We start from the raw sequence: 63649 nt of genomic DNA, 5'->3' as shown, positions 1-63649 counted from the left end.
CCTTGTCTCTGTCTTGTGGTTAGGCTTGATTTTCAGTCCCCTAGGAGCAGTCAGTTTGTGATCGGTAAGGAAGGGCTTCAGAGGTCTGAGCTTTCACTGCCTCTATGCCACCATCTTGACTTCGCCTCCAGTTATCACCATATTAAAAGAAAGTTCTTTAAGTCACTCCCTATGCCTTTGCTCCACTTTTATCCGCATAAATGGAGGTTTTTTACTTAGGTGCAGACTGCCCAGGGGGCAGTAAGTTGTTTTTGATTTGTCACTCATTAGCACAGACCTCCCCCTACACACTTAAAGATCCAGTGGGGTGTGTACACTCCTTGTGGCTAAAGTGTAAAGAATAAATAGGGGAGAGTTAATCCCATCTTCACAGTTAAATGTCAAAAAATTAATCTAAAAAAAGGGATTCAGTTACTGTATAGCACTGTGTGCAGTTTCTATTTTAACTCTATATTAAGCAAATTAACCATAGGGAAACTTGTTGTGAACTGCTGTATTTGAAAAAAATCAAATAGATTTAAATATCTAATATAATCTCTCAAACAATATAAACTCAACTCTAACTAGTTAAGTTGGAAAATTAAATTAGTGTGTGGACAAATCAACAGAAAAGAGAGGGAGGCAGTTTTTGCTTTGTTTGGTGGCTGCGAGGGTCAAGCCGTTTTGAGAACTGCTTAGGCCAAAAAGCCTAGCTAGGCCTGGAAGCACTAGCAGTTGGCAGAGAGAGTGAATAACCAAATTGATTTTAAGCTGAAAGAGTTCTAAGGAGACAGTAAACTTGCTTATAAAAGAAAGAGGCAGCCCCCCCCCCTTTTGTGACTGCAGAGTGGTCAGGGCCTTTGAGGCCTACTGAAGACCCAGAAGCCTACTTGATTGAGAAAGCATTGGGAGTTGGAAGAGTGATCTGAAGGGATAATAAAGAGGAAGTGAATTATATGTATTTTGGGGATTTAGTTCAGTGATAAGGAGTTGTAAATTAGACTCTGGGAAGCCTGAGCAAGAAACAAGTTCTCATGAACTAGAGGGGAGTGGGTAAAAGCTTAGCCCCTTGTTAAATTTAGTGTTCCTATCCTTACCTTTTGTTATCTAATCTCAACCTTCATTATCTTTCCTTTCATTTCCTCAAACCTTTTCCAATATTCATTAAAGAGGGCATTTTTTTTAATATCTCTCTGTAGCAGTTATTCATTGTGCAGGCCCAAACAGTTACATGGAGTTCCCCCCACTTAATATTCCTATATTAACATTCCTGGTTGTTCCTATTTGCAACATTCTTGGCAGTAGATTACGTTCAACAGTAGGATTCTGATTTTTAATCCACTCTGCTATGCTCTTCCATTTTATGGGTAAGTTCATCCCATTCAGATTTTTTAGTCAGTCTCTCCCTTTTCCCCATCTCTCTATAGTACATCTTGGTCTTCCCCCAACCCTCCATCCTGTGTACTACTCCCCTCCCCATCTCCCCATTTCTTATTCCCCTTTTACTTCTCTATAGAGTAAAATACATTTTTATATTCCAATGAGTTTGGCTGTTCTTCTCTCTCTGAACCAATTCCAATGAGAGTATGATTTAAATATTATCTGTCACTGACCTCTTCCACCATTCCATTGTGTTGGTCTTCTTCTCCTCGCCCCCTTGTGCTTCTTTATGTGATATATTTTACCCCATTTTACTTCTCTTTTTCTATTTCTCTTAGTATTATCATTTTTCACTCCCTGTTTTATTTCTTAGTGTATCATCCTGAATAGCTTACTACCATCCCATCTATATATACTTCTTTTAATTATTTTTAACTAACAATGTTTAAGAGTTAAAAATATCTTCTTTCTGTATAGGAATATAAGTAATTTGACCTTAATGAAGCACTTAATTTTTTTCTCTTTCTTATTTGCCTTTTTATTCTTCTCTATTCTTCTCTTGAATTTTGTATTTGGGCCTCAAATTTTCTGTATAATTATTTTTTCTTCAGGAATGCTTGGAAATCTTCTATTTTAATTAAAAAAAAACATACATTCATCTGAACATATATAGTCAGTTTTGACAGACAGGTGATTCATGGTTGTAATCCATGTTACTTTCACTTCCAGAATATCATATTCCATGCTATCCAGGCCTTCATTGTGAAAGCTGGCAGATCCTGGGTGTTCCTGACTGGGGCTCCATGATATCTAAATTGTTTCTTTCCAGCAGTTTGTAGTATCTTCTCCTTGGTCTGGGAGCTCTTGAACTCAGCTATAATATTCATGGGAGTTGTCATTTGGGGATTTAATGTGGAACGTGATCTGTGGATTCTTTCAATCTCTATTTTATCCTCTTGTTCAAGGATATCAGGGCAGTTTTCTTGGATAATTTCCTGTGGTATGATATGTATGATTTTTATTTACTTATTTTTGGTCAGGATTTTTGGGTTGTTCTGTAATTCTTAAATTTTCTCTCCTGGATCTATTTTCCATGTCAGTTATTATTTTTTTTTGATGAGGGGTTTCATATTTTCTTCTATTTTTTCATTTTCTTGATTTTGTTTTATAATTTCTTGACATCTCATGAAGTCATTAGCTTATAATTTTCCAATTCTAATTGTTAAAGAATGAATGAATTCCTTCCATAACTTTTTTGATCCTCCTTTTCCTTTTGATCTATGTTTCTTTCCAAGTTATTCTTTTCATTCTTTAAATCTTTTGCCACATTTTCCAACTCATTAATTCTGGTTTTAATTACACTGTTTTCTTGTTTTAATTCATATACTTTTATTTCTGGTTGTCCTGTTTTGCTTTTTAATGTTGTTTTCTTTTTTCCCAATTTCTTTCAAAATTCTTCAATTTTCAACATCCAAGTTAGGATGGCTGCCATGTAGAAACAGGACTCTTCCTCTCCTCACCACCAACTGATGTAGACTACCTCAAAAGGCCAAAAAAACCAAATTCAGATGAACAAAGGGACTGCATAATAGGGCATGCATTGAAGGTACATGGGATATGGGCATTTCCATGTTATAAAGGGGTAAAATAGCTCCCACAAAAACATGAGCTGATCAACCCTCCCCCATCCCACCTACGGAGCCAACATTCCAGAATCAGACAGAGCTACTAAGGGGCAATTTTAGGTCCCTGGGATCTGAATAAAATCACCAGGGATTTATGCCTGAGAGCAGCTAGACTTAAAACCCCAGGAGGCTGAAGAGTGGGGATCAAGGGCATGGAGATATAGCAGAGAGGGGCAACACACAGTAGAAGCTGCTGAAACTGGAGAGGTGTCTTCCGGGAAAAACTGCACTGATTAGCTCCATACACATAGAGTCAACCCTCCTCATTCAGACTTCTGAGTGGAAAAGGAAGGAAAAACCAGCACAGAGATTGCCAGCAATGCCCAGGAAAGACAACTTCAAACCACCAAGAAGAACAAGAGGAAGATATTGACCCTGGTTAATTTTTATGGAAAAAAAAATCCAGACTACAGAGGAAACAGCAGAAGATGACAAACAAATAACTGCATCCAAACCTTACCCCAAAAAAAGGAAATTGGCTACAAGATCTTGAAGAATTTAAATCTGAGATTATGAGAAAGACAGAAGAAATGTTTTGGCAAGAATAGTGGGAAATAGTTCAAAATGAAAATAACTGTTTAAAAGAAAAAACTCCCAGTTGATAAAAGAAGCCCAGAAATAAAATGAAATGATAAATAAATTGGAGACCAAAATTAAACAGGTGGAAAACATGAAAAGCAGGAGAGAAAAAGCCAAAAATAAAAATCAAAAGATTATAGTGTAAAAGCAGTCTTTAAAGACCAAAATTGGGCAATTGGAAGCCAATGATCTCACAAAATAGCAAGAATTAATAAAGCAAAATCAAAAGACTGACAAAATAGAAGGAACCATAAACTATCTAATTGGGGAAATGAATAATTTGGAAAACAGATTGAAAAGAGACAACTTGAGAATTGTTGTTCTACCTGAAAACCCCGAAATAAACAGAAATCTTGGTATCATACTACAAGAAATTATCCAAGAAAACTGCCCTGATGCTCTTGAACAAGAGGGCAAAGTAGACATTGATCCATAGATCACCTTCTACACTAAATCCTCATAAGACAACCCCCAGGGATGTAATTGCCAAATTCAAGACCTTCCAAGCTACAAAAATTAATTTTAAAGAAGCCAAAAAGAGACAAGTCAGGTATCAAGGAGGACCAATCAGGATTATGCAAGATTTGTCAGCTTCCACACTGAGGGACCACAATGATCAGAATATGGTATTCAGAAAGGCAAGAGAATTGGGTCTTCAACCAAGGATCACCTACCTATGAAAACTGAATATATACTTCCAGGGGAAAGTATGGGCATTCAACAAAATAAAAGATGTTCAAAGATTTTTAAAGAAAATACCAGAACTAAGGGGCCATTTGGCCTAGGCCTGAGACTTAAGAGAGGCTCTTAAGTCAGGCTTTTATCACTCACCACAAGATTTGTCCCGAGCAAAACTCCAGTCCTTCACTGAAATCCTCAACTCCTGAACTGAGTTCAGAGACCCGGATCCTCCAACTAACCCCAAACTCCAACTAAGTTCAGAGAGCCAGCTCCTTTTAAAGAGAAATGTCTCTTATGTCACCTCCCCTAAATTTTCACATCTACAAATCACAGTGGACCTTTTCCCCAGGAATGACCATTCTTAGTTCACATCTTCTTTTGTTACCACCTTCTCTGAGTAGACTAAAAGTTCACACCTCTTGCCTTTTGTAAGTTGCTTGACCTGTTTAGTGATTAATAACTTTTATAGGTACTTAGCACCCTTTTGTATTAGATCTAAAAATAGACCTAGCTTAGGGTTTTTGCTTCACTATAAGTATGAGTTGGGGACTTTTCATTGTTCAGTAAGGAATTTTACAAATTTATCTTCCCCTAAGGCACTGTCTGAGCAGAGTGGAGTAATTTTAAAAGTTCCCAATACATTTCTGATCAAGTACCTCCATTGTTTAAAATGCGGAATAGCTTAACCAAATCTTCTGAATTAGAGTCTGAGCAGTTTTGAGATTCACAGTGAAAGAAGAAATAGCAGAAGTTGGAGATAATATCAAAATGGTGGGGAATACATAAGTGGTAATTATAAATATGAATGTGAATAGGATGAACTCACTCGTAAAATGAAAGCAAATGGCAGAACGGATAAGAAACCAAAATCCTAACATATATTGTCTACAGGGAGCACAAATGAAGTAGGTAGGCACACACAGGTTAAGGGATAAAGCCTGGAGGAAAATCTATTGGGCTTCAACTGAGAAAAAGAAGGCAGGAGTTGCAATCAAGATATCTGACAAAGCCATAGTAACAATAAATCTGATTAAAAGAGATAGGGAAGGTAATTATATCCTGATAAAAGCCAATATAGACAATGAGGAAATATCAATACTCAACATGTATGCACCAAATGGTATAGCATCCAAATTTCTAAAAGAGAAACTAGTGGAATCGAAGGAAGACATAGATAAGAAAAAGTGGGAGACCTGAACCTTCCTCTATCAGATCTAGAAAAATCAAACCAAAAAAACAAATGAGAAAGAGGTAAGAGATATGAATGAAATCTTGGAAAATTTAGAATTAATAGATATGTGGAGAAAAATAAAGAGGGACAAAAAGGAATGCACCTTCTTTTCAGCAGCATATGGTACATTCACAGAGACTGACCACTTACTAGCAAGTAGAAACATGGCAAACAAGTGCAAAAGAGCAGAAATAACAAATTCAACCTTTTCAGATCATAATGCAATAAAAATAATAATTAGTAAGTGTACATGGAGAGACAAATAAAAATTAATTGGAAATTAAATCATATGATTCTCCAAAATCAGTTAAAGAACAACTCATAGAAATAATTAATAGTTTCATTGAAAAAAATGACAATAATGAGACATCCTTTCAAAATCTATGGGATGCAGACAAAGAAGTACTTGGGGGAAAATTTATATTCTTGAGTAAAAATATTACCAAATTAGGGAGGACAGAGGTGAATGGATTGGGCATACAAATTTTAAAAACTAGAAAGGGAACAAATTAAAAATCCTCAGATGAAAACTAAATTAGAGATCCTAAAAATGAAAGGAGAAATTAATCAAATTGATAATAAAATGACTATTGAATTAATAAATAAGATTAAAAGCTGATACTTTGAAAAAAACAAATGAAAACAAAAATACAAATAAAATAGACAAAGTAATGGTCAATATAATAAAAAAAAAGGAAAGAAGAAACCAAATTAACAGTATCAAAGATGAAAAGGGAGACCTCACTACTAATGAAGGAAAATTAAGGTAATTATTAAGAACTATTTTGTCTAATTATATGGCAATAAATATGACGATCTAAGTGATATGGATGAATATTTAGAAAAACATAAATTGCCTATATTCACAGAAGAAGAAATACAATTCTTAAATAATCCCATAGGGGGCAGCTGGGTAGCTCAGTGGATTAAGAGCCAGTCCTAGAGACGGGAGGTCCTAGGTTCAAATCTGGCCTCAGCCACTTCCCAGCTGTGTGACCCTGGGCAAGTCACTTGACCCCCATTGCCTAGCCCTTACCACTCTTCTGCCTTGGAGCCAATACACAGTATTGACTCCAAGACGGAAGGTAAGGGTTTAAAAAAAAAAAAGAAACAGAAGTTGAAGGAGTTACCAAAGAATGCTCTGAGAAAAAAATCACCAAGACCAGATGGATTCACAAGTAAATTCTATCAAACATTCAAAGAACAACTAATCCCAATATTATATAAGCTATTTAACATAATAAGCAAAGGAGTTCTACCAAATTCCCATTACAACATAAATATGGTACTGATTTCAAAGCCAGGTAGATCAAAAACAGAGAAAGAAAATTACAGACCAATATCCTTAATGAACATAGATGCAAAAATCTTAAATTGAATAGAAGCAAAAAGACTCCAAAAGGTCAGCACAGGGGTCATTCATTATGATCAGGTGGGATTTTTATGAGGAATGCAAGGTGCTTAAATATTAGGAAAATCATTAACATAATTGACTATATAAATAAGCAAACCAACAAAAATCGCATGATTATCTCAATAGATGCAGAAAAAGCCTTTGACAAAATATAACACTCATTCCTATTGAAAACACTAGAAAGTATAGGAATAGAAAGGCCATTCCTAAAAATAACAAACAGTATATATCTAAAACCATCAACAAATATCATCTGCAATGGGGATAATCTAGAACCCTTCCCAATAAGATCAGGAGTGGAACAAGGATGCCCATTATCACCTCTATTATTTAACATTGTACTATAAACAGTAGCAGTAGCAATTAGAGAAGGAGAATAAATTGAAGGTATAAAAATTGGCAATGAGGAGACCAAACTATCACTCTTTGCAGATGATATGATGGTCTACTTAAAGAATCCTAGCAAATCAACCAAAAAGCTAGTGGAAATAATGAACAATTTTAGCAAAGTTGCAGAATACAAAGTAAACCCACATAAGTCATCAGCATTTCTATATATCTCCAACCCATTTCAGCAGCAAGAATTAGAAAGTGTAATTCCATTTAAAATCACCCTACATAATATAAAATACTTAGGAATATATCTGCTGAGACAAACACAGGAAGTATATGAACACAACTACAAAACACTCTCCAAACAATTAAAACTAGATCTAAACAATGGGAAATACATTGATTGCTCGTGGGTGGGATGAGCTAACATAATAAAAATGACAATCCTACCTAAATTAATTTACCTATTTAGTGCCATACACATTGAACTGCCCAAAAATGTTTTTACTGAATTAGAAAAAGAAAAACATAACAAAGTTCATTTGGAAGAAAAAAAGATCAAGGATATCCAAAGAAATCATGGAAAAAAAATGCAAAGGGAGGAGGACTTGCAGTCCCAAATCTCAAACTATACTATAAAGCAGTGGTTATCAAAACAATATGGTGCTGACTAAAAGACAGAAAGGAGGATCAGTGGAATAGACTTGGGGTAAATGACCTCCACAAGACAGTCTATGATAAGCCCAAAGATACCAGTTTTGGGGACCAAAACCCACTTTTTGATAAAAATTGCTGGGGAAACTGGAAGACAGTATGGGAGAGATTAGGTTTGGATCCATATCTCACACCCTACACCAAGATAAACTCAGAATGGATGAATGACCTGAATATAAAGAAGGAAACTATAAGCAAATTATGTGAACACAGAATAGTATACATGTCAGATATTTGGGAAAGGAAAGACTTTAAAACCAAGCAAGAGCTGGAAAAAAATAATAAAATGTAAAATCAATAATTTTGATTACATGAAATTAAAATGTTTTTTTTTTACACACAAAATCAATGCATCCAAAATTAGAAAGGAAGCAAAAATTGGGAAACAATCTTCATTACAAAAACCTCTGACAAAGGCCTAATTACTCAAATTTACAAAGAGCTAAATTAATTGTACAAAAAATCAAGCCTTTCTCCAATTGATAAATGTGCAGGTGACATGAATAGGCAATTTTCATTTAAAGAAATCAAAACTCTTAATAAGCACATGAAAAAGTGTTCTAAATCTCTTATAATCAGAGAGATGCAAATCAAAACAACTCTGAGGTATCACCTCACACCTAGCAGATTGGCTAACATGACAGCAAAGGAAAGTAATGAATGCTGGAGGGGATGTGGGAAAGTGGGGACATTAATGCATTGCTGGTAGAGTTTGAATTGATCCAGCATTCTGGAGGGCAATTTGGAATATGCCCAAAGGGTGAAAAAAGACTGTCTGCCCTTTGATCCAGCCATAGCACTACTGGGTTTGTACCCCAAAGAGATAATAAGGAAAAAGACATGTACAAGAATATTCATAGCTGTGCTCTTTATGGTGGCCAAAAATTGGAAAATGAGGGGATGCCCATCAATTGGGGAATGGCTGAACACATTGTGGTATCTGTTGGTGATGGAATACTATTGTGCTCAAAGGAATAATAAAGTGGAGGAATTCCATGTGAACTGGGACGACCTCCAGGAAGTGATGCAGAGAGAGAGGAGCAGAACCAAGATATTATTATACACAGAGATTGATACACTGTGGTACAATTGAATGTAATGGACTTCTCCATTAGTGGCAATGCTGTGATCGTGAACAACTAGGAGGAATCTATGAGAAAAACCACTAACCACATTCAGAGGAAACACTATAGGAGTAGAAACACCGAAGAAAAATAACTGTTTGTTTGAATACATGGATTGAAAGGATATGTTTGGGAATGTAGACTAAATGAACATCCTAGTGCAACCATCAACAACATGGAAATAGATTCTGATCAAGGATACAAGTAATACCCAATGAAATTTTGTGGGGGCTGTGGGAAGGGTGGGTGGAGGGAGGGAGGGAAAGAATATGATTCTTGTAACCAAGGAAAATTGTTCCAAATTGAATAAATAAACTAAAAAAAAAATCAATAGAAAGTATTGTTTCCAAGGCAGAAGAATGGTAAAGCCTAAGCAAATGGGGTTATGTGCAACTTGACCAAAATCACACAGCTAGGAAGTAACTGAGACCATATTTGAACCCAGGACCTCTTATGCCTAGGTCCTGGCTTGCTATCTCCTATGTCCCCTACCTGCCTTTTTAATTGAATTTTAATTGAGATATTCCTTTTAGTTTTATTTGTATTTATTTATATTATATTCATATTTATTTTATATAATATATTTATATTTTATATATAATATATATTAAATATAATATACTTATATTTATTTATATTATTTTAGTAGGAGAGTTTGGGGGATAAAACTCAGAAGCACAACTTTGTTATCTGTGCTCCAAATTCAACTTTGTCACACTGATTGGTTTACTTTTAAATTAACAAAGTAGATCAGGCTCTGAGAAAAACAAATTGTGCATTCTCCCCTCCACTGCAACCTAAACATTTTTTATAGATTAAATTAGGATAAACTTAATATTGAGAGAAACCCAGAAGTACAGATATCACTTCCACATCACAGGGGTGGGGGTTCTTTTGCCTCTGTAATTTGGAAAGTCCCCATAAGGTTTTTTGACCCTCATTTCATACTACAGAAGTATGCATTTTTCTTTTTCTTTCATGGGGTGTTTACATGATCTTATGTATATTAAGAGTTACTAAACTTTAATGATATCTCCATATTTCTCTTCTTTGTGTGTTATCTGCTGTTTTTATAAACTCATTTTTTAATTATTTTAACTTTTTAAAAAATTGTATCTGCACATGGTACTAAAATTAAAATGTGTTATTATATAATATTATACACATATTTTATTTATTTCTACATTTTTAAACCTTTTCTACTGGCCTCGCATGTTGTCTGTAGATTCCGCAAAAATCCCAAGAAATCCCCCTTCACTCCTTACGCCAAGTGCAATGTAAAGTATGATAGAGAAAGTTGCAAAGTCGAGGGGAGAGCTACAGTGCCATATTTGAGCCAAGGCGCACACCAGAAGCACCTTTAGAAAGCTTTGCATTGGCGACACGCGTTGTTTCACGCATCTACCCATGAAAGTCAGGACGCTCTTAGACAGGAGACCAATTCTCTTTCCTCGGGTACTCGTGTCCTCTGAATCGCTTTCATGGCACAGCATAAAACTTCCAAAAGCAAAGGCCGCGGGTCAAGAGTCTTGATTTATTCCACCCAGAGTGGCTCTGACGCATTATTTGAACCCCGGAAAGCTTTCACGTTCTCATCCTATGGAGCATTCGTATGCATATAAGTATGTCAATGCCATATAGTTAAACTTAACTGGATCAGAAACTTCATTCTGATATTTGGTCACAGCATGATGGCAGCTCGTAACAGGTCATCACAATGACTCGAATATAATTGGGTCGTGGTAATATTAGTTCTGAGAAGCAGTTAGGCAGCTTAATGGATGGAACCATAGTTTGGAGTCAGGAAGACCTGGATTTAGTCTAGCCACAGACATTTACTGGCTGTGGGCAAGTCACTCCACCTCAGTTTGCCTCAGTTCACCGGAGAAGGAAGTGGCAAACTATGCCAGTGTTTTTGTCAATAAAACTCAGTGTAGAGTGATATGATGGATTCATGGAGTTCTGAAGAGTTGGAGAGGCCCCAACAACTGAAGAACAATAATATTACTCAAGGCTAATCGTTGTGCCAAAATATCCCACTTTAGGCCTGTCTCTTGTCTATGTCTCCAGTATAGCTTAAAGCCATTTAAACGGCCCAAGGGCGGCCCTGCTTATTTTGAAATAAACAAATAAACTGATTTTGTAAAGTAAAGTACAATTTGGGTCACGGGGAACAAAGTTAGAACTCTGAGCATGATTTCTCCCAGTTCGAACACTAGTAGGGAAATCTAAGCCAAAACACAGGTAGAACGCACGTAGTTTCCATCAGATCTCCGACATAAGACAACCATCTTGTATAAGGAGACTTAGAGGGGTTGAAGACTCGGGGTCTGTAGCCATGCTGAAGATGAAGATGTCTTTGGGGAGATTTCCACGTCCATTTTTCTCACACGTCTACACCTGTGTTTCTCGTGCCGTGGTTACTCTTCTCTTTCTTGGTTTAATTCTCCCTCTCAAGCCTGAGTTGGGCAGCTCCCACATGCTGCTGCAGCCTTTCCTACTTGTCGACTCTGAATCGGCATCTTCACAGGACTAATTCCATTAACGTCCCATGAACAAGCCATGGATTGCCTCCCACAGACGGCCTCTTCCCAACACGCACGTGGTCTCCAGAGAGATGAGGAGATTTTCTCTTGACATACCCGCTGCTTATCTTTTCACATGGCTGACGTAAAGGCTGCGCGTGGGCTTAGCTCCTTTACCTCCCCACCTTCAGTGAACCGCCTCCTATTTTGACTGGCAAGAGCTCTTTTCTGGAGGCATTTAACTCTCTTGAAAGCAAAAAGCAAGGAAGTTCCAGAAAAAAATCATTTAATACTTCAATAGATCTGTGATTACTTTCCGTGTGGGTGCTTTACAGTCATCCATATGGCGTCCCAGCCACATTTGTAACGACTTTCAGAGTGGGAAAACACTTCAAGGGCCATCTGGGCCGGCCTCTACTCAAAATATGGCCTGTTCAATTAGACCTCAGAAAAAAAGGTCACCGGGCTTCGGACCCGAGATCACTGGGCTTCGGACCCGAGATCACTGGGCTTCGGACCCGAGATCACTGGGCTTCGGACCGCGGGCTCTCCGGGCAGTTCTCTTCCCTTTAGGCTAACGCTAATGTGGGGGAAGATAATCTTGTCATTTAGCCTCCATTTTACTCTGTATCCGTTCCAATAGTTGTTTCTAATTCTGCCCACAAGGACTAAGCAGGGCAAATTCAAATCTGCTGGCTTTAACTGCCGCAACCTTGAAATGCTTCAATAGAGTAATTGAACAGCAGTCCGTTTCTCGAGAACAAAGTGTGTGGGTGCGCTAAGTGGGGGTGTAAAGGGAAGGAGGGGCCAGCAGGAGCTCTGGACGTCGTGATCTGGAGTCCCAGAAGCATCCTCCCTGGCTAGATGGAGCAGCGACGCAGCAGGGAGGGAGCAAGGAAGCACTTCCAATCCATTCCAGGGAAGTTTTCAGAAGAAGAAAAACAAGCCGTCAACCACCATGAGGGAAATGCTCCACATCACGGACAGGAAGACAAGTATAAATGAAGGCCACTCGGAGGGCTGCTTCCTACAGATTGGCAAAGATGCGGAAACACCGAAAGCTACGACTAATGAGAAGCCATAGGGGCCCAAGGACACCAGCGTGCCGTCAGCCCAACTGTAGGCCTGTTAAAGTACCCTACACAATGATTTGGAACTCTATCAACAAAGCGATGCGATTCTGCATACCATTTGACTCAGAGATACCGTCATGAAGAACACGCCATTGAGAACGTTGTGAAACAGAAGCAAAGGGCCTGCATGACGGAAATTTTTGTAGCAGGACTTTTTGTTAGAGCAAAGAGTTTTAATAAATGGGGTAACAACTGGGAAATGGCAGAAGAACTTTGCTGAACAAATGTAATGTTATTGAATCATAGGAGAGGACACAATTGATGGATTCAGAGGAAACTGAGAAGATTTATGTGAATTGACTGAAACTAAAGTTAACAGAATGTGCAGAGGAAAATAATTTTGTATTATTTCAGCATTTTCAGGCCGATGCTGACTCCCAAAGAACCCTTCGGAAGCGCTTCCCAGTGGATGGAAGAGTGAGAAGAGACTCTCCAAGCAGAATGAAAGATGCATCTCACAAAAGGACAAATGAGTCAAGGTATTTTCTTAATTATGCTCACTGTTCAAGGGAAGGCTTTTATTGAAGAAGGAAGGGAGTGGGGAGAAAGTAGAATGCTAAATAAAATGGTAATGATAAAAGATTATTTAGAAGCACAGACTAGAGGAAGAAGAGAAAACTTTAAAATCCGGGTACAGTTGGTATTACTATACAGAAATAGCCTGTTTGTTGTTGTTCATGACTTCACGAGCAAACAAGAGATAAACATTTAAAAGATATATCTTGAAAGGAAGAGTTCAATTGTCTTGTTTCGGATCCACAGGAGCTGTGACCTCACTTTACCCCTTCGTTTTCTTCCGGGATTCTAAGTTTGCTGCCTATTCACAGTGACATCACGCTGTCACAAACGGTATAAAACATTTTGTTCTTCCGTTTATCTTCCATAATACGTGAGATATTGGTTGTTTTCATTTTCTAGCAGATATTTGTCAGAAAAATAGTGCCAATATGGAATTGTTCATGTCTTTACCCAGTTTTTGGGTTTGTTTGGGTTTTTTGGAAAGGCTAACAGTATAGAACACATTTTTCTTCATCTTCTCAAATCTGATTATCTAGATGACTCCTTTACAAAGGCTTCTTCTATTTTTATCCATATTTTCCATTGGAAATGAAGTTAAAACCTAATCTTTGACATTTAAGGCCCTTTAGTCCTCTACACTAGCTCACTAGACTGATTGGATTTCTCTTTGTACTCAAAAATGTATAAACATCCTTGGTTCAAACATGAATCTATTTTCTGTTCACTGCAATTTCTAATTTTGGTCTTTTGTTCTTGTTATTCTCACTTACCAGCTCTAGAGTCCTTCTGACATTTTTGCTGCTAATTTTTATATTTGTTTTAAACCAAAGACCAATGGCACACAGAATTATTTTTAAAAAAATTGAAATCAGATCTAAAACCTACATATATTAAAACTACCAATTCTTCATTTTGTCCCCTGGAAAATAGGATAATATGATTTTCTTTACCCACCTCTAAATCTACCAGATTTCCATAATTAAATGATCAACTTAAGACTGTGACTAGCAACCTTCTATGTAAAATGACAACTTCTAAAAATACAAATCCTTTGAAAATGTTTGACAGGATAAGGCACCATGTTTCCCACAGAAAATCCCCAAATCCCTACAATCTGTTTCCATTTTATTTGATGATTTTACAATGAACCTTCTTTTGATAAAATGATTTGTATTTTTAAAAGATGATTATTCTTGTCAAATTTGAAAATCTGTATATAGGCTTTCAATTTTCTCACTACCAGTATTTTTTTCTGAAACGTAGTTGATTTACACATTGCATAAAGGAGGTACTTTTTAATTTTGTGTTTCTGGACTTGTACTTAATCAGTTCAGAGTTTAGTATAATTCTTCATATTATATCATTCTTGATTTTTAAAAATATGTCCATTGCATGGAAAAACTTTCCTTTATACAATATTACCATTAAGTGGTATGCAAAGTAACAAAGTTCCCTAATATCAGTTTCAATAATACATCAAAATATATAATCAGAGGTGCAATTTTAACAAAATATCTTCACCCCGATTTATTGCAAATATTTTCAGAGAAACGAGCAGCTAATTCCCTTCTTCATCGTGTTTCTCATTGCATTAAGTAATTAAAGTTGGACCTTCAGCATTACTTTGCATATGATTATCCAAATATGGTTTCAACTTCATCATTAGCTAACAGGTAATACCAATTTATCTTTTATCCTGGGGGAATTTATACATGTTATTAGAAGCATTCTATTTGATACAACAGACTTCGTTCTCTTATCCCGTCACGTATTCTACATATTTCCATTGCTTTCAGGATATCATTTCAATTTATTAGGAGTCATTATCTGAAGCTAAAGCATTTACACACAGTAGAAACAATGTCCTTTCTACTCCCTTAATAACAGTAATTAAGAATCCTAATGATAAATATAGATTATGTTTTATAGATTTGGGCTTTTTACTTGGTATTTTCATATATGCAGTATTTATGCTGCCCTTATTGTCTTTTGCTAAACTCGGATGCTGAAGTAGATTTTCTATTCAAATTACTTCCATTTTTATCCATTGTGGAGGGATATTATTTCACTTTTTTTAAAGTGGCACTAATCATTTTAAGAAATTTAAATTTAAGTACAATATTTAAACATATACAAAGTTTTACCTTTTCATATTATTGCAATTTTTCAAATGACTACAATTTTTAAATGTAATTTTAGCTTACATATTATACTTGCTAACATAACAGACATTATAACGTAGTCATGTAGACTTATGCGTAGAGAGCTCTTATGCATGACATGAGACTATCTTCTCATCCCTAAAATGGAAATGTCATTATTTGGCTAGAAGAAAGAAAGAATAAACAACTCCCTTCTTCTCCCCCTCCTTTCTCAAAAGGAGATTTTTATTATTGCTAGGAAGGGAAACGAGAAGTTGAGGCCAAAGCTTATTCTGAAATCCTCAGGGAGAGGGGATACCAGGCTAGAATTAGATCTATCTGCTCCCTTGTATATTATTATTCTAAGGGATTTGATCAGATTCAAGATAACTTCTGAATGCCATTTCATTATTGGTGGTGGACTGGAGAAGAGGATTCAAAGCTTTATATTCAAGATCTGACCTTTTCCTTCCAAATACTACTTCCACCATGACTACAGATATCAAATAGTGAGGAAACCCATTCACCCAAATTTTAGTAAAGCATCAAAGAAACTATACAAAGAATGATATATGTCAATATCACTAAATGCTTTTTGGGTGTTTTGAACTGAATGTGAATAAGTATCATTAACTCAATATTTTATCCTTCTCCTCAAACTCACTCCTTTTTAAAAATTCCCTAATATCAAGAACACCACCATCTTTCTAGTCACAGGCTTGCAACCTTGGTGTCAGCTCAAATTATCTCTCTTGCTCTTCCAATATATTCAATTATTTGGCAGATTTTTCATTTCCCTTTCTCTAATATCTCTCGAATGTATTCCATTCTCTCTACTTAAGAAAACACAACCATAGTTCAAAATGCCATCTCCTCTTGCTTAAAGTATGTAAATACCTTCTAATTAGTTTGCCTCTGTCCCCACTCTAATGTAGTGTTCACGTAGTGGTCAAAGTGATTTTCTTAGGCACTCAGCAGATTGGGACTTGTCATAGTACTTAAAATGGGGCAAATATATATCATGCAAGAAGTGCTGGGGATGGAAGAGGGGGGAAATAATAAAATGGAAGGGAGGAAGAGGTTGGTGATAGGCAATACTTAAACTGTACTCTCTTTTGAACTGGCTGACAGAGAGAACAGCCAGAACTGCTGGGGTATGGAATTGTATTATACCATATAGAGAAGTAAAAGGAGAATAAGAAATGGGATGGTGGGGAGGGGAGAAATACAAAGGAGGGAGAAGCTGGTGGGAGCATCCAAAAAATCCAATAGTAAGAGGGAAGTAAGAAGAAAAGGGAGGAAAAGGGGAGAAATATAATGGGAGGGGAAAGGGGGAAGACTGACCAAAAGCAAAATACTGAAGAGAAGGAAAAGAATAGAGGACATGAAGTTAGGATTTAAAAAGGAAGTTAAAATGGCGGGGAAAACACAGATGGTAATCATAACTTTGAATGTGAATGGGATGAAATTACCCATAAAATGCAAGTAGATAGCAGAGTGGATTAAATACCAGAATCCTAGTATATGTAGCCACAAGAAATGCACATTAGGCAGATAGACACACACAGGGCAATGGTTACAGACTAGACCTGAATCTATGGGGCTGCAACTAAGACAAAGAAGGCAGGAGCAGAAATCATGATCTCAGACAAAGCTAACAGAAAAATAAATTTGATGAAAAGAGACAAGGAAGGAAACTACATCTTGATAACAGGTAACATAAATCATTAAGAAATATCAGTACTCAACATATGTGCACCAAATGGTACAACTTCCAGATATTTAAATCAGAAATTGAATGAGTTCAAGGAGGAAATAGATATAAAAACCATATTAGTGGCGTATCTCAACCTTCACCTATCAGAAAAAGACAACATCCAAAAATAAATAAAAAAGAAGTAGGGGAAGTGAATGAAATGTTAGAAAAATTAGAGTTAATAGCTGTCTGGAGAAAACTAAAAAGGAATTAAAAAGAATATACTTTCTTTTCTGTAACCCATGGTACATATACAAAGATTGACCATGCAATAGGGCATAAAGCATAGTAAAGAAATGCAGAAAAACAGAAATAAAAATCACAACTTTCTCAGATAATATTGAGATAAAAATCACAATTAATGAGGACTCAAGGAGAGGAAAATATAAAAGCAATGGGAAATTTAAAAAATCTAATTCTTCAAAACTGGTGGGTCAAAGAACAAATCAAAGAAACAATTACTTATTTCATTGAAGAAAATGACAACATAAAACCTATGGGATACAGGAAAAACAGCACTCAGAAAAAGTTAAATCCTTGAGTTCCTATATCAAAAAAATTAAAAGTGAGGAGATTAATGAATTGAGCATGCAACTTAAAAAAAAAAAAAACTAGATAAAGAACAAATTTTTAAAACCAATAAAAATTACATTGGAAGTCAAAAAAATTAAAGGAGTAATTAATAAAATTAAAAATAAAAGAACCACTGAACTAATAAATAAGACAAGGAGATGGTTCTTAAAAAAAACAAAAAATAGATAAAGTTTTGGTTAATTTAATAAAAAAGAAAGAAGAGTATCAAATTAATGACATAAAAAATGAAAAGAGCAATATCACCTCAAAAGAAGAGGAAACTGACAATTATTGAGAGGTATTTTATACAATTATATGGCAAGAATTATGACAATGTAGGTGAAATGGATGAATATCCACAAAAAAACATAAATTGCCTAGATTAACAAAAAAGAAAATAGAATACTTAAATAATCCCATATAAGAAAAATAAATTGAACAAAGCATTAAGGAATTCCATAAGAAAAAATCTCTGGGCACAGATAGATTCATAAGTGAATTTTACCATACATTTAAAGAATAACTAATTCTAATACTATACAACTATTTGACAAAAAAAAAAGCAATGGAGTCCTACCAAATTCTTTTAATGACACAAATATGGTACTGATTCCCAAGCCAGTAAGAGCAAATTCTGAGAAAGAAAATTTTAAACCAATCTTTCTAATGAGCATAGATGCAAAAATCTTAAATAAAATTCTAGCAAAGAGACTAGAACAAGTTATCACAAGGATTATTCACTATGACCAGGTGGTATTTATACTAAGAATGCTGGGCTGGTTTAATATTTGGAAAACCATCCACATAATTGACCATATGAACAGCCAAACTAATAAAAAACACATGATTATTTCAATACATGCATAAAAAGTCCTTGACAAAATACAAAATCCATTCCTACTGAAAACACTAGAAAGTCTTGGAATAAAATGGACTTTGCTCAAAACCATAAGCATTATATATTTAGTGAAGTAAGGATGCCCATTATCACCTGTGTTATTTAATATTGTACTAGAAACTCTACTAGAAGAGAAAATGAAATTGAAGGGATTAAAGTAGGCAAATGAGGAAACTAAAGTATTACTCTTTACAGATGATATGATGGTCTACTTAAAGAAACTTAGAAAATCAACTAAAAAGCTAGTGGAAATAATTAACAAATTTAACAAAGTTGTAGGGTACAAAATCAGCATTTCAATATATTTCCAGCAAAGCTCAACAGCAATAATTAGAAAGAAATTCCATTTAAAATCATTCTAGACAATTTAAAATATTTAGGAGTCTATTTGCCAGGAAAAACACAGGAACTATATCAACACAACTAGAATACATTTTTCACACAATTAAAACTAGATCAAAACAATTGGAAAAACATCAATTTTTCAAGGATAGGATGAGCTAATATAATAAAAATGATAATACCGCCCAAAATTAATCTACTCATTCAGTGCCATACCTATGTAGTAGGATATTTGTTACTTAAGAGTTAATTAAGTAAGAGTTTAGTAGGAAATAGAGCTAAGTAACATAGGTTATTTTATAGATGCATAAGAGGAAGAGGTTGAGTTTCCTTAAATGGAGTCCTAGAGATGGATTGTGGGTAAGAAAATTTTCCCAGAGTGCCTTGGGAGATGGTTAACCAACTGACTGAGTACTCTTTGTGGCTGATCCTGTGGTGAGAAGTCTCAAGAGTGGTTCGGCTAGACTGGAAAATTATCAGTTACTTTCTACATCAAAAATTCATCTAGTAGACCATAATAGGAAGAAGATTACTGGATGAAAATTCATTGCAAGTCCAGCTGGTTTTCTGTGAGTTTAGAGGAATGTTGTGGAGATTCTGAGCTATTTTTTCCAGGTGTACAGCTAAGAAGAGAAAAGAATTTATTCTTTTGTGTATAAGGTAAGTATTTATATAGGCTAAGACAGATTTAGGGTTTGGGAAAAGTAGTCCCAACTCTGTTGGACACTGAAGAGACACTTGTGGGTCAGATTAATTAGGTGGTCAGATAATAATTTATTAGATTAGGGATCAATTTATTATAAGAATTTCCTTTCCATTCATTTGCTTGTTCTATCCCTTTCCTTTAGGTTTTTACTTACAATAAATATATTTTTTATATAATTGGCCAACCCAGAATTCTTAAGACTACTCTGAGAGCCATTTTTCTCAATAGTCATATGCCTACAGTCTATCCTCCTAGGAAAAATTAATACTGATACCACACTATATAAATAATCTAGTTAGCCTTAGTAAACTCTAACTTATACCTATCAAAATCCCAATAAATTTTTATAGGATTAGAAAAAAACTAATAATTTTCATCTGGAAGAACAAAAGATCAAGAATATCAAGGGAAATAATTTTTAAAAATATGAAGGATAGGAATATTTAAGAATAGAGTTAGAGTAAATGACCTCAGCAAGCTAGTGTTTGATAAACTTAAAGACCTCAGCTTTTTTGGAACAGGAACTCACTATTTGACAAAAACTGCTGGAAAAATTGGAAAATGGGATGGGAAAAATTTGGAGTAGATAAATATCTCACACTGTTTACTGTGGGTTTTAAAATTAATACTCAATAACTCAAGTATTATATTTATAAGATTTATTAATAATAAGGAAAGTAAAAAAGAACTAGCTAAAAAAGGTGATAACCTAGTCTTCTTGCAAAAGAAGAAGAAAAGGGAGGAGTTACAGCCAACTTATAACCAATCATACAAACACAAAAGATGTAGGAAAAGGGAATAGGATTCTAGGTAATACAGAAAGGAATTTTGAGTAATGTAGTTTTTAGGGGTTCAAGAATTTCGAACTATACATCCACCGCCCTGTGATCCTCTTGGGAGACCAGTCTCCCCAAAAGGATCATGGAAACAACTAACTTATAAATTGCAATAATTTGTGGATAAAAGGAAAAGAGAACAAAACCGGTGATTACTAGATTAACAAAAAACAATTTTGGGGCAGTCCCCTTTGGCACAAGAGTATACATTCAAAGCAAAAGCATTCCAACCCCCCATAGTTCAATTCACATCCCAAAGTTCACTCTGTATCTTCTGGTGCAGCATGTGGTCTCTTCAGGCATTTTCATGGTGACTTCTCCAAAAAGTTCACCTTCTTGGAGGTAGTCTCTTATTTCTTATTCTAAAATTGCTCAAATTCAAATAAAAGTTCAAACAATAACATAGCCCCCCCCCCCAGGTGTATAATAACAAACACAGGTATTATTCAGGGATGTATGGCCAAGTTATGAGGTATATGAATCAATTGTCAGAAGAAATCAAAACCTTAAAAAAAATCCAAATAAAAGAGGAAAAATAACTTATGGATGAAGTACAAAATATCAAAGTCTTATATCTGAAAAATTCTAAAGTAAAGGAAAAAAAACTATAACAAGTCCTTGAATCAGGGCCCAATTAAAATGATTTAAGCAATTATTCATTTACCCAATCAGTAGCCAGGACTACAAAAAGTTTGTCACACCATGAGAGGCAGAAAAGGGACTATATTATGGGAGCTAGGAAGGCAGCAAAAGTGAGATACTTGGTAGAATGTGGCTCAGAGAAAGACTTGCCCTTGACATATTTCAAAACAGCTGCAACATCATACCCTAAAAGAGTTCAAGTTATCATTTGTTGCCTCAAAATTACATCAGTCCCACTGGGATTTGGTCTCTTAGACCTTGTGCTCAATAGGCACTATGAAGTGGCTTTTTGCTTCTTTGGCACTGTGCAATGGCTCTTTTTGTTCCTTTCTCCTGGAATCAGAGAGAATCATTAAGCAAAGTCCCATAATATTTTAATCAGTGGCATCATTTTTATAGTCCAAAGCCCCTTAGGTATGCATTAAAATTAGGGCAAATGTATTTTAAACTTATGTTATTGAAATTTTTTTAAAAATTAAAGAAAATCTTCTCAATACTGGTTGACATGTGCTTCAAATACAAAAAAGGAGAGAAAAAATAAATACTCAAACACTATATTGCGCATGCAAAGAAAAAAATAATTAAAGTTTTAAAAATCAAAAATATATAGCTTACAGTCAGTGACACACTGTGCCAACCAAGGAGAGGTAGAATACAAAGGTTCCTCACTAAAAATGAGATCAATTTCCTTTTAAACTTGGCCATGAACCCCTGTGTGTGTGCAAATGATTTTCACAATAAAACAGTATTACAGTAGATACTGCACATTCAAAGAAAGTTTAAAAATCCCCCAAATTCACAACATCCCAGTTAATTACAATAGCAAACAAACCCACTATCATATTTCATGTAGGTTGCTGTGTGACCTTTAAAAAAAAAAACTATGAACTGATGGATATTTGTCACAATTTTTACACATGTAGCAATTCTTTCAACCTTGGGAAATATATTTTAAACTAAGTATATTACTACAATTATTTCAAAGTTTGGTAGAAGAGTCTAGGAAAAAAAAAAACCAAACCTCTCTATTATTGAGGAAAATCTGTTTGGGATCTATAACATCACCAAGAAATCTAGATTGTTCTGGTGGAAGTAAATTAAACTGAAAAGTTATGCAGAATCTCTTTTTGGCCTCCTGCTTTATATATAAAAACTCTTTTGATAGGAACTTCTATTTGGTTCTCTACCTTTAATACAACATTATATATAATATATACATATATAATCCATTCAGAAACCACTAGTTATCTAAAATTATTTCTGAAGACCCCTTAAAATTATAATTTAAATTCTTAGCTCATTAAATTCTCCAAAGGTTGTATACAAGTTGTAACCAGTTTTGTTGAAGTTCATCCATCATCTTCTATGTGACAATTAACAAAGGCAAAAAGGCAAAAAAGTGCTTTTAAGGAAACATGTGATTTTTGATGGATCTGGTGACAAGGGTTTGGGCCAGATGTTCATGGGCTTATACAATGATATTTTCTTTGTAAGCAGAGATAAAGGTATAAATTAAAGATCAATATAGGCAAAACATAGTATCTTAAAATGATTCAGAATAACAGAGAAATAATGATTAGATTAATACAGATAAACTTAAAAAATTTAAACCTTAAAGCAGTCAGCAATATAATAGGCATTAAAGTCAAAAATTCTTTTTTCCAATCTGAATAGGCTTATTAATCTCTTGAGGTGAACAGAATGAAGATGGTTAGCAAATAAAATAATGGAGATTGAAAAGGTTTAAAATTCACCTCCAAATCTTGGTAAAGTTCTTCCCCTACCCCATATTTATTATCCATCTAGATTTTTTTTATTGCCCCTCTTAAGTTCATACATGCATTGGGCAGAATATGAAGAAATCCCATATAGGATGTGGTGCAGAAACTGGGCATGCTAAAATGACAGTGAGATATAGGGAGATTCATTTCTCCCTCAAATCTTAAGATTAGTCAAGCTCTCAACTGCAAGGTATCCAATCAGTACAAAAACCTCCAGGATCAGAAGCAAGAAAACACACCCTAAAACTGTAAGCTCTATGGAAATGGAAGCTGTTTGAGGTGGGCAAGAAACTGAACTATGCTTTGTAACAGCATTATTCATAAAAAAAACACTAATGGGGTCTGTTTACAGAGTAAACAAGTTAGAAGGCAAAACTTTGAGGGAAAACAGTAGAATATTTGCATATGAATGAATGACATTTTGGTTTGGTATTTTTAGTCAAGAGAGAGATAGAAAAATCAGGCTTATTTCCCAAAACTGACTTTAAATCACTGATTTGGACTAACTTCCCTCCCTTTGAAAAACCTTTAGTAATAGCCTTCTAAACTAGGAGTCCAGGAGGCAGAGTCAAGATGGCAGCTAAGATGCAGCAAAAGTCCAGACCTCTGGAGACCCTTACACACCAATAAGAAACACAGTGCTTTGAGGGGACAGAAAACCAAATCTAACAACAGGACAGAGCTAGGGAACCCTCCTGCTAGACTTAATTTAAAAAGGTATACCCCCCCCAAAGCCTGAATTCTTGAACACTCAGGTTAAAGGGGAAGGAAGAAGGAAGTTCCCATGACCTCTCCCCCAACTTCAGTGTTGAGCCTCCAGCAGTAGCTGGAATCTCTGGGCTGGCAAGGGCGCTAGTCCAGAGGGAGTATCTTGTCGGCATAGCTGTGCCAGGATCAGGGCATTGAATAAAAGCAGTGGTGAAGCAGCTGGAGGAGAAGCTCAGAGAAGGCAGCCTAGTCAGAGCCAAGACCTCCATTTGTTATAAAACAAAATCAAAAGAATGAAAAATTTGAGGAAAATATGAAATACCTAATTGAAAAACCACAGACCTTGAAAACAGATCCAGGAGAGATAATTTAAGAATCATAGGACTACTGGAAGATCATGACAAAAGAAAAAGCCTGGACATCATTCTACAGGAAATTATTCAAGAAAACTTCCACAACATTCTCAAGCAAGAAGGAAAAATGGAGAATATTATGGAAATAGGTTTTGAACAATGATATATATATATAACTCTATGGAATTGCTTGTCAGCTCCAAGAGGGGAGGGAAAAGAAGGGGGAAAGAACATCTTGTAACCATGGGAAAGTATACTAAATAAAATTTTTAAAAATTTTAGTTCATGTGCTACCACTTGTGAAATGGCTTTCCTTTTTCCTAAGACACTTAGGACACTTTCTCCTTTTTCATTACCTTCTTTCTACTTCTTATTTATTTATTTATTTATTTATTTATTTATTTATTTATTTTAAAACCCTTTCCTACTGTCTTCGAATCAGTACTACAAATTGGTACTAAGGTAGAAAGAACTAGCCAATGGATGTTATATGATTTGCCCAGGGTTACACAGCTTGAAAGTGTTTGAGGCCAGATTTGAACCTAGGACTTCCCTTCTATAAAGACTGGCTCTCAATCCACTGATCCAAATAGCTATTTATTTTGTATTTATGAATTTATTTATTTGTTATCTTTGCTATTTGAATTTCCATTTTTTGAGGATAACTCTTTTTTCTCTTTGTATCCTTATTATTTAGTATTATGTATTTCACCTAGTAAGTACCTGGTAATTGAGTATTAATCAACTTGTTGTTTGGGAAATATGAGAAACAAATAAACATACCTGACATTTAAGAGCTAGAACTTGTTTCATTTTTGTGCAAAGGCTCTACATTGAGTTCACCAGGCTTTAAAAGTCATATGTGGACAACATAGACATTTTCTAAATTTTCCATGGTAGGGAGAAGGGTATTTGGATGTGTGTTGAGAGAGGGAATACCTATTTATTTAGCACTTGTTATGAACCAGGCACTGAAAAGAAGGACAGTCGTGTCCTAGAAAAACCAGAGAGAGGAGAGTATCAAGGGAAAAGGTGATCAAAAGAGCAGTGCTACAGTGACATACAGATCTGACATCTTAGTATATAACTTCGTCCCTTACTAGAAGCTTGATTTTAATGGTCCTCCGTTCATTTTTATAACCCAGACTTTCAGTGGCCTTTGGAACTGCAAGAGATAAAACTCTCTCTATAAACAGAAATGACAACTGTTCCATAACTACTGGCTTTAGAGAGGTGCTGAGTCTCGAAACTGTTAAGTCAGTTGCTGACACAATCAGTATTATTAATGAGAAGAGGGAATTGCAGCTAATTCTTCCTAATTCTGGAGACCAGCTCTGTATCCACTAATGTTAGAGAATAATTAATTACTGATTTCAGTTTATAAAAGTACTTTCAGATATATCTGTGTATATATATATATATATATATATATATAGCTATATAGAGAGAGAGATTTCCTTATGTTACACATATATTTATATATTTTACATTCCTAGAATTTGCTTGGGGACAGAGAGGGGCAAGTAACCTGCTTCGGGTTACACAGACAACACCAGCTATCCGTCAGAGGTTGAACTTAACCCAGATGGTCCTGGTTCTGAGCCTGTCACTTTTCACTATTCTCAGCCTCTCCCAAATGGGGTGCACGTGTATGTAAATGTCTTTGACCAGGTTCATCTCTCCTTGCTTCCTCTCAGTTTCTTCCCCACGGCCGTACCCACATGCTCAGTTGTGCATTTGTTGGCTGAGCCTCAGAAAGAATATTTTAAGTTTACATCTTTGCCTCCTTCCAATATAACATGATTAGAATTGGTGCCTGCATGTATGTATATGCATATGTACATATATGTACCCGTTTTCTTGGATTTATAAGAATAAGTTTGAAAGTATTTTAAGTTAGGAAAATAAACAATCTTTTAAATGATATCAAAATATCACCTAAATTAGGTGTCTGCCATCAAAAAGGGCTTCCTTTTGGGTGTTTGTTGTATCAGAGACTGTACGAGCCTTCCTTTAATATATCACGGTGAGGAGCAGCCGCTCTAAGTTGCCTTTAAGATTAGAAGCTGCTATTCACCATCCAAACTGAGGCCCGGCTTTTCCCCCATTAATTGGCTGAAGGAGTATTAGAAGAAGATGTCTACATGCGGTAGCTTTCAGGTCTTTAAATGGATTCAGCAGAAATACCCATAAATGATCGACTCCAAGGATAGTTTTAAAGTGACCCTCCTACACGAGAAACGCTGCTTGCTCCTCCTCATATTCCCAGCTATCCTCCTAAGCGTTTTTTCTTCTTAATCCAGGCATTCCCCTTCAGTTACCACCTTAGTGTGTTCCAGGCTGGATGACCATTTCCGTGTATTTCCCGTGGATGATCTTCCTAGGACAAGGGGACGTCGAGCTTTACATTTCACAAATGACAACAAAATGAGGGTTAGGACAGTTTAGTGGCCTGCCAGAGGCCACACAAGTAACAGCCAGAACTCAAACTTGTGTTCTGAACGTCAGTTGTGGTCATTGTTGCTCCTTCCATGTGCATGGCACTTCCTCGTCCTTCTTTTCGTGACATGATATGGTGGACTATATTGGAAACCTTCTTGTTTGGTTAATAAATCATGTTACTCAATAACTCATTAAATACCACGTAGAGGGCAGAATACTGAATTAGGGGCCGGGAAAGATTCAGAAAAAAATTAAGAAAACAATCCATACAAGTTCAAGATCTCAGATTTGTACACATGCAGGATCTGGAATGAGATTTTCTCTAATTTCTAAGCCTGACCCTCTGTCTTGGAATTGCTAGTAAGCATCACTTCCAAGGCAGAAGAGTGGCAAAGGGTAGGAAAGTTAGTGACGTGCTTAGGGTCACCTGGCTAGAAGGTTAAGTAAAATACAAATTTTAGGATTTATACGCCACCAGATCTTGCATATAGTAGAAGGATTAGAGGCTAATTTGACAGCAAACTCAGAAAAAGGCACACTAAAAAGCTCACATATTTTAATTGTGTGTGACTAATATACCCTCTTTTCTCTGATCTATCCCGGTGTCAAGTTTTATGACAGTGCTAGTAGAGGCCTAGGGCATCTGAGTCACTGAAGTCAAAATAGACATCTCTGCTTAAATTCAGACTCTCACCCAGAGCCTAGCTAAGACCTAACGATGTCATCACTAATCCCGTTAAATACATGAATTGTCTTATTGGAAGGACTAGTAGAGATCTAAAATGCAACCCCTTCCTAATTTTGCCAAAAAAACAGATTTAGAAAAGGTGAAGTGACTTAGCCTGGATCATGCATGTAGTGAGTTCAAGTCAGGAAGAGCACTTCTGTCTTCCAACTAGCAAATCATTGTTCTTTCAGCATGTCCGAGTTTTTCCAGCTTACCAAATGGCAGTGGCTGAAAGGACGAGGGTTGGCGTTATGGTGCTCTGAGTCCAATCTGTCGTCAGCACTGTCCCACACGCAGAGACTCAAGATGCTCGTCTCTATCAACAGCATCGTTCCTTTTTGCAGCGGGCTGCCCTGCCCAAGTCTTGATGCTCTGGAGCCCAGTCTGTCGTCAGCGCTGTTCCACATGCAGAGACTCAAGATGCTCGTCTCTATCAACAACGTCTTTGCTTTTTGCAGCGGGCTGCCCTGCCCAAGTCTTGATGCTCTGAGCCCAGTCTGTCGTCAGCACTGCTCCACACGCAGAGACTCAAGATGCTCGGTCTCTATCAACAGTATCTTTGCTTTTTGCAACGGGCTGCCCTGCCCAAGTCTTGGTGCTCTGGAGCCCAATCTGTCGTCAGCACTGTCCACATGCAGAGACTCAAGATGCTCGGTCTCTATCAACAACGTCTTTGCTTTTTGCAGCGGGCTGCCCTGCCCAAGTCTTGGTGCTCTGGAGCCCAATCTGTCGTCAGCGCTGTCCCACATGCAGAGACTCAAGATGCTCGGTCTCTATCAACAACGTCGTTACTTTTTGCAACGGGCTGCCCTGCCTACGTCTTGATGCCCGGCAGAGAATCAGCTGCTTCCCTGAACTTCACTGCTGGCAAACTGTGCCTTGAGGGCAGGTCAGACTCTTAAACAGCCCCGTGTGACGCTGAAAGCTTGAACAAAGTCAATGGGTTCCCGCAAGCCAAGCTCAGTCTCCCGCTCGGAAACTGGATGTGTAGTCCTCATACACACGAGAACTCTCAGTAATGGTTTGGTCTGTGTGGCAGTAAAGGACCTGACAAGGGGCTGAAGTGAGGCAGCTGCTGGAATGAGAAGCATGTTCCTGTCTGCGGCCATCACCCGTTCTAAGAAAAGAGTTGACTAAACTGTTAAAATAGCAACTTGCAGTTTTACGTCTGTAGAACCGGAGACTCTCCTTCTTGACAAGGACGCTGATAGTATGTTCTCTTTTTCCTTCACTGTGCTTTTCCTCCCTCCAAAGAAAAGCCTCGGCACACATTCCTGCTTGTTTCAGACACCGTTCAGTTATTGCCCAAAACTGTATCTGTGCCTGTAAGTTTAGAAATAATAACCACGTGGACCTTCAAGGAGTTTGGGGCTCTCGCCTGTCTCTTGTTACAATTTTCCTTACAGCATTACTAGTTGTAATTTTCTTCATTGTATTCTCTCCTGGCATCCAGGAGAATCATCAAACAACTAAATCTTTTACTGGGAAACAGACAAACAGACCATCGTGCTCTCTTGGTGCTCTCAAGGAGGAATTTGAATTAAAACAACAAAAAAGGCTGTGTGTATCCTTTTTGTATTAATACAGAATGGAATTAAGTTACTCAGCATAGTGGGGGACAAAGCAAATAGCCAGATGTGCTCAGTCACAAGAGATCGAGTCTGACTTCAATTAGTTATGGTCCAAAAAGAACTGAGCAATCTTTGTAAACTAAATGAGATGACGCTCCTAACGGAGATTCTACTTGAGTTCTAAGAACCGACTGGAGAAGAATATGAACATCCATGTGATTCTCATTTTCTTATTAAAGAATAAATGTTCTTTGTGTTCTTACTGGTGACTCAAGAGAGACTTTCCTATAAAAATAGGACTTTAAAAAATAGGCATAAAAAGGACTTTACTCAATTGTACCATTGTAGTAGAATCACAATGCAATAAATGTCCTTAGCTAGCATTCTGTAATGTAAAATATATATTTAAAAACACAATTCAGAAAAAGCCACTATATTCTTCCTCTCCCAAATCAACATGATTCTGGTCGTAATGGAAGATGTCTAAAGACCGAAGCCATGTGTACTAAATAGTAAAAGTTATTATTCAAACTTGCCTTCAGATACTCTGGAGGGGAGATTCTTTCAGGAAGACTTACAAGTCAATTGTTTTTAAAAAATACTTGGTAGTTTTGTTAGAACAACACTTACAATTGTCTATCCCCATTTTCTTCAAAAGATCCTTCTGAGTTATTTTTGATAGAAAAATAAGCAAACATTTCATTTAACTTATTGGATAATATATTTTTGAAAAACACCTGGGGCAAATCAATGCAGATTTCAGGAGGAAGAAGGAAAGATAATGAGTTAAAAAAGCAATTTCAAAATGAAATTTCTAATCATAAACATAAAGTTTTACCCTTAAAAGAGTAAGTTTTAAATGTTACATTTAAACATGATGTAGTTTGTAAGAGAATATCAGCATATCTTCTATTTGCTTCTAGCTTTTCCCTATCTAAGCCTGAACCTTATTAAGATTATGCTTCATAGAATGGAAAAATGTCGTTCGCCATCTGGTTATTTTTTAAAGTACTTCATGTTCTGCAGAGATGCTATAGCTTGTCTTTTTTGGAGAAGAAGAAAAGGGATGCGTATAAAGCTGTTTGCTTTGTATTCTTAAATAATGTTCACCCGAGGACTTCAAGTTAAAACTCCCGCTGAGTCCAAAATTTGGAGAAACGTTAATACAAAGAAGTGCCCATTTCACAGTACTGAGCCTTTGTAAAGACAGCGTATAGCTTAGTCTTTGCTGTCAGAGAAATGAAAAGATTTGCTAATAATCTGTTAAATCTTGCTTTCAGTTTTGCATATGACTAGCTGCAGAAAGCATCTTGAGATGAAAAACAACCACACCCTCATTAGATCATAACTATTTTCTGTGCTCCCTGGAAAATGATTTATGTCAGTGTTAGGCACTTATTAGACTCATTAGAAATGAAGTGAGCCTTTTTTTCCTACGCTGTTTTTGCATTTTTTGCCAGTTTTAGAAGACTGGCACTTGACTAAAATATTTTGAGACAGAAACAAGATAGGTTATGTTTTTCTTCATTGCCCCTTATTCCTCTATCTACCACTTACTTTGAGCCCCAGTTTTATTACCCAGTGTCCTGTGTATAGAATGCTGATAATCTCTTTGCAAAATTCCTTCCTTAACATATGACCGCATGGTCTCTTTCTTGGAACTCTGCCTGAGTTGATAAGTCCGATGAGCTTTTGTAATTGCTCACCAGTCTTGACATTTCTTTTTTACATCGGGCATGCCCTCTTAAGGCATAGTCCCTCCTCTCTGGACTTTCTGGCATTCTCTGCTGGTTCTCTTGGTGTCTGGTTCTTCTTGGTCTTCTGTCTTGCATTACCGTCCAGGTCCAACGTCCCCCCTGTGGAAGTGCCTTGGGGCTCTAAGCCTTCTTCTAATCATCTTCTTAAACGCCTGTCACGGCTACATCCTCGGCTCCCATAAGTTCAATAATCATATCTATGAAGATGTCTCCCACAACTATTCAGTATTCATCTATCTCCTGAGCTGCAATCCCAAATGATGGAATAGAAGATGGAAAATGTCCAAATTACTGGCTTTTTCATTTACTGTGTGTTTACTTATCTGTGTGAATACTCCACCCTCCAGTAAGCACGCCAGTCGCAAGGAACCCCCAATATGTTGCTTCACAAATGCTTGTGGAATTTAATGGTCACCTACTTACATATTCTTATCTTTTTCAGTCGGTTTAAAATTCCAGTAAAAGAGATTCTATGCGAGTGAAAGGAGACTCTAGGGGCTACTCTGGTCACCCCTTCCATAAAGGTGCTCAGCTCTCTACCGTCTACGATGCGTTAAATACTGCCACAAAGAAACAGTTCTCCCTCCTGCCCACCCCCAAAGCATCCATTCTGAAAAGCAGCCACACTTCAAAACTCTTTCAGTGTTCTTAAGACCTTATCAAAGGAATCTGGTCACTGGCCGGTGAACAAAGGAGAGGCATTTCCCTGACGCTAAGATGGCCGTGTCCAGACTAAGGAGTGGCCATCTTTATAAAAGCTAGCACGGTTCTCTATAGGCGCAGGGCCATAAGTGAGGGACGAGGGAAAGACAGAAGTACAACGGCCGCGTTGTCCTGCTCCGGCTCCTCTACAGAGAGCTTTGTTGTGAACTTGAAAAGAGACGCTCCCTGAAGAGTTGTGCGCCGAGAGAACAGAACCACGGAGCCCTCTTCTGTGTGGCCACATTCATTAGGTGCTGTCTGTGAAATCAGGTGCATTCCTTGGAGAAGGCGGCTCCCACATAGGAAGTGCTACGATTGTTGTCGCTGTCTTTGGATAGTGAAAGGCGTATTTTCCGGCTTTGTGTGGATGTTTCCTCATTACTCTGAAAGCTGCTGCTTTACTTTTATTCTTGACCCACGACCAAAAGGGCTCAGTATAACCCTGAGAAGCAGCCCGACGTTAGGCAAAGTCCTGCCCTCTCTAAGGATCTCCACGGGCAGGAAATTCAGGTGTCACAGGAGCGTGAATGCCGTCATGCGCTCTAACATCTTGGGCCAGGAAATGAAGCTACGGGTTCTGTTTCTAAAGCAACATTCATACCATAAACCTATTTGGTTGCCATTTATTCACTACACATCAATGAATCATCAAGAATTTATTAAGTATCGGATACGTCCCTTTAATACCTACTGTGTGCCAGCCCTTCCCTGCAAACTGTTTACAATAAGTGGGGAAAGAATGTGTAGAATACAAGTAAATATGAACAATCCGGAGCCTGAACAGGTGTCTTTGACTGTTTGACAGTTTATACTAGAGGAAGGAAGAGACTTATTCTATTTGGCCTCAGAAGGGAGCGCTAGGAAGAAGTGGAAGAAACTATATCTAAGTTTTATATCAGCGAAGCTAATCAGAACTCTGCAAAAGAGAAGTGGGCTGCCTTGATGGGTCTTTGAGGAGAAGTTGGTGCCTGCATGTTGGTTACGGAAGTCAAACATCTGCCCAAGTCCCCAGGAGTGCAGGCTGTAGTTTTGTTCCCTTAAAGAAATCAAAGCCATCGTTGAGACTCAACTGAAGGAGGACACAATGAGTGACTGCGGACGTCACTTTGCACAGTTATTTAAAGACTATATAGTTGTTTGGCCAGCAGGGTAGAGAGGGGAGTAAAATGCAGCTCAATCAGCTTGGAATTTTCACTCAATACTCTCTCTGGAGATGGTCCACTAAATGGCCCGCCCTTATATAGCAAAGCAAATCCTTCGTTAAGCATCATATGGTACTCTACTGCATTATGGCGCCTGGTGACTAGAATGGCTCATTCAGTAGCAGCCTGTCACGCTGTGTTGTCACAGGAAATAGATGCATCCCTCCTATTTACACAAGCCTGTGATTCTGTATACAGAAAAGACGTTCTACATGATGGGTGGAGCGGGCGCGTTCGGCCAGAAAGACTTCGTGAATGGCGTCTTGGACTGAGGCTTCAAAGGCGCTCATGGACGTTAAGGTGTGGATATAACAGACTGGATTTCAGGGCTGTAAAAATGAACAGAGACGGGAGACCGAGTTGTGCATGGAGGGAACAGCAAGAGACCAGTTTGGTTGCAATACAGGCTCTGGAGGGAGTCTGACGTGGGCAGGACGGACTCCGTTATTAAATTGTCATGTGATAATTAACACGTTGGTTTTGGAAAACTTTTTCAAATCAGGACTGGGTCTAATGTTTTGTGGACTGTCTCTAGACTTATGAATATATTAATAATTCAACATGCCATGGATTTTTGACAGTTAATTGTTAACCATTTATGAGCACAAAATGATATGTAAAATTATTTTGCTTTATTTTTAAACTAATTTTGATGCTTGTTTCTTTACATTTTAAATTCCTAATTCTTTCCCACTTTCCTACTTTCTCCTCTCCCCCATTTCTGAGATATTAAACAATCTAATCTAGATTTTTAAAAAACCCTTACCTTCCATAGTAAAATCAATACAGTGTATTGGGGATTAATGGGGATTAAGTGACTCGTCCAAAGTCATACAGCCAGGAAGATCCAGATTTGAATCTAGGACGTTCTGGCTCCAGGCCTGGCTCCCAATCCACTGAGCCACATAGCTGCCCCCGATATACATTTTACATATGAAATGATGTAAAATTTTCAACATTAATCGTGTGGAAGATATGAACAACAAAGATGGAAGTAAAATATCATGTTTTGCTCTGCACTCATATTTGATTAGTTCCTTCTCAGGAGGTAGATGGCAGTTTGTATCATGAATATTTTGGATTGCCTTGAATCACTGTATGCCTAAGAACAGGGAGATCATTCATACTTGTTCCTCAAACAATATTGCTATGATGGTGTCTAATTCTCTTCTGGTTCTGCTCACTTCACTTTGCATCAGTTCATGTAAGTCCTTCCGATGTTTCCTTAAAGCAAACTGTTCATCATTTTTATAGCACACTCGAATTTCAGTACAATCAGATACCACAATTCATTCAGCCATTTCCCAATTTTCAGTTTTTTGATTCCACAAAAGAGCAGTTATAAATGCTTTCATACAAATGGGTCCCTTTTTTTTAACTCTATGGGAGATAGATCTAGTGGTATTTCTGGGTCAAAGGGTATACAGAGTTAAGAGACATTTGGACAGAGATCCAAATGGATCTTCTGAATAGCTGGATCAGATCACAATTATACCAATAGATCATTGGTGTCCCAATTTACCCATTCCCTCCAACATTTATCAGTTTCCTTTTCTGTCCTATTAACCAATCTAATAGGTGTGAGGTGGTTACTCAGAGTTGAATTAAATTGCATTTCTCTAAAAAAGAGTAATTTAGAATTTTTTAAAATATGACATAGTTTTTATTTCCTCATCTGAAAACTTCCTGTTCCTATTCTTTGACCGTTTATCAATTGGAGAATGGTTTATATTTTTATAAATTTGACTCCGTTTTTTACATATTTGAAAAATGAGAATTTTTAGTAGAGATACTTAGTGTAAAATTCCCCTCATTTGGCTTTCCTTGTAATTTTGATTGTATTGATTTTATTTTTACAAAAGCTTTTACATTTAATATTATCAACATTTTACATTCTGTAATGCTCTGTCTCTTTTCTAGTCATGTTCTTCATTCATTCATAGATCTGACAGGAAAATGATTCCGTCCTTCTCTAATTTGCTTATGGTATTACTCTATATTTAAATTATATATCCTTGTTTATGTACAAGGTAAGCTGTTCATATATCCCTAATTTCTGCCAAAGCATTTTACATTTTTCCCCAAAGTTTTTCTCCAATAGTGAGTTTCTATCCAAAAAACTTGGATCTCTGATTACTACTTTGTAATACAGTGTGATCTAGTACTGCTAAACCACCTTCTTTCACATTTTTTTCATTGATTTCCTTGATATTCTTGATATTTTGTTCTTCCAGATGAATTTGGTTCTATTTTTCTTTATAAAATATTTTTGGGCAGTTCAATTGATATTGCAGTAAAAAAGTAAATAACTTAATGTGAAATTGTTATTTTTACTATTTTGAATCAACTTACCTCCAAGTAATTAATATTTTTTCAATTATTTACAATTCACCTAATTACAGAAATATTAATGATTTATGTGGGTATATTTTATGTCCTGTAACTTTCCTAAAGTTGTTAATTATTTCAACAAAATTTCTGGTACTGTATTGAATAATATGGGGATAATTTCATTCCTGATGTAATTGGGAAGCCTTCTAACTTATCTCCATTGTGCATAATGCTTGTTGATGGTTTAAGATATATACTATTTATCATTTTATGGAAAACGTCATTTATTCATATTCTTTCTAACATCTTTCAAAGGAAAGGTTATTTATTTTGCAGAAACCTTTTCTGCCTCTATTGAGATGATCATATTTGTGTTCATTTTTTAAATTGATATAGTCAATTATACTGATCGTTTTCCTAGTATTGAAATTGCCCTATGGTTTCCTTTATTTTTAAACAATTAAGACTTTCTTCCTCTTTTGTTTCTGATTCTCCTCAATTGTGTAAGGATGAGAAAGGTCATTCAATTTCTCAAAAAAATATTATTGAATTAATTAATTAATGAAGAATATTTCCCCATGATTATATGATTCATGTTCTTTCCCTCTCCTTTCCCCTCCTACCTTACCCTTCCTGGAGCCAATGAGCAATTCCACTGAGTTTTACATATATCATTGTTCAAAAACAATTTCCATATTATTAATATTTACAATAGAGTGATCATTTAAAGTCAACATCCCCAACAATATACCCATCGAACCATGTGATCAATCATGTTTTTCTTCAGTGTTTCTACTCCCACAGTTCTTCCTCTGGATGTGGAGAGCTTCTTTCTCATAAGTCCCTCAGATTGTCCTGGATCACTGCCTTGCTGCTAGTAGAGAAGTCAGTTGCATTCGATTGTGCTACAATGTATCTGTCTCTGTGTACGATGTTCTCCTGGTTCTGCTCCTCTCACTCTGCATCAGTTCCTGGAAGTTTTCCCAGTTCACATGGAATTCCTCCAGTTCATTATTCTTTTCAATACAGTAGTATTCCATCACCATCAGATACTAACTACATTAGTGCCCCAATTTTGCCACATCCCTTCCAACATTTATTACTTTCCTTTGATGTCATATTGGCCAATCTGCTAGTTGTGCCTCACATGAGGTCTCCAAAATCCTTCCTTTCTAACCCCTCCTTGCTGTACTTTATAAAAACTGTAAGTTCTTCCAAGAAATTACTGATGTAGAAATTCTGTGAGAAGCTTGGTTAGATGGTTACATATTTACTTGTGATTTATAAGCCTATAAAAAAGTCTGTCTAAGTTTTGGTGAGATAAATTATATCATTGTACTAAGAATGTAAAACATTACTAACCATTATTCCTATAAAAAGTTTACCTAACCCCTTAGACTATGTCACTTTCTCTATAAATATATGCCTGAAACTAATAAATCTTGTCACTGATCAGTAAGAGGCCTTGAATCTGTCTGTAAGACTGTCTATGACCCTCCTGATCCCAACTTCATTTCTCTTACCTCATTCTGTGACCCACAAATAACTTGACAAGCTGGTCTCTACAAATGGCTCCCAAGACATGATGTTTTTGGACCAGCATCATCCATAGGTGGCTGGTAAGAGGAACTCTCCCCTTTCTGTTTGGCAGGAAGAATTCGGGGCATGGGCAGTATCTTATAGTCATTAGTGAAAACATGGAACAAACTAGCAAGTTCTTTCTAAAGTTCAATGTGAAGATGGAATTAACTCTCCTTTTGCCTACTTTTAAATTTAATCAACAAAAGCAAATATACCCTTCCTAAAGTAGAGGAAGTCCACAAACTACATACTAAAGGGGTTTGCACCTCCAAGAAGCAACTAAATGCCCCCTGGACAATCCTAAGCAAATTTAAAGAATACAATTGGTCTTCTAAAGTGGAGGAAGGAACAGGAAGTGATGTAAAGAATGGTCTTTAAAAGAGGCTGAAACTTCCTGTCATGAGGTCTTCAAGCTCTTTCAAGGCTCTGGAGGCAAGTGAAGGACCTTCCTCAGCATGGACCTGGGACTCTAGCATTTTGTAAGAATGCTCATGGATCTTCTCCTTTAGACTATAATGTGGGTGAGTAAAAAGCTGACTCCTTTCCTGGCTTCTGGAGAGATTAGTTTCCAGAGGAGGCCACATGGTTATTCACTACCAGGTCCTCTGGTTAAATGGCCCTCTGGAGGGTCCTCTGGTAGAAGGTTAACTAGTCTTGCCTGAGTTGAGCCACATACCAGAAAAACATTTAGGGTGATAAGCTAGAATGCTTACCCTCTTTCACATTTCCCTACTTTACTCTTTCCCTCTATTTTGTAAATAAAGCTGCTAAATAAAAAGTCATTATGATTTGAGCTATACCAGCAACTACATTCTCTTATATTTAGCCAACCCAATATAATTTTATCCCCTACATCAGGTACATAGAATAAATATCTCTCTCCATATTGCCCTTTCAGTCTTACCAACAGTACATACTCCCACTGCAGTAGTCTATCAAACAAATAATTTCTCCAGCAATGTGGCTTAAATGGGAATTATTTAGGCAGGTATTAGATCAGCTTCATAGTAATAAGCAGGAACCTGTATCCTTATTAGACAATTCTACATGAATTTACTCTTCTTTTCTTCCCCCTCCTCTTTTTCTCCTTTCTGCTGCTGCTATCCAAAACACCTAATATTTCTCAGAAGAAAAGTGTGTGTGTTGATTAGGAAGTAAACTTAGGAAGCTTTCAGAATCTGTTGGAGCATGAAAAGTCATTTAGAACTGAACTTTGTCAAATGTGAGCCCTTATGTCTTACAAAAAGCTAACCCCTTTTCTGACTAACTCTTGAAATGTAAAAAAGCCTGTTCAAATTAATATTTCTCACTGATGCCCTGATATATAATTCAGGGAGTAAGAATTATGTAACTACATCGACAATTCCAATTTTCTTATCCTCCAAGCATTCTTTTATTTTCTTTTACTTCATTCTTAATGTGTCTCTTTTTCCCACAGATTTCTTTAGTTTTGAAGCTATTATTTATAACAATTTGTCTTTATGCCAGGATGAAAAGATGAGTTTACCATAATTTTATGTTCTATGTTGTTGCAGAGTATGTGAATATGAAATACATAGGTTATGTCTCTGCTGTCTATATTGTCTGTGTTATCAGTCTAGGTTCTAGGTTTTGTCTGTACTGGAAGGTTCTAATTTTTTTAAAAACCCTCTTTCTCCCTTTTCCATTTGTTCTAGAAGGGAGGAGACCAACAAAGGCTGTTTGGGAAATTCAAAAAACATTGTTTATGGATTTTATGGATGTTTGTGTCTCCTAAACAAAGATAATTTAATTGGTTATACATAAAGGACAAATATGTAAAATTGTCAGATATCTCTTCTCTCCCCTCCTCAATGGCCACAAGGGAGGAAGGGTAGAAATGATACAGACAAGAAAGGGATAATTTCATCCCACAAATAATTGAGGAAAAAAGTAAACATATATATTCAGCATTTTTCCTTCCCCCTTTCTCAGTTGAGCCCCACGAGGAAGGGAATGAGAAAAGATCAGAACAAAAAAAGTGGGGAGATCTGATCCCACAGTTGGCTCACAATTTGATCTGATTTTCAATTAGATTTAATATTAAAAATTGATAGATAAAACTTTTAAAATGTGCTAATGATTTGAATCTGTGCTGATGGTACAGTGCAAATCCATTCACTGTAATAGCTGACTACCAGTTAAAAATGAAATTTTAGAAACGTGTACAAAACTTAGAGTGAAAAAAAATGTTTATAAAGACTTGTATAATGATTACAGATTTAGACTTAACAGAAATCCTTGTTAAACAGATTTTCAGAATTGACAAAATGCATTCAATTGCCAGCCTGAGCTCAAAGTTTTTTCTCTTAAAGAATCAGAGGAGCAAAAAACTTCTGATAAGTGCTATGTTAGCTGCTTAGTAAATATTAAGGTTTCAAAAATGAGTGTAAAATATATAAGAATTTAATATCTCCACTTATTAAAAGATCTGATGTACTATTAAGAAAATTCTGAATGATCTAAATTTTGGATAGACATCTGAACATGTAAAGTTGTTACTTTAAAACATGTACTATTCTATTACATAACAGGTAATAATATGACTAACATTAGGGTTTCAACAATTGGAAATATAAAAATGATACACGCATTAAGAATTTGGTATATTACAAATTGGAAATTTAAACAGAACAGTACATGATTAGGATACAAAAATTACTTTAAAAGTATGTGCAATATATAAGAAGAAATTCATGATCTCAGAATTAATAGGCAAGTGGTCAAAATGTAATTATGTATAAGAACAAATTGTGTAGTGAGCTGACTCAGAGAAGTACAGTGATCTCTTGGGTGTATGTGTGCTTAAGAAACTTATGCTAACTCAAGCTCTATAAAGTGTATAAATAATATTGTTCAAAGAATGAACAAAGAATTTCCCCAATTCATCACAACTGGAATGCAATTTATATAAAAAAGAGGGAAACCACAGATATTACTAATAAATGGTAAAAATGTAAAATATTAAAACAGAATTGGTATGAATTAAAAATTTCTTTAAACATTTTAGGTTTGATTGTGAAAATTAAAAATAAACACAGAGAAAAAAAGATGGTTAATGCCCAAAAAAGTTGTTTAGCAATTTCCTAAAGTATTCTGAATTTTCAAAAATTTCCAAAATTACTTTTTAAAATAAATTTCAGGGTTAGAAAAGAATGACATAGGTTATACAAAATTTTGGTTCAATTAAAGTGGTTATCTTTATTTCAAAAAATATTACAAAAGGCAAAAATTAACATCTATTGTGGCAGCTTAAAACTAAACTTTAAGATACTAAATCTTAGTCAAATCATGCCTACTGTGTTGATTGCCTGACCATGCCTAAAAAGTTATTTCAACAAACTGTAATTGAGATCAAAATGTAAAAAATTAAAGACATTAAGGAAAACAGAAGTTCAAATATTATTAATCTGCTACTGTTAAGCGCCACAAAAAATTAACATGCATTAAAATACAATTGATCAATGGGTCATTATGTGTAAAAACGAAGCATGTGTGCAGCTATATTGTAAAGAAAATTTATTGTTCAACTGAATTGGATAAGAATAGATGTATAAATGTGATATGCAAACAGAGTAAATGAATAATGCATTTTATTAAAAAAAACTTGACCAGCTCAGAAATCATATAGGACTTGGAATAAGACTACTGATTATAGATAATTGAAGTGTATTTACCTCTCCTCTGTGCAAAATACATGCAACAAATGTTAGAACATCATTGGTGAAATTTAATCAATAATTTAAAAATATTTTGGGGTATCCAATGGAAAGTTCTGAAGTCTTAAATCAACATTCATTGAGAGTAATTTAATATCAAGCTTAATACATGCAAATTTTAAAAATACAATAATCTAAATAGTAAAAGAGGATTAGAAAAAAACAAGCTTCTAGTAATAAAAAGATTTTTCGTCATTTCCCAAACAATATACACCTACTAGGATATGAAGCCAAAATAAATCACAATCACTACACCTTTTAGATAATATTGATATGAATTTATTAACCCCTTCATCACAGTAAATTTAAAATCTAAGGTGTTCATTAGCAGCCTTATTGAATTTTGATTTGATATAAAAATAATACTACAACCTAAACAATAACAATAATATATATGCATTTATAAGATTAAAAATTAATATCTAAATATGCCAAGTATAACATTCTTATGAGAATTTATTAATTAATAACTTGAAGAAGAAGGAAAATGATAGTATTACCAAAGAGAAAGTTGCCTGGACCACAAAAAGCAGGAAGAGAGCCAGGAGGAGAGCATAGGAAGAAGAGTGAGCAAGAGGGTGGAGTTACAGAATTTATATATACATGTGAGGACTTAAACATGGAGATGAAGGGAAAGGGATGCTGGGAGATGAAGTCCAAGGATACAAAAATTTTATTTACATATTTCCAGTCTCCCCAAAAGATCATAGAAACATTAAAAAAAAACCTTAAAACTTTAACTATTTTTAACTAAAAGTATATACAATATTGCAGTTCCTAAGGGGAAATTACAGTCATTTTGGAATAAGAGGGAAATTAAAGAGAAAAAAATAACAATGATTGCTACATTTACAAAAAAGCAAATACAGGGGCAGTTCCCTTTGGCATAAGATTGTATGTTCAAAACAAATGCATTCAACACCCCACAGTTCAATTAGCCACACCCCAACATTCACTCTGGATCTTCTGGTGCAGCGTGTGGTCTCTGCAGGGATCTTCATGGCTCCTTCTCCAAACAGTTCACTTTATGGATTCAGGGAGGTAGCAAGTTTTTTATCCTAAAATTCAAAAGAATTTAAACTTTGCATTATAGAATAATAATATATTCCCTCCTGAGGAGGATATTGACAAACATATGGATCACTCAGGGATGCATGGCTGAGTTATGAGGAATATAAATCAATTGTCAAAAGAAATCAAAAACATAAAATAAATTCAAATAAAAGAGAAAAAATAACTTCTGAATGAAATATAAAATGCCAAAGTCTTATGTGTAAAAATTGTAAGTTAAGGAAAAAATAAACCTATATATATATATATGTCAAATCCTTGAATCAGTGCCCAGTTAAAGTGATTTATTCCCCATAAGATATGTAGGATCAATTATGCACTTACCCAATCAGCAGCCAGAACTACAGAAAGTTTGCCACACTATGAAAGATAGAAAAGGGAATAGATTTTAGCAGCAAATTGGGAAATAGAATTCCATGGTCAGATTTTACCTTTTCTCTCCGGGACACTGGAACCAAGATGGCAGCCAAAGTGAGGTACTTAATAGAATGTAGACTGGGAAAGACCTATCTCTGATATATGTCAAACAGCCACAACCTTGAACCTCCAATAAGTTCAAGTCCTCTTGCCTTGGCTCAGAATCTTCTCAATTCCACTGGGATTGGTTGTTCTCTTTGACTGTGTGTTCTATTGACACTATGCAGGTTCTTATGTGCCTCTTTGGCACTGTGCAGTGGCACTTTTTTTATTCCCATCTCCTAAAATCAGACAGAATGATTAAGCAAAGTCCCATCCATAATTTTTAAACAACCAATGGCATTATTTCTATAGCCTAAAGTTTTGGGGTATGCATTGACATTAAGGCAATAATACCATAGTGAAAAAAAAAAAAACTTTAATACCAGAAACAAGTGATTCAATGTACAATAAAATGAAAGGAAAAAGAAAACTCAAATACTGAATGCACATACAAGGAAAAAAACAATAATAAAAATGTTTTTAAGATCAAATATAGGGGCAGAGTCAAGATGGCGGCTTAGCAAGCAGCAAAAGTTCAGACCTCGTGGAAGACCCTTCCTTACCGATACAGACTGAATGCTCCTAGGGCACCGAAATTCAATCTGAACAACAGGACAGAAGCAGGGAACCCTCCTTCTGGACTCAAATCAAAAGGTATACCCCCCAAAAGCCGGAATCCGAGAATACTCAGGGCTAAGGGGAAGGCAGAGTGAAGGTCCCGGGACCCCACCCCCAAAACACAGAAGGCTGAGCCCCCAGCAGCAGTGGGAACCTCTGAGCGGGCAAAGGTGCTGGTTTGGAGGGTCTACCTTGTGAGCAGCGGGGCGCCGGGCTCAGAACATCCAGCTTGGACAGCGGGGAGAAAACCAGGGAGAGTTGGGGCCGTGGCTGGATCCCTCCAACAACATGAAAATGGGTTTGAATCAAGAACACATGTGATACCCAGTGGAATCATGCGTGGGTTATGGGAGAGATGTTGGGAGGGTGGGGAGGGAAGAAAAGAAAATTATCTTTGTTTCCAATGAATAATGTTTGGAAATGACCAAATAAAAATTTAAAAAAATAAATACAATAAAAATAAAAAAATAAATAAAAATAAAAATAAAAAAATAGAGCTTGCAATCAGTGACACACTATGTAGAATACACAGGTTTCTCACCCCCAAATGAGATCTATTTCCTTTTTAACTTGGCCATGATCCACAGTGTAAGTACAAATGATTTTCACAGTAGTCCAGCAGATAATGCACATTCAAAGAAAGTATCAAAATTCCCAAAATTCACAATAGCCCAGTTAATGACTATAGCAAACAAATCCACTATTATATAGGATTCATATAAGTCTCTATATAACCACTTGCTGTGTGACATTTAAAAACCTTTGGACCCATGGATACTTGTCACAAATTCTACAGATGTAGAAAATCTTTCAACTTTGGTTGAGGTATTTTTAACAAAGTCTATTACTGTCATCATTCCAAAATTTGGCAGAGGAGACTAGAAAAAATACAAATCTCTGTACTGTTGATGAAAACCTTTTGAGTCTACAATGTCACCAAGAAGCTAGATAATTCTGGTGGAAGGGTAGAAGTATGCTGAAGAGTTATAAATATTAAAAATGAACATCCATTATGAGACTACTAGGCTTCATAGGAAAAATCATTCCCACCTCTCAGATGAGATTATAACTCATTTCGAGGTAACTAAGCCTCTTGGGAAATCTCCCTCCCTCTGGTATGAGAAAGTAATAGTGTAAAAGAACTGTCTCCAATATGTCCCACTCATTTCATGTTGAGCTAAGGAGAAAAACAGTAAAAATCACTTTAGATGTCTCATGCATTACATTTTTAATAAACAAGGAAGTGGGCAAATACCACAATGCAATTGCAGTTTCCTCAACTACAAATGGGCCCTTACCTCTTACTACAAAGAACTCAGAGGCAGGGAAATGATCAGTCAGATATATTGATGCTACTAAATATCTAAAAATCACTTCTGAAGACCATTTAAAATCAATTGAGATATTTAGCTCATTAAATTCTCCAAAGGTTGTATACAGGTTGTAAACAGTTTGATGGAGTCCATCAATCATCTATGTGACAATTAACAAAGACAAAAAAAGCGCAAAAATCTGTATAAGCAACATGTGACCCCTATGGATCAGGTGACAAATTCAGTATCCCTAAGGACCTATGTCCTTTTTTCAGGAAAAGGGTTTCTCCAAGGTGTTTATGGGCTTTCACAATGATATGATCTTCAATACAGTCACAGGCAAAAGGTACAAATAAAGATAATGTAATAGAATATATAGCTTATAGTCAAAACACAGTAGCTGAAAATGATTCAGTGTAACAAAATAGTATTGATTAGACTAATTTGTGAATTTAAAAAACAAAATTAAACCTTAAAGCAAACCATCAGCAAGTACAATAAGCAAGACAGGATTCAGGCACTGAATTCAAAAGTCCTTTTCTCCAATTCCAATAGACTTCTTCACTATTATGGTGGGGAAACAAAACTGAAAAGACTTAACATTCATAAAACAATGGTGTCTTAAAAGTTTTAACAAATCATCTCCAGATCTCATTAAGGTTCCTTCCTCTTTTCAGTGTTATCATTCATTTACATTCCTTTGGTCACACCTCTGGAATTCCTCATACACACACTGAGCAGAATCTCCATTCTGTATGTTGAGAGTACTTAAGATTTTCAAAACTTTGTCAAAATTTTCCAGTTTGGTCTGTAATTCAAGCAGCCTACCTTGTTGCTGCACATTTTTAAGGAGAAGTAAATAAAATGGGAAATATCCAATGAAAGTAAAAACTGCCAGTTAAAGAATTAAGGAGAGCCAATCTACACTTTTAAGCTCTTCCAACTCAAAGTGTTCTTTCAGAGTTTCAAGCATGCTTTGTAAAAGCATTATTCTTGAAAAAAGAAAAAGGCCAAATGGATTTTATTTACAGGTAAAACAAAAAGACCCTGACTAGAAGGGAAAAGCCTTTCAGATGTTTGTCCTGAGGGCAAAACTGCTGGGGAGAAACAATAGGGTATTTGCATATGAGAGACTGACTTCTCTTGGTGATTTTTTTTTTTTTTGGTCAGGAGAAAAAAGACAAAAAGATCAGTGGTAAATTCCCCAAAACTCCTGACTTCAAATCCACTGATTCACTACCTGGCCTCCCTGTGAAAAAACCCTCAGTAGCAACTGTCCTATTGACTAGCCCAGTGTCAGCTTTAAAAAAAAATCTACTTGAAAAATAGAAGGGGAGTGTGGCTGAAATAGCACAGGTGTGTTGCTCCACACTGTGTTCCCCTACTAAAGAATGGTTAGGACAGGCTGGAGACCCATGTTGCAGAGGAAGTGGTGTGAAAGGATTGAAAGGATTGATAGGTGACCTTCCTCACAGGACCAAGAAGGCACTTCCAAACTCCAAACAGCACTCAGAATTCCCAGCATACCCCAGCAATAGAGAGACCAGGGTGGGAGCAGAAGTGGCCATGAGCCAAGGATGCTCAGAGCAAAGCAGTTACCTGGCTCTCCTCTCTTGTGATGGGTGGGTCCCTAGCACTGGGCAAATTTACTTTCTTTACTGAGAGGCTATCTGAGTAAAGATTTTGAGAATTAATTTCCCTAAGTGGTTGGCAGAATTGTAAGATTAAAAATTAATATCAAAATACTTCAAGTATGATATTCTTATAAGAATTTATTAATTAATAACTTGAAGAAAAAGGAAAATGATAAGCCTTAGCAAAGAGAGAGTTACCTGGACCAACAAAAGAGGGAAGAGAGCCAGGAGGAGAGCATAGGAAGAGTGAGCAAGAGGGTGGAGTTACAGAACTTATCTCTACACATAAGGACACAAACCTGGGGACAAAGGGAAAGGGATGCTGGGAGATGAAGCCCAAGGGTACAAAATTTCCATTTATACACACTGAATAAGAAAAATTAATTTGGGTAGGACTGTCGTTTATTTTTTATATTAGCTCATCCTACCCATGAGCAATTAATGCTTTTTTCCAATTATTTAAATCTAGTTTTTAATTGTGTGGAAACTGTTTTGTTGTGTTCAAATAATTCCTGTGTTTGCCTTGGCAAAATAGATTCCTGAATATTTTATATTGTCTAGGAGGATTTTAAATGGAATGTCTCTTTCTAACTCTTGCTGTTGAAATGGGTTGGAGAGATATAAAAATGCTGCTGATTTCTGTGGGTTTCTTTTGTAACTGCAACTTTGCTAACGTTGGTGATTATTTCCACTAGCTTTTTAGTTGATTCTTAAGGAGTTCCTCAGGGAAGGGCGAGGGAAAATGAGAGACCAGAGAAAAGGACTGGAGTGGGAAGGACCTCCTCTACCGGCGGTAGAACGAGGGTGCCTTCATTCAAGCTGGCGACGTCTTTTAAAGGCGGGAACCGCAGATGGTGAAAGAATCCTTGGACAAACGTCAAGGAGAAGGTACGCCAGAGAGGACTCTAAAGTCACCCGGGTCCATGGAACAGTCTAATCATTCATAGCCTGTTACTGTCCACAATCGCATGTTTGATTATGCTGAGAATAAAGAAGGTGAGGGAGACGGAGCGCAGACCTCATCTAGACGGACTGGGCAATCCGCCTCTGCGAGGGCGCCGATTCTTACCCTAGACAGCCCCAGAGCTCTCCCTCTGGCATCTCCACCTTTGTTGGCTTTAATTGCAGTGTTTAGGTTCACGCTGTGGCATGAAGCGGTGAGTGGCAGAAGGGACGACTCTAACAATAAGAGGGAACAGTATTAGCCACTTAAAAACTGCTGATGATAAGCGTGAACGTGTATAATCAAAATGACCGCCAACTATTTAATTTGAATCCGAAGCAATCCAAAGCAAACTATCACCTGTGACACACTACAACGGGCACACGCTGTTCACTGCACTTCGTGATGTTTTACCACGTTTCCCCTTTCCTTCGCTGTTGAGGTTGTCACTTAAGGTGAGGAGCCATAAGATGCCATAAAGATTCTCATGATACAGGGAAGGAAGAGGCGAAGGATAAAAGCCAGAAGAGCTCCTGCTCCTACTGTAAGTGAGGAGGGCCTAAAGGAAGCTGTTTGAGGGCTTCTATAAATCAGCTGCATGAAATGGGGTCATTGTCTAGATAACTTTGGGATATGTAAGAGATGAAATTTAGGGAAACTGAGGCAGGTAGAAATGAGGTTCTCTGCAAGGAGTATGATTTTTAGAGGTTTATTAAGGGTTGAGAATTCAAGAAAAATACAAGTAAGAAAGGCACGTGCCAGGTGGGCCGAGAGGCCCAATTCAGTTTCACTCGCATCATGAGAGGCGTCTGCTTGCCAGCAGAGACAGGAAGAGAAGAGAGCCAGAAGCCTTTCCAATCAGGTTACATTCCCCATCTCCATCTCGGCCCAGGCGAGAAGTCAGTGATGTTACAAAGCATTCTGGGGATTGAAGTCCTGGATTCAAGTCTCCATTTTACAGATAGCTGTAAAGTATCTCTATGCAATTGCTCTAGAAAGCCAGGTTCACTGAGTTTGCTACTTGGGTTGAGGAGGCAAGTCCCATGCTGATGCGTTCAGGCTTGGGGGAACAAATCGCAGGACAGTCAGCGTGACAAGTGAGCTGTTGTCCGAGAGTACTGAATCGTTCGTGATCTTGGAGCCAGAGAAGGTTGCTTTCTAGTATCTCCTTTTGGGTCTACTCCGATCTGTTTGCTCCTGTACTGCCGGGCACTGGACGCGTTGACTGTCAGACGGCCAACACAAGAAGCAGCTTGAATGTCTTGTGAGACGCCAGAGCTGCAGAGGTCGCAGACACGAGCTAAATACAGTGGGGATGAGAGGACCGAGTCCCCTCTTGGCAGCATCAGAGGGAAGTCCCAAGTGACCGGGTGCACAAAGGAAGGGTGAGGCACGTGAGTCCAGTAAGTGTCAGCAGAAGGGCTAGGGGGCGCAGAGAGGAGGGCCAACGCAGCAACAAGGAAGGCAGCAGTATGACCAGGAGGTGCAAATCCGTGCTTTTCCACTCTCTCTTCTGCTTGGGCTGAAAGTCCCCAATTTGCCCCCAATAGGTCGAGCAGCTTGCGTCGTTGCTTTGGCGCAGTCTCTTCGAATCTGCCTTCTCTCAAGCTTGTAGGTCAGTCTCCTCATCACCTCCTCACCCTCCTCCTTGGATGCACCACGCGGCTTTTTGTTGGGCTGGGAATCATGGCGAGGATGTGCGAGTCTTTCTGGAAGCCAAATAGGTGCCGGAGGACTTGGAGGAAATACACAGATGGCTGTGGCCAGAAGAGGAGAGGGGCTGGAGGTGGCCAGTGACTAGGAACAGCGTCTTTCCAAATGGCCTGTTCTCTGGGAATCTGAGCAGATCCATGTTTGTTGATTCTTAACTGTCCTTGTTGGTCCAACTGGAGGAAACTGATTACAAACAAAGCGTGTGCCAATGCATGGCCCGGGGTGAAGTGGTAAGGCAACATGTTTCATCTTTTGAGTCGGTTCCTTACTGTAACATGGCTTCTTTCTGTTCTAGCTTGGCCTTGAGAATTCTGTGGGATTCCTGTCTTTTGAGTTATTTTGAATTGTGGAGTGAGATTAGCAAGAGCCTTGGCCATTATCTGTTCTAAGGGTCTATGGAATACCCATAAGCTGAAATGCAGAGAGTAAAGGAGAGATGACATGCTTTCCTGCTTCACCTGTATGGATAGAAGCAAAACTTAGATTAGAAGAAGTATCCACAAATACACGGACTAAGGAGGAATGTCCAAATGAGGAATAACGTGTAATTTGCCATAGATGGTTAGCAAGGAAACCTTTTGGATTGATTGCAGTAGAAGATAGACCAGGCAGTGTGGGTAGATGTGATGGGCAGGATTTGACAACAGATCTGGCTTGTTCTTTAGTTAATTTGAATCATAATCATAAAGATTGGGAATTCTGAGGGAATAATGTTGGGGCTTGTTGCATTGGTAAAAGGGTAGAAAGGTGAAAGTAAGTAAATCTGCCATACTCTTTCCTTCTGTTAATGGTCCTGGTAAATTGGAGTGAGAATGAATGTGCCTGAGAGCAAAGGGGGCTGGGCGGTGAATAGAAAGGGATTGTAGAGTGGAAAAATGTTGGTACAGATCAGGAGACTGTGTAGATTTTATTAAGTCTGTTTCAATATGCAAAGCTGTATGGTATGTGTATCTGCTGTTTGTAAAAAGACTAAGGGATGTGAATGGGTATAAGATTAGGACATGAATAAGTGAATACAGCGCCATCTTTGGAGGAGACAAAAGTGACAGAAAGATATTCTGGGTTGGGATGTGAATACCTGATCTACCAGTTGAGGCTTGTGGAGAAGAAGAGCTTAGGGCATGTTTTGGGAAAGTATGTTGAGAGGCAAAGTGCATTAGAGGATTGAATGGAAAGTTATGGCCAATTCCAAGAAAGTCAGCAAGAGCAATTTGTTAACATATAAAAAATTGATAAAAGGAAGTTATATGTCCTTAGAAAGGGAAAGGATAATATTTGTAGTTTCTCTAGCAAAAAGCTGGAGATCTCAGTGTCTTCCTTTGGTAATAAGGGATGATAACTATGTCGATAACTATAGAAAGGGATTTGGAGGGAGTGTGTGCTAAATAGACCCAATCAAGTGTCCCATCTTGATAACGTAGACTGGTGGGTGAATGTGGTGTTGCAATAATGAGTAATGAAAACGGTTGGGATGGACCTATACAAGCTGAAAATTACTAAGGGCTTCTTGAACTTTTTGCAAGCAGATTCTGGCTTCTGGTGTTTGGATTTGGGTCTCCTGTTAAGAGTGAGAAAAGGGGACTAAAGTAAGAAGTAGATAATTTTAAGGATGGATGTATACAATTTATATCCACAAATAATTTTTGGTAATCACTAAGTGTTTTGAGATGATGTAAGCAAATGTTTAATTTTTGTGGTTGAACCCAAGCCCCTTTAATGAGGTGACCTATATATGTATGTGACATATATAGGCCCAAAGCCCCAGTTTTATTTCTTTGAAGTGGTTCTCCTGCAGGGAGATGAGTGGTTTCTATGCAATATAAATCTCATCCTGTATTTCCTGGAGTGGCTCATTGCAGTTGGGATACAGTGAAGTGAGCAACGCTGGCCCCATTGGGAGTTTCCAAACATATGTTGGCCATTAATATCAGTACAGGAACGGCATGAATTAGCCCAAGTAGTCCACTTTTGCATTTTCGACAAGGTGTTTTTGGTCCAACCACGGCATTAAACTGTGGTTTAAACTTTTGTTTTGTGATTTTACATTCATTAACAAAGTTGCCCATTTTACCACAATTAAAACAATGACCTTCTTTTCTAAAGCAAATACTCCTGATGTTTGGAGGGTGGCTGCAAAAGCTGCACCTTGCATATACAAGGCCCCAATATCAGAACACATTTTAATAAAATCCTCCAAAGTAGATTGATGTCTAAAAGGCCGAATAGCGTTTTGACATGTTTTATTGGCATTTTCATAAGCTAATTATTTTACTACTACATTTGCTGCAGATCTTGGATTAATCGACTGACATTGTAAGAGAAGAGATACAAAATCGTGGTAAGGTTCCTTAGGGCCCTGCCTGACTTTGCCAAGTTCCATATTTTTAAGGTGGATGGTGACAGCTTTATCCAGGCGTGGGTAGTTATACTGTTTATCTGTTGATAGGCCTGAATATCAAAGGTCAGTTGGGTTTGTAAAGGTGAATGGGTGCCTTCTCCCATTAACATATCAAGAGAAATTCCATTCTGAACTCCAGTCTTCCTGCTGGCCTGAGCCTTTGCTTTTTCATGATACTCTAAGGGGAAATTTTAGGGTTGTGACAATCTAAATTTAATTGGTCACCAGGGAAAATCCCAAATAAAATATTCAAGTCAGTTTGGAAATTGTATGGTGGTTTAATTAATATAGAGGGGAGGAATTAAGAAGAAGAGAGAGGGAAAGGGTATAGGATTTCTCCTGCCTGGCCTGTGCCAGGGGGAGTTCAAAGACCTCTGCCACAAGGTCTCTTCAGAAGATTAGACTATTCCTAAGAGGATAATGTTTTGGAAGGTAAAGGAGAAAAGAATCAGCCTAAACTCCGAAAGAGCTCAGAGAAGACGCTTCACCTGAACTAGGTTACTAAACTTCCCCCGGTAGTGTATCAAGGACTCTCATTCCAAACCTGGACAATAGCTTCCACCATGCCAAGATGCCAAGATGCTCAGCACACTGCCACCAGAGCCACCTCTCTGCCACCAAAAAAAGACCAGAGAGAGGAAGTGAAGCAAAATATATAGACCATTTTCACATCACTTTCTTGCATCTCAGTGTACCAATGGGAACTTAAGCTTGACGTAGGACAGCCCAGGGGTCTGTCAGTTGTTTCTGATTTGTCATTTACTAGCACATGTCTGTCATAGGTCATCCTTCTCAATACTTAATCCTTAAGTAGGGGTGTAGACATTCCTGTTTTGTTAGACTAAGCAGGGGGGGAGTAAATCTAAAGTTCACAATACTCAGGTTTCCAGAGTAAACAGTCTCCTCCAGATAAGCAGGCCTTGGCTAAGTCATGCCAGTCTTCAGGGGTCATGGTTTCATTAGCCAAGGAATCTATTAAGGCTAATGTGAAGGGGCAACAGGGCCATCCTGTGAGGTGGCTGATTTTAACTCTTTTAAGGTTTTAAAAGGAATAGAAACATGCTCGTGATGTAAGTTTCCAGCCTGATCAACAGTTTCAACAACAGGACATGCCATGAGTCGCATAGAGGGATGGGGTATTTCCTGATCTGTTTGTCTAAAAGCTTGCTGATATGGCGAGCTGTTTTCAACAAAAATAGAAGCATTTGAAGAAGTGGGTGATAAGTGATTGAAAGAAGGACTCCTCTCTGTTAGTCTTTTTAGCAAATGACATAATGCAGCTATGGGGTTGGGGTCTTCTTTAATTATTTCAGTTGTGGCTTCCACTTGGACTTCTGTTGAGAAATCTATAGTGGATGATTGGGGAGCTGAGGAAGAGGAGGAGGAGGAAGATTATCCCAAGAGCCTGGGGGGAGGGGAGGATAAAGTTTATTCTGTTCTCTTGGTTGAGTTTGATAAGGAGTCGCTTCTTCTTCTAACCCAGCCTGATAATTAGATGAAAGCTCTTCAGGCTGCAGGGAAGGGTTTTCCACAGCATTATTGCCTGGTTCACAACAGGGAATTGTAACTTGATGAAGAGCTAATGCAGGGTACAACTGGGTGTGGGATTTAAAGAAGGCCACTCTGGGGGAGCTACTATTCTATTGGGCTTTTTCTCATTTCCCTCCTTGGATTTATAAGACTGGATTTAGCTACAATTTTGCCTGGCAGGGCGACAGATCGAGTGATTCACAAATGAAGCCCCTGAGAGAAAAGGTATCTACGGGAACTGCAGAAGGTCCTTCTAAAGTATAATGCTGTTGTACTCTCTCCCAATTCTTAATATCAAAAGAGGCTTCACGGGAAAACCAGCGGCACACAGAGGATACATGCTGTCAGAATCTCTGTGTGCAAGTCAAAGAAACCCTGGCTTCACAAGCACTTCACATAGTAGTAATGACCTCAGCAAAAAGCCGCTGCTCGTGAGAGACTGTTTGCCCCATGTTTTACTTCCAGTCAAACGACTTCTCACTACTTACTACCTCCCCTGAGGGGGAAGAAGTCCCTTGCCTGCTCCGTTTTCTTTCCTTGAGGCACGTGCTCCACAAATGGTTGAAAGTCACTTCGGGTCCCTATCAAGGCACCAAAATGTAAGATGCCCCACTGGGGGCAGAACTGGGACCAGGAGTTCCTCAGGGAAGGGTGAGGGAAAATGAGAGAGCAAAGAAAAAGATTGGAGTCGGAAGGACCTCATCTACCAGTGGTAGAACGAGTGTGCTTTAATTCAAGCTGGTAACGTCTTTTAAAGGCAAGAACCACAGACAGTAAAAGAATCCTTGGAGAAACATCAGTGAGAAGGTGTAGCAGATAAGGCTGTAAGCCACCCGGGTCCATGGAACAGTCTAATCATTAATAACATGTTAATGCCCACAATAGCATGTTTTATTATGCTAAGAATAAAGAAGGTGAAGGAGAGGGCACTCGAACCCTATCTAGACGGACTCTGAGTAATCAACCTCTGAGAGGGCTCGCAAATCTGAATCCTAGACAGGCCCTGAGATCTCTACCTCTGGCAGATTCTATAGGATTCTTTAAGTAGACCATCATATCATCTGCAAAGAGTGATGGTTTAGTCTTCTCATTTCCTATTTTAATCCCTTCAATTCCTTTTTCTTCTTTAATTGCTTTAATTAATTTAAATTAAATTAATTTAATTTAACTCCTAGCATTTCTAGTACAATATTATCTAATGGAGGTAATAATGGGCTTTCTTACTTTCTTACCTGATCTAATTTGGAAGGCTTCTAACTTATTCCCATTGCAGATGATGCTTGCCGATGGGTATAAATTATATACTATTTATTATTTTTAGGAAAGGCTCATCTATACTTTTTAGTGTTTTCAATAAGAATGAGTGTTGTATTTTGTCAAAGGCTTTTTCTGTATTTATTAAGATAATCATACAATTTCTCTTGTTTTGGTTGATGATATGGTCAATTACAAGGATGGTTTTCCTAACATTAAACCATCCTTGCATTCCTGGTATAAATCCCACCTGATCATTGTGAATAATCCTGATGATCACTTCCTGAAGTCTTTTTGTTAGGATTCTATTGTGTAATTACAATTTGTTCCCTTGAACTACATTTCTCTGCATTCCTCTTTTGTCCCTATGCTAGGTCCATAAGTTTTGTAGATAAAAGTTTGTGTAGCTCCACCCTCTATCTCTCTCTTCTCCTGCTTTTGCAGTCTGGGAAACTACTCTTTCCTCAGGCTATCACTTTCCTCTACTTCAAGTAATTATTAATAAATCTTATAAAATATAATTCTTGGAGTATTGGATATTAATTTTTAATCTTACAATATTTAATATATTTGCATCTATGTTCATTAAGGAGATTAGTCTATAGTTTTTTCTCTTTTTGGTCTGCCTGGCTTTGGAATAAGTACCATAATTTGTATAGTATTGGGATTAGTTCTTTAAATGTTTGATAGAATTCACTTGTGCATTTCCCAGCTATGTGACCCTGGGCAATTTACTTAAACCCCATTGCCTATCCCTTACCATTCTTCCGCCTTGGAACCAATATACAGTATTGATTCCAAGATGGAAGGCAAGGGTTTTAAACAAAAGATAGAATTCACTTGTGAATCCATCTGGCCTTGGGGATTTTTCCTTTTTCCTTGATGGCGTGTTCAAATTCTTTTTGTGAGATGGGATTATTTAAATATTCTATTTCCTCTTTTGTTAATCTAGGCAATTTAAAGTTTTGTAAATATTCAGCCATTTCACCTAGATTGTCATATTTATTACCATATAATTGGGCAAAATAGTTCTTAATTATGGTAATTTCCTCTTCACTAGAGGTTAGGTTGTCATTTTTATCTTTGATACTGTTAATTTGATTTTCTTCTTTTCTTTTTTATTAGATTAATCTGTACTTTATTTTAATTATTTTTTCAAAGTACCAGCTCCTATTCTTATTTATTAGTTCAATGTCAATGTTTCTTTTACTTTCAATTTTATTAATTTCTCCTTTGATTTTTAGGATTTTTAAATTTATTATCTTTTTAATCTGGGGATTTTTAATTTGTTCTCTTTCTAGTTTTTTTAAGTTACATGCCCAATTTATTGACCTCTTCCCTATCTGATTTGTTGATATATGCACTCAGGGATATACATTTTCCCCTGAGGATCATTTTGGCTGCATCCCATATATTTTGATAAGTTGTTTCCTCATTATCATTCTCTTCAATGAGATTAGTAATTGTTTCTTTAATTTGTTCTTTGACCCACCAATATTAATGAATTAGATTATTTAGTTTCCAAATAAATTTAAATCTGCCTTTCCACAAGCCATTATTGATTATGTTTTTTATTTCATTGTGGTCTGAAAAAATTGCATTTATTATTTCTGTTTTCCTACATTTGTTTGCAATGTTTTTTTTATGCCCTGGTACATGGTTAATCTTTGTATATGTATCATGTGCTATGTGCTTCTTTTTATCTGCATTAATTTTTCTTCTAATATGTATTATCTCTAAATTTTCTAATATTTCATTCATTTCCTTTTCTTCTTTTTTCTTTATTTTTTGTTTTATTCAACTAGTTAAGATAGAAGAAGTTTGAGGTCCACCACTAGTATGGTTTTATTGTCTAGTTACTCCTTAAGCTCCTTTAGTTTCCCCTTTAGAAATCTGAATGCTGCACCATTTGTTGTATATATGTTGAGTAGTGATATTTAATTCATTCTGCTATCTTATTCCTTGTTATGCATAAGTTCATCACTTTTACATTCACAGTTATGATTACTATCTATGTATTCCCCTCCATTTTAACTTCCTCTTTTGATTCTGCCTTTTCTCTTATCCCTTTTACTCTCCCCTCCAACTTTTTGCTTTTAGTCAGTCTCCCCACTTTCCTCTCCCTAATGTTACTACCCTTCCCACCCTATCCCATTGTATTATTCCACTCCCACTATAGTACCTTTTAAATGACTCCTCAACCTCTCCCTCTCTTGTATTGCTCTCCTCCCCACTAGTCCATTTATTATGCTTCTACTTCTTTATAGAGCATGATACAATTCTCCGTCCCAATGGATCTGATTGTTTTTTCCTCTCTGAATCAATTTCAGTGAGTGTACAATTTAGGTATTACCTGTTGCCAACCTCTTTTTACCCTTCCACTGCATTGGTCTTCTCCCTCCCCATGTATGCTTCTTTATGAAATATATATTTACCCCATTTTATCTCTTTTCCTATTTGTCTTAGTAGTATCCTTTTTTTACCCCTATTTTTAAATATTTTTTACATATCATCCTAGATAGTTTGTCACTGTACCCTTTAAATATACTTCATCTAGCTACCCCAATGATAATAGCAATTTTTAAGAGTGACCAATATCATCTTTTTATTTAGGAATACAAATCATTTGAACTTATTGAGTCCCTTGATTTTTCCCCTTTATTAATTACCTTTAGGTGATTCTCTTGAATGCAGTATTTGGGCTTCAAATTTTTTGTTTAACTCTGTTCATTTTTTCAGGAATGCTTGGAAATCATCAATTTTATTAAATGACCATGCTTTGCCCTACAAGAATATGGTAAATTTTGTTGGGCATTTGATTCTTGGTTGTAGACCTACTTCTTTCTCTTTCCAGAATATAATATTCCATGCCTTCTGGTCATTCAGGGTGGATGCAGCCAGGTCCTGTGTAATCCTGACTATGGCTCAATGATATTTGAATTGTTTCTTCTTTATCAGCTTGTAGTATCTTTTCCTTAGTTTGGATTTTCTTTAACTTGGCTATAAAATTCCTGGTTGTTGCCAATTAGAGATTTAATGTAGGAAGTATTCTGTGGATTCTTTCAATGTCTACTTTACCCCCTTGTTAAAGAATATCAGGGCAGTTTTGTTGGATAATTTCCTATAGAATGATGTCCAGGTTTTTTCCTTTGGTCATTATTTTCCAGTAGTCCAATCATTCTTAAATTGTCTTTCCTCAATCTATTTTCTAGTTCTATTATTTTATCAATGAGGTGTTTCATATTTCCCTCATTTTTTTCCATTCTTTTGATTTTGTATATAATTCTTTTGCTGCCTTGTAAAGTTAATTCTTCTAGTTGTTCAATTTTAATTTTTAAAAACTGAATTTCATACCTGGCTTTTTATTCATCCTCTTCTTTTTTATCTATTTTTCTTTGATGGTCATCTTTCACTTTCTTTGCCTCATTGTCAAACTGGTTAATTCTGGCATTTAAGACACTATTTTCTTGTTTTAGTTCATGTGCCTTTATTTCCAAATGATTTATTTGCTTTTTAATTTCTTTATCCAATTTTCTTCAGCCTCTCTTAATTTTTTTTTTAATTATGTTTTGAGTTCTTCCAAAGCCAGTGTCTAATTTGCTGGGGTTCCTGAGTTTTTGCTTGGTATTCTTCCTCTGTTCCATTTGTTCTTTGTTTGTTATCTGAATAGAAGGTGTAGATTGTAATTTCTTTTTTCTTTTTTCTGTTGTTTACTCAATTTTTGTCCTTCTTTCCCTCTCCTTATTGGCTGTATTCTTGCTCCTCTGTTTGTTTACTGGATCTGTGAGTTTGGGCTTTTCTGCCCTGAAGGAGCTTCTTCTCTGCTCTGCTAATTAACCAGATTAAACTGATGGTATTAATGTGCCCTGAGGCCAGATCTTCCACTGCTTCCAGCAGAAGCTGAAGGTGAAAGTGAAGATGTGTAGACTAAAGGTAGTGACTCTCATCCTCCTCTCTTCCTTTCTTCCATTTACCTTGAAGCCAGCTGCCTGGTCAGAGCTCTGAGCTTCCAATGGTAGTACCAAGGTACTCTGTCACAGCTGTAGCCTTCACCCTGGGATCCCAGTCAGAGAGATTCTTACCACAGGTATCAGTGCATAAGGTGGGGAAGGGATGTTGGAGATTGAGCTTTTCTTCCCTTTTGGTCTTCTTTTCTGAACTCTTGATAGACTGGATTAATTCAGTTTAGCTGATGTGCAGAACTGAATGTGCCCTGAGGCCAAAACTTCCAGAGGTAGAGGCCCAACATGGAGAAGTGGTGGCTGAATGCTGTGATCAGGCTGCCCTTTTCTCTGCCCCTCTCCTCCATCTGCCACTCTACCACCTATGGTCAAAGCCCTCAGCCTTGAGCCCTTGCCTGGAGATCCCACCAATTACCCAAGTCTCAGCACAGTAAGTAGGATAGGGACCCTGGGAACTTCCTTCTTTTCCCCTTAAACCCTCAAATTCAACCTTCTCTGTATATTTTTTAAGTTGAATTGAGCTGTGGAATTTCCTGGTTATGTTCTGCTGTTTTATTTGGTTTTCTGTCACCCTCAAAGCACTTTCTTTTTGATTAGAGTGGAAGGCTTTTCACAGAGGAATCAACTTTTGCCCCTTCTAAGCTGCCATCTTGACTACCTCATTCAATTTTTTAGTAACAGAAGCATATTTTTGATAGATTTTAAAAAATAACCCAAATTCTAAGCATGTCCTTAGAACTTGGAGCTTTTATGTCTATGACCAATTCAGAACTGATTTTGTGATTCTATGTGAAACAAGAAAAAGCTCTGAAAAACTGATTCTGATCACCTGTTAACTTTATAACCCCTTCCCATACATGATCAAAAAGTTTCATCAGTTACTTCTTGTTCTTCCAGGGTCTTCTTTGGGTAATAAACAAAAATTCTTCTAGTTAGTCAATGTATCCATCTGCATTCTTTATCTGTCATTGGAAAATTCAATTTGAATAAACATAATATAACAAATTAAAATGCAAATTAAACCAATACATAAAAAATTTAAATCACTTATTAAATTACTACTCAACACCAGGCGATACAAATAGAAAAGTAATCTTGGTCCTAAAGAACCATTATATAATTGTACATATGATTGATAGATAGATAAATAGATATAAATAGAGATATAGATAGACACATAGATAGATAGATAGACCAATAGATAGAGGGATCCATTGGATATTTATTGAGCTTTCTCTTTTGAAAAGAAATAGTATTTATAATTTAGTTTATGTACAAAATAGTCTTGGCAGATAATCTGATATGATCTTGCCTGGGACAAGTTGGTGAGACAAATTTGTCCTGAGTTCCCAATCACTGAATCTCACAAAAATGAAAGGTCAATGGGGGTAGCTATTTGGGTCAGGAAATTGAGAGCCAGGCCTAGAGAAGGGAGGTGCTAGGGTAAAATCTGGTCTCAGAACCTTCCCCTTGTGTGACCCTGGACCAAGTCTCTTAATCCCCATTGCCTAGCCTTTACTGCTCTTCTATCTTGGAACCAATACACAGTATTGTTTCTAGGACAGAAGATAAAGGTTTAAAAAAATTAAAATGAAATTTAAAAAGAAATGGAAGATCAAAAAAGGAATGAATTAATGAACAAATGAAATCTTAGTTATTTTCAGTCATTTTAGTCTTTTCCAACTCTTTGTGACCTCCTGAGAGGTTTTCTTGGCAAAGATATTGAAGTGGTTTCCCATTTCTTCCTCCAGCTCATCTTATAGTTGGGGAAATTGAGACAAATAAATAAGGTTAAGTGACTTGTCCAGGTTCAGACAGCTTACCTGAATATTAGAATGTTTTATAAAAGTTATGTCCATGTCAAAGAAGGTGAAAGAATCACTGTCCCCTTCTCTAAATGGATCATATTAAGGTATGATGTTCAGGTCTGGATACAATAATTTAGGAAACTGAGTTAGAAAATATTCAGATGAGGATGACAAAGATAGTAAAGAATCTTGAGATCATGTCATTAGTTTTTAAAATTAGGGATGTTTAACATGAGAAAGAGATTTAGTACAGGTGCTGTAACTATTTTCTAGTACTTGAAAGGGAATTATACTCTTTGGTACCTGAATGCTTACTTGCTGGTTGCTTAAAGCATTTTTTTCTTTGAGTTTTTTCATGATAGCTTTCAAGTAGAATAATAATTTTAATTTTTTTCTCCTAAATATTTTACAGGTGAGTTGTTCTTTTTATGAGATAATTTACATTTTCTTCCATTTCCAATCTTTTTCCTTTGTTTCACTATTTTTCTTGTCTCATGAAATCAATGGCTTCTCATTTTTAGGAATGTGCTGTTTGGATAAGTTTTTGGTACCTCTTGTTAATTCCCTTTCCAATTCTTTCTTCCATGGTCCTCATTTCTTTTCCAAAATTTTCCTCTACTGTTCTCATTGTATTTATAAAATATATTTTGATGTCTTTAAAAAAATCTTCTTGCTTTGTGTTTTCTAGGACCTTGGTTGGCTTTGTACTCAAAACTGGGTTTTTCTTTTAGGTTTTGTTTGCCGATACTTTTGGAGTCATTCTCTTCTGTTTGTCTTGAGTATTATGTCACCATGATATCATTTTATGGTTAATATTTATCTTATCATTCTACCAGTCTATTTTCTGACTGGGTCCAGGACTTCCTCTTGCCCTTGGGCATGATCTTAGGGTATTGCAATGCTCCTTCAAACATATTCCTTGGTCACACTCATCCAATTTTTTCCTGACATTTTCCCATCTCCCTTTGACACCCAGGACTTTAAAAAGATGACTCACTGATTTTTAAAAAATTTCCATTAAGATTTGATCTGGTGAATTTTCTAGATCTTTTTGGAGCATTTTTAAAAGAATCTTCATATACTTGTTCCTGTTACTTTACCATCTTAGCTCCACTACCATTTTTTAAACTTCATGATACTTTCATGTTTTTAATTATTTAAGCTTCTGACCTATCCTCTCTACTATCATCATCCTTGGTTACATTAATAATTAGGGTTAATCCTAATCCAAAATGGAATCAGCTACATTGGGAAGTTTCAATCAATAGAAGTCATCAAATAGTGAGCAAATGACACTTGTTAAGATGTTGTAAGATTCCCACATAGGTAGTTGGAACTATAGAATTTCCTAAGTTCCTTCCACCTCTGAGGTGATATCATTTGATATCTTCATCAATGATCCTACATAGAGCTCCTAGTTAATCAGCCTATTCAATGCCTATAACTTTCATTTCCATGCTCTTTTGGCTGATCAAGAGGATAATTACACTCAGACTTCAATTTCTCTGCAAGTTTTTATGCCTAGAAATTCGGATATATCAAATTATTGTCTGATATCACCTCTTTAATTTCATTTATTGCCTACATCCTCTCTCAACCTGCTCTTCACTACCAAGTAAATTATGATTCCTCAGTTCACCATATTATTGCTTCATTTCCCTCCCTTTGAACTCTTATATATATAGTTGACCATTTTTGTGAACCGTCTTCCACAATTAAATGCCTTATTTCCTTATCCTCCCATTATCTCTCGCCTATTAATAGGTAACCTTCAGTCAATGTTTCCACCCAAGTTTTCCATTCTTTCTTCTGAGGAAGTAAGTGCTGCAAGAGAAAATCAGAAAACTCTATTTCCCATCAGTCAGTCTGCTCTAAACTAAAGTGGTCCTTTCACAAAACCTGTGATATCTAGTAATCTCACCAAATTCGTAAGTGCACCGTTGTCTTTGATTTTCTTCCCACTCCTTCATCTCCCACTTCCACTTGGTTAGCAAATCTATGCTATTGCTTGAACATGCCCCCTTTAGTTTTCTTTCTCCTCCTGTTCCTCCTTCATTTGCCTCTGCCCTTATGTCCTCTTGCCTGTACTCTCCTAGGTGACTTTTCTTGTTGGTCTCCCTGCATAGAGGAAACCCATTTCTCATCTATCGTTCATGTGAATGTATCCCTATATCTAAAAATCCAACTCATTAATGATCCTCCTACAGGATCTCTTTAGGAGAAGTTCTTGTATGGGACAAAAACATTCAGTAGGCCCCTAGTGCTTCGAGAATAACATGAAAACTCGATAGCCTGGCATTTGTGAGCATTGGAAGTAGGGCTTATACTTAGCATTCCAGCCTTATTCTAATAATTGCTCTTTCCTACCGTCTCTGTTCCAGCTTAACAGGAGTACCAATTTTTGCCTCCCTTTTTATGGGATATACTCCCTAGCCCAACCTGCTGAAATATTCTCTTTTCTTTAAAGCTGAGTTTTGTTACTGTTTTTCTCCACTTTTTGCCTTAGATTGAAGATGATCTCAACACCTTCAAATTTTCTTTCTTAGTCTACCATATGTATGTCTTTCCTTTGTCTTTTGTCTGTTGCCTTTTTTCTTATATTATGCTTACTTAGGAGCATTTCTTTTGTCATCTATTCGTTTATGAGGATTAATGTGCCGTGCACATGATGGGAATTTTTGAACTTTTTAAAAAGGTGGATGGACTAATCATGACATTGAAAAGATAATTTAGTCAGTCAGGTTCAACTTTTATCATGCTGCAAAAGTGCAACATTTTTAATAATAGCTACTTGTAAAATTCATAGAAAGGAACTTTTAGTATGTCTAAGACTGAGAACAAGTCTCTTAAAGAAAGGGAAAACCTCAAAACAAAGATGAATTCCAATAGTTAATTGTACATTTGATATCTTATAAACTAGCAGTTAACTTTCCTGTTTCCCCAAAATAACTAGTGAGTTGTCATCTTCAGGTTTGTTTTTTCAGTCTTTAAAATGAATAGCCAGGATTAGATGGTCTCCAAAGATTCCTTCCAGTTCTAAAATTCTGTGTTCAGGGGCACGTATAATCCTTTTACACGAAGATGCTGATAACCCAATATGAGAAAGAGAAAATTGAGGAGGGAAAGATAATGACAAGAAAGAGTTAATTCCAGGTTTCTATTAATGGTTAAAGTAGAAATAGAGGTGACACCAGTGAGTTGGAAAATGGGCTGGGCTAATCAGATAAATCACTAGGTTTGCAAAAGGAATCCTAACCACATCGGCAAGGCCTTTCGAATTATGCATCTGATAGTTGGTAAAAAGAAAGAAGATAAATTCCAGTAACATTCTTGACACTGAGCCCTTCTTTCATCCCCGTTCCACAAGCAAGTGTCTATTTCATGCCTAAAGAGAACACTGGAGATGGTACAAGATTGTGTGGGTCGAGGCTAGTTAGTCTGATTTTGAAGGAGGGGAGGCTGAACAGTCTGATTAGCTGTTCTGAGGACATCCCAGACACAGCCGACAAGAGAAAGGCTGTGATTTAATGTCCTTGGACTTCAACAAAGACTGAGGTATAGCCTGGCTTCAAAGAAATGATTGAGCTACGTCCATCTGGCATCGTTACCAAAAAGGATTTGGAGAGATTAGGAACGATTGTAATCACCGCGGCTCCTTGGAGATGGGCCCCCAAACCAACAGCTTCCGTGTTGTAGTATGTTCTACCAAAGAAGGGAAAAGTGCGGCAAACTAATTTCACTTTGCTATTTCCTGATAGCCAATGTTTTTAGAAGAATGGAAGCGTGAATGACATCATAATAAACTTACAGGAAAATGTTACCTAATGAGACTCTCCCCTTTGCCCCATACCGATACATGTTCTAATCTCCATGTGTTCGTGTATATATATGTACATATGAGCGTATATATAGAAAGCTAAGTTAAAGGCAAATGTGAGTTTGCATACTCTTGGTCATGTGTGCATGCTATGCACATGTGAATATACACATGTGTGATCCAGTCCATTAAAGAGTTTTAAAGTTGTTTTGAGACGTTTTTCTATTGATGAAGAGATACCATTCTGATCTAACGTCATATCTTGGGGCTGTACGATGCCGAAAACCAAGACTAATGGAAAAAACAGAGAAGAGCCAAGCTCCTCTTCAGTGTCAGGAAGTAAGTGGGTCTAATGTGTCTTCATTATTGCTATGCACGATGTAATACCAGGTGGTATATGGGGGATACGACATCTTTTAGCATCCTCCAAGAGCCAAACATCTCCCTGGAACTCAAAGGCAATATCATCTTTGATCAACGAAAGTGTGGCAATCATTTAAGTCTCAAATTGCCTTCAGTCCATTTTGAACAGCTTTATGATAAAATGTTAAGAACTAAGAATTCTATAACTCTTTTTCTTAAGTTCTCCAGATTGTGAGGTCTGTTGGATTTGCATATTTACTGAATCTCCTATATTTCTAAATACCTATTAAAAACATGATGTCACCAAGCTTTTACAGACAATCATAACTGGGAATTTTTCTATACCTTGAATCAGTTAAGATCATATTCAAAAGAGTGTATAAATGAGAAAGGTTAGAGGAAATTTTTTTTAATTTGAAATATATTTTATTCATTGTTCCTTTCAATAAGCATATTACTGACTTGCATTTTGTAATATTTATGAAAATATTTAGATATAATTTTCCCATGAAGATTATTTTTATCCCCAAATTGCTGGTATATTTCATCATTTTATTTGTTGAAATTACCCATTGTTTCCTATGATTTTTTCTTTGACCCACATAATCTTAGTTACATTAATCTTCAATTAAATTAAAATCCTTTTACAATTTAAATACCTTTTATTGAATATAATTGTTATT

At 36.8% G+C, this 63649-nt stretch overlaps 1 long non-coding RNA gene across 3 annotated transcripts; it reads left to right on the top strand.

The window, feature by feature from the left end:
* The first annotated feature begins 11376 nt into the window (after positions 1-11376).
* Positions 11377-42588, top strand: LOC103102765 (uncharacterized). Of its 3 annotated transcripts, none has more exons than XR_008914086.1 (3): positions 11910-13257; positions 13541-13627; positions 42099-42588. It is a non-coding gene; the product is annotated as an uncharacterized LOC103102765 (long non-coding RNA). The 3 variants fall into 3 exon arrangements; XR_008914085.1 differs by lacking the exon at positions 42099-42588 and adding an exon at positions 14844-24388 and having other exon boundaries at positions 11913-13257; XR_001624012.2 differs by lacking the exon at positions 42099-42588 and having other exon boundaries at positions 11377-13257; positions 13541-13726.
* Positions 42589-63649: the final 21061 nt, after the last annotated feature.

This window comes from Monodelphis domestica, chromosome 8 (genome assembly GCF_027887165.1).
Source record: "Monodelphis domestica isolate mMonDom1 chromosome 8, mMonDom1.pri, whole genome shotgun sequence".
Lineage (NCBI taxonomy): Eukaryota > Metazoa > Chordata > Mammalia > Didelphimorphia > Didelphidae > Monodelphis > Monodelphis domestica.
Note: the sequence above shows the minus strand (reverse complement) of the source record. Positions and strands in the feature narration are given on the sequence as shown.